At 37.7% G+C, this 72089-nt stretch overlaps 1 protein-coding gene and 3 non-coding genes across 4 annotated transcripts; 2 read left to right on the top strand and 2 right to left on the bottom strand.

Moving 5' to 3' along the window:
* Positions 1-13668: 13668 nt before the first annotated feature.
* Positions 13669-13776, top strand: LOC141688152 (small nucleolar RNA R71). The gene has a single exon (XR_012561614.1). It is a non-coding gene; the product is annotated as a small nucleolar RNA R71 (small nucleolar RNA).
* A 4494-nt stretch (positions 13777-18270) lies between these two features.
* LOC141685060 (uncharacterized) lies at positions 18271-18915 on the top strand. Its single transcript, XM_074490184.1, has 2 exons — positions 18271-18410; positions 18552-18915. Exons 1-2 carry the CDS (start codon positions 18271-18273, stop codon positions 18913-18915), a joined length of 504 nt encoding a protein of 167 aa, XP_074346285.1.
* A 23225-nt stretch (positions 18916-42140) lies between these two features.
* Positions 42141-42247, bottom strand: LOC141688639 (small nucleolar RNA R71). Its single transcript, XR_012562072.1, has one exon. It is a non-coding gene; the product is annotated as a small nucleolar RNA R71 (small nucleolar RNA).
* A 4619-nt stretch (positions 42248-46866) lies between these two features.
* LOC141688102 (small nucleolar RNA R71) lies at positions 46867-46973 on the bottom strand. Its single transcript, XR_012561567.1, has one exon. It is a non-coding gene; the product is annotated as a small nucleolar RNA R71 (small nucleolar RNA).
* Between the last annotated feature and the right edge of the window lie 25116 nt (positions 46974-72089).

Genomic DNA, 72089 nt, shown 5'->3' with positions numbered 1-72089 from the left:
CTCCTATGGAAAAATGTTAATCCATCAGATCCTAAGAAAAGTCAACTGCTATCTGATTTCATGAATGTTGGATTGAAAGCCAGAGAAGCAAGAGACAGAGCTGGATTAGGTTTTAAAGAAGCCAAGATTAGAACAGGAGTTGAAGTAAGTATCAGAGATCCATTTTTATTAACTGACAGACCACTTGAGGAAGTTACACAGAAACACCTTGACAAGGTTATATTTGTTCAACTGGTACTGGATACTCATGATAAGAGTAATGTCAAGGAAAAGCTTATTCCGTTTCTTGAAGATGGAAGAACATACAGAATGTCAGAATCAGATGTGCTGAACAAATCTCTGAAAGAACTTCAATTCTTTCATTATCTTTTGGAGATAAAGTCTGAGATTACCAGAAGATGGTCAAATTTCATAATGAAGACCATAAGGGATAAAGCCAGAATCTCTGGATCAAGGGTTACAGAATTTGTTCCAGAGATAGTTGAAGATGCTGGAAGTGAAATTCCAATGAAGAAGAATTCTGCTAAACTTGAAGTTATTCTGAAAGAGAAATGGTTGTGCCATAATGAAGACTCATCTCATCCAAGAGTAATCGGATTTGGTGATGGATTAGAAAGAAACCACATCTCCGCACTTAGGACTACAATCTACCAGATTGGAAGTCAAGATGAAGAATTGAAGCAAGTCAAGGCTACATTTGCTCAAGTCCTGAGAAATACAGAAGAGAAGATGACATCAAACTTTGTCAAGAATCACTTTGGATTCAGAGTGACTCAGTAAAATTGGTAAAAGCTACAAGGACTGTAAGTTGTAGTTAGTTGTCTAAATAAACTCTCATTGCATTTGTACTTAAATGCTTTTGACATCATCAAATCTATTAACTTGTATATTTTTCATAATTTACAAGTTGGGGGAGATTGTTAGATATATTTGTAATGTTATGTCTAATCTGATTTGTTTAGTTTCTGAACTTAATATCAGGACTTACTGGAAATCAGAACTTACTGAAGTCAGAACTTATATCAGAACTTAAGGCCGTCAGGATTTATATTAGGACTTAAGTGCGGGTACTTCAGATAAGGAATGCAGCTGATTTACAGGAGAGGATCTGGACTAAAACAAAAGAAGATATGCATGAAGAGTTGGACAACTAGAAGACTTGTAGAAGATAATATCTGATTGATATATTTTAGGAGACAGAATTATATTCCATATCAATTAGAAGATATCTTATAACTATGTACTATATAAACACAGCTTAGGATTTACACTATAAGAGTTATCATTCACGAGAACATTATTCACTGTAACCTAGCAGCTCTTAGTGATATTGTTCATCACTAAGAGAGTAATTTAACCTACTTTGTAACAGAGCTTACTATATTGAATAAACTTGAATACTGTTACATACTTGTGTTTTAAATCGATTTGATTATATAAACACTATATTCAACCCCCTTCTATAGTGTTGTGTGACCTAACGATATAAAGGTGGAGGAAAGTATGAAGAAGACGGTAGTGAACAATGAGCCCGCTGATGGCAAGAAGCGAAAGACTGATCAAGAATACAATGCTAAGGACAAGTATCCTAAAGTTGATTAATTAAGACGTTGACTCAACACTTAAGAAGGGAGGTCATGGACAAAAATTTACTGAGTATTCTAGGCTGAATGCTTCTAGGAGCCAAATCTTGATGGAAAATGAGAGAGATAGGGATGTTAGCTGGCCTTAGCCCCCGAAGGGTGATCCTGCTAAGCTAGATAAGTGCAAATATTGTCTATTTTACAAGGATGCTGGTCATGACACCGATGAGTGCCGATAACTCAAGGATGAAATCGAATTCCTTATTCGGAACAGAAAGTTGAGTAAGTATACTATAGATGGAGAAAGAAACGATAATGAAAGAAGGAACTTTGATGATCTTAAGAGGGATCAAGATGATCAGGGGCGAAATCCTCAACCCCAAGGACCAGTGATAAACACAATCTTTGGAGGACCAACTATTGCTGGTTCATCTAAAAATTCAAGGAAAACTTATGCTAGAGAAGTCATGCATATAGTGGGGGAAGCTCTGAAAAGGGCTAGGACAGGAGTAGAAATGGTATTTGATGATTTTGACTTGGAAGGGATCAAATTTCCCCATGATGATCCCCAAGTCATAACACCCATAATAGAGAACGGCACGGTGAAGAGAGTCTACATAATGGAGACATTTACTCTATGATACCTTCATAAGAATGGGATAGTTTAATTCTCATTTAACCCCAATTGATATGCCGATATATGGTTTTGCTATAGTCGAATTCCCCATTGAAGGGATAATTAAGCTGCCTCTAATGATGGGTCAGGAGCCAAGACAGGCCACACAGATGTTGAACTTTGTGGTGGTGAAGGTTGGATCAACATATAATGCAATCATGGGGAGGACAAGTATACATGTGTTAGGACGAAAACACACGCTAATATTCACGCAAGTATACGCGATCACAAGTAATATAGAATTATTTCTAGTTCATTCCCACATAGACTGTTTTAGGTTAATTTCAATCAATTTACTTATGCAATAATGGTATGGTTATAATTCAATGCTAAGATGATCACAAATTGAGATTATTTATAACTAAGATTGTTAACTAACATGCAATTAAGTAAGAGAGTAAAATGGTTGATTTAATTATATAACACAAACATGAGATTCCAGTTTCATTACTACTTCATTTAATAGCCTCTTTGTTCTTAACCTTAGCATGCAATGGTGATGACACTAATCAAATAACACGAAACTGATAAACGCCAACTTTCATTGTATGAATACCCTACTACCAGATATCCACAAAAGAGATAGAAGCTGAATAGACACCAATTATATTGAGACCCTATATGTCTATAGAATTTGACAACATAACGGTTTAATGCACAAGTTATCTATCATGATTACATAGGGCAAGTAAGATGGTTAATATTACCTATGAATCATGCATATCAAATACATGAACCTATGCTAGCATGGCAAGTTCTAAACCTCTAAATTCACTTTCGCTTCATTAGAGATTAACACGCTATCTTATAAGTTCGCGACGCTCAAAACACGAAGAAGCACAACCAATACTAGGATATCATTCAATCACCACACACTAAGACATCGAAATAAATTAACTAAAGAAATACATAAGTAAATCCGCTAGAACCCCACGATAACGATTAGCCCATAATCGGACTCATCATCAACAGAGGTTCCGATAAAAGCATGGTATAATAAACGTAGTCTTTATACTGAATAAATAATAAAACCAGGTACGAAACAAGAGTACTATAGGTTCACAAGTAAGAAAACTAGCATCCAAAGTTACAACTTAAAACAAAGAATCACAAGAATAAAGTAGATCATCTTCTCCTTGGTTGAATTGTGCTCTATAGTCTTCTTACGCCTTCTCCTTAAGCTCTGGTACGTCTTCTTATCAAAAAGGATCATAAGTTATGATTATATAGCAGTCCATGCAGAGAAGAAGTCCAACTGATCAAAATTACAATAGAATCAGGATTCTATAATCCCGACCTAGCGTGGCCGCGTGCTTCACCAGCGCGGGCGCGCTGCAAATATGCATCCTGGCGCGGGCGCGCGCTACTACAGCGCGGGCGCGCTGACCTTTTGGAAAAAATACTGATTTTTATTTTCTTGCATGGATTGAGCTGGCGATCCACGAGCTTTTATTCCAGACACCATCCTAACACCAATTTAGCACAAAAACAATGCTAAACCTCCTAAATTCCTGATATAAGCCTGAAATGCAAAAACACTATAAAACACATCAAAAACACAAATAACTTGAGCACAATACATCAATTCAAGCCTTTATAGAGCATCCTAAGTGGACATAAATGCCACTTAACACACCCCCAAATTTGAACAGATGCTTGTCCTCAAGCATAAACAGACTCAAAGAAGAAGAAATAAAAATGCATGAATGCAAACTATATAAATGCAACGATCCCCATAGAATAACTTAACTAAACAACAAGCGACCTCTCAACAAATGCAGTTATTCGCACAAGTTCAATTAAACCTCACAAATCAATTCACAAACCAGAAGCGTATGTGTGTGCAATTGCTTAACAGGTATACTAACGCAACTAGATCAATAATCATGACTTACTACTCATCAAGGCAATCACAAGGTTATAAATAGAATAAAAAGCTAAACTCAAAATGACTTATAACACTTCAATTCTTATATTGGAGTTAATATATAGATTCATGCTTTTATTCACAACACATAAACAACACAAATATGCTTATTTGACCGTGCGATGAGTGAGGTCCATATAAGACTTATACAATAATACCCAGGTAGCGAGCGTTAGGTTAGTGGATCCCAGACTATAAAAGTCTTAGGTCACTAGGCATAAAATCCCCTAAGAACTTAATAACTCGAGTATTAAAAAGCCCACTCGTGATCAATTATGCATAACACATATTTTTTTTCATTTTTTTCATTTTTTTTTCTTTTTTTTCTATTTTTCACAAATTTATAAATGAGTGTGTTTCGCTCCATCTCGTTCAACCCTAGACTACTTATATAAAATATGAGCTGGCTACTGGCCATTTGACACCTACCCATAACAACTAGCAATGAAATCCAAATTTTTTACTCCAATTTTTAAATATACATGTTATTTTATCATTAAGAGAATATCTTATATTCTAAATATAAACATGTGATTAAACCTCGACAAACAAATAAACCATAATCATGATCTAGCATGCAAGCAACCTATAAGACTTAGTGAAATTTCAATTGCTTCTAGCATGCAAATCAACTTGATAACACTTAACATTCCTAACTACGACATCACTACACTTGCATCAATATCTTAAATCAATCAGAAAAATCAACTAAGGGATCATGTTATAATGTAAATGCATGAACTATATGCAACAACTATAACAAAAATAAAAAACTACTATGTGACGACTGAGAATTTTGCGACGTAATTAAGTCAATAAAGTATGTGTTATGTGATGTGATCATAATTATGTGACTAAGTGCTGATTAATTGTCTTTTCTGTATATTAGAATATAGGAGCGTAGATAAAAACGTTCCAATTTAAAGAGTCAGCTTAGGAGTTAAGCTGTGTCGTCGGGCCGTCAGGTAGAACGGAACCCGTCCTAATAAGGAGTTAAAGAATATAAAATGTGAATTATATGTGATTGAATGAAATGAATGTGTAAATAAAGTATTTCGTCCTAAGTGACGTGTCGATCGATAATGATAATGAGAAGCGTAATCGAAACGCTGAGCGTCGGGCCGTCAGGGGGAACGTGACCCGATACGCGTAGCAAAAGATAAAGATTAAAGAGGGATAGAATCTATGATCAGACCTGAGTCATTATGTGATCTTATATATGTGATTGCCTGTCTGTGTGCATGACTATGTGTTCTGTGACATTTTTATGAATTTAAAAGGAATTATGTGATTTAAATAAAGGTTTAATTAACCTTCGCGCATTTTTATAAAATCATCTGAGTAAGATAAAAGCATGGGATTTGTTTTGATATCTTCTTAGTAGTCCTAGAGACTTTTTAAAAATGATGAGTGGATTTATTTGGTGGTCTTTGCATTTTAAATTGATTTTATGTGGAAAAATGTTATTATTAAGGTGAGCTTGCGAAACTCATATAAAATCAACCGTTTGCTCAAAAATCTATTATGAGTAATGGTTAAAAAGCTAATTTCGAGATCTACGTGTTAAAATCGTCACTTGCAATTTCTGACTTTCCGAGAGAGATATATTTTATATCTAATTTTTGTTGCATTTGAGTAAAAAGAAAAGGGACATATAAGCATAAAAAGAATTAGTAAAGTACAAGTTTGCCCTTGTTTTGGTGGTATATAAATCCACTTCCTCCCCCCTTTTTCTTTTTCCTCCCCGTGCACCCACTCTCCCCTTCTCTTTTCTTTCTCATCCCTCTCTCTCGAACACTCTCACTCTCTCTCTCTGCTCCCTCCATCTCTCATCTCTCTCTCTTGCATACAACACTCAAACCTCACTCAAACTCAAAGATATTGCTTCCTTTAGTCTTTATTTTCGGTATACTTCTCCATTCCCATTTGCATGTAAGTGTTTGCATGTGTTTTGATGATTAATCACTATGGTGGTGTTCAAGGAAAATGATTTCTTGATACATAACTACAAGAGTGAATCCAAGAGATTTTTGGGGTCATAAACTCGAGAGGATACCCGTTATGAGCTCTCTCAAGTTCGACCACCACCGGCTATGATCCAAGGAGAGCCGGTGGAGTTTCTATGATATGATAATTTGTAACTAAAACTTTGCATGTTTGATTTTCGAAAAGATCAAAAGAGTTTTTGATTAATTCTTTTAAAACTTGAATATGTGATTAGAAAATGGATATGTCTTGATTGTTGATGATTTTCGACTCGAAAGAGTCTGAATGATTTCATATTCTTGGTAATGATAAAATGGATTTTAGAAAACCTATTTGTTTTTCTTTCAACTCAAGGTTTTCCAAATGAATTCCTGATGGATTGGATTGGGACATAAAAGGCTAGTGGGACTAGTCCAGTCATGGTAAGAGGCTAGCGGGGCTAGTCCAACTTAAGGCTGAAATTATGCCGATTGGTACCTTAAAGACCAGAATGGAGGTCGGTACAGGCTGATCACCCGTATATAATGAAATGGAAAGATAAAGTGATCCAATCAAGGGTTCTAAATGATTATTTAAAAGGGAACTGAAACTTTCTGTTCAGTAAATTGATTCTTGAAAATGAAAATGGTTTATATTGCTTTGAAAAGAGTTGATTATGTTAATGTGAAGCTTAAAGCTCGAGAACCCTGATTCTTGAATTTGTTGATCATATGATTGATTCCATATATTGAAATACTGTTGCTTTCCTCTTTTGAAAGATCTATTCTAATCCTTTAATGATTTGTGATGAATATCGGCTTTCATCCTGTATTGAGCCTTGTTCCTTGAAAGCCCCACATTATCCTTCAAAAACCTTTCTTTAACCCAAAAGCTAGAAGTCTGCCACCTAGATCAAATAAAGTAGAATGTCTTGAGTTTGGTAAAGCATATTGTGAATTGATATTACAGAACTGCTATATAGTTACTTGCTGAGTTTTATACTCATATGTTTTGTTTTAATCTAACCATGGCAGTTAAACAAGAAGATGGCCAGGCTTAGGCGCAGTGCTCGTAAGAGCGTACCTGGTGGTCCCTACCGTGTTGAGGGCTTCCGGTTTCCAGAGCAGGTAGTGGTATTTTTGAGTGAGCTCGCGCTTAGAAGGAAATGTTTAAAGATACAATGGGTTATCTGTCGGTTCCCAGCCGGAATCGATATTGTTTATTTAATAATATTTTGGGTTTGTAAGTTATATTTTATGATTGGTAGTTGTAATCTTATCTCATACTTTATCCTGTTGATCCTGTTAGTAGTTAATCGGGGTTTATGCTTATTTAATTAATAGATTAGAGGTGTGTGTGAGTCCTCATTTCCTAACCCCGAGATTGAGGGCGTCACATACTACATGGAAAATAATACAAATATATGAATTAAACTATCATGAATATGCAACTATATGCGACTCACACAAAACATATAATCCTTACCTACTACTCCCAAACTTAAATTATTCACTTTCCTCAGTGAAGGTAATAGTAAGGAATCAGGCATACCTACTCAGAATCAGGGTCATCACCCTCAACGGGTGGTGTGTCAGGAGTGTGTGGAGGTGGGTACACAGAGTCTTCACCGAATACTGGCTACTAGATATCAACTCCCGTGGCTCTGAATGCAGTCCCCAACGCCTGGGTGAGATCATGTGCAAACCTGCTATGAATGTTATGCATCGCATCAATCCTCCTTGCTAAACGCCTATACTGCGTCGTACTCAAACCAGCATTGCCTTGTGCTTCCTCCTGCTGCTCATGCTGCTGCTGCGATCCCGAAGGACCGGCCTCCTCACCCAACTCAGCTCTCCAAGCTGCTCTACTCGCATGCATCGTGCCACCAACATATGCCTGAGGAGCTGGCCTTCCACCTGGCAGATGGTCATAAGAATATCCAAGCCCCTTAGGATCGAGCTTCCCACTATATCACTCCTGCATACTCAACTGTATCGAACTATCAATGGGAGCACTCGGGAGCTGCAGCTGCTCATGTGTGGGCTAAAGAATGCCAACCGCTACACACAACTTAGTCACAACGGACGCATAGGGTATTGAACCCGTAGTACTCCCTCGCAAGAACCTCAAAATCCCCTGATGAATCACCATCCCAAGATCCACATAGTCTCCCTGAAGAATCCCCCACAACAATCATGCAAGCCCCACAATAGCATCATGCACGTGAGAAGATGGCATGATGTTGGCACAAATAAAAGAATTCCATGCACGTGCAAACTTGTTCATGCACGATATAGAGAAAGTAGTATACTTGTCCGTGCCCTTCTTGAACTTCCAGTGAGTCTTAGGCACACACAGCATAGCAACGATCAAATCCAGATTAAAATCATACCCCGTCCACTCATTCCAGTTCTCCTGCTCTGGCTTCCTCTCGGGCTGCTCAATCACCCTACGAATCGCCTCAGCACTATACTCCACAGTCAACCCTCGCACCACAGTGAAACCGTTCTTCTCCTCCATTGTATTCGCGTAGAACTGCGAACCACACTCATGGGCACATCAACGGGTGTCTCGCAGAAAGTAACCCATCTCATCTCCAAAATAATCTCCAACAACTTACCATCCCTCCCCGATGGCAGAAAATCTCGCTCCTTGGCTATAGGCTTCGAAAGCAGCCTCGTATACTCCGCCTCAACCTTGGGAGTTGAAAACCTAGGCCTCACACCACCCACACTTGAAGAATCAGTGGTGTTACTGCTAACATGGGTTCGTTGTCTTTTGGGTGCCATTGAGATTGAATAAGAGAGAATAAGAGATGTGTGTATAAGAAAGAGTTGTGTTTTAGAATTTGAGAAGTGATGGAGAAGTTTGTGTCTAAGTGTGTGTATATATACGAATTTGGAGAGAATTAGTTATAGAAAAGAAGTGGGAATTGATTATGGGAATAATAGGAATAATGGGGTTATGGAAATTGATTTAGAGGGGGAAATATGAGAGGTGGAAGAGTAAAATTCGGGTTTGAATTGATTTTATGTTGCACCCCCTAATTTTTTCTTTATTTTTCTATCTTTTTTTCTACTACGGGGACTAAGCGCGGCCACCCCGCCTGGCTGCGCGGTCGCGCCGTGCTTCTGGAATTCCAGCGCGGCCGCCCCGCTTCCGAGCGCGGGCACACGCAGTTACTAACAAATCAGCGCGGCCGCCCCGCTTCTCAGCGTGGGCGCGCCGTGCTTCTGTAGTTGAACTTAAATTTCTTTGTTTTTCTGATTTTTTTTGTGTTTTTCTCTTTGTTTTCTTCTTCCTCTACCTAATAATGTATAACAAACTTGGGTTGCCTCCCAAGAAGTGCTTGGTTTACATCGTTAGCTTGACGTAGAAACTCAAGATCAAGTAGATAATAAAACGGCACTAACTACCTCACGGTTTACAGTATCCCCATAGTAATGCTTCAACCTTTGTCCATTCACCTTGAATGCTTGGCCTGGATCATTCTCAAAAATCTCCACCACTCCATGTGGAAATACAGTATTGACAACAAACGACCCTGACCACCTCGACTTCAAATTTCCAGGAAAATGAAGGAGACGAGAGTTGAATAACAGAACTTGTTGCCCCGACATAAATGATTTGAGCACTAGACCTATATTGTGCCTGCTCTTGACTTTCTCCTTATACATTTTGTTATTCTCATATGCTTGAAGTCGAAACTCGTCGAGGTCATTCAATTGAAGCATTCTCTTCTTACCAGATGCATCCATCCCTCTTAGACATATTACCCACAGGCTGGAATCGATCACATTTCAAAACAAATTGATGCACATCCTTAAACAATGTAGGCCATAAAAATCCCGCTTGAAGAATATGAGCTGCTATCTTTTCTCCACCATAGTGACCTCCATACGCAGTCGAATGGCAATCTCGCAAGATCCCCCCCCCCCCCGTTTCCCTGTACGGAATACATCTCCTGATGATTTGGTCAGCTCCTTGCCTAAACAAGAATGGTTCATCCCATATGTACTACTTCACTTCATGCAGAAACTTCTTCCTTTGAGCAGAAAATAAGTCTGGAGGCATAATATTACTCACAAGGTAGTTCACAATGTCTGTGAACCATGGTTCTTCCTCTTGCACCCCAAAAAACTGCTCATTGGGAAAAGACTCATTAATCAATGTCTTATCCTGTGAAGTAACACTTGAATCTTCCAAATGAGAGAGATGATCAGTGACTTGATTCTCAATACTCTTTATGTCCTTGATCTCTAACTCAAATTCCTGAAGTAAAAGAACCTATCGAATAAGTCTAGGCTTCGAGTCCTTCTTTGAGAGGAGATAGCGAATAGCAGCGTGATCAGTGAAAACTGTCACCTTCGTCCCAAGCAAACAAGATCGAAACTTCTCAAAACCATAGACAATGGCTAAGAGTTCTTTTTCAGTGGTAGTATAATTCAGTTGAGCACCATTGAGGGTCTTACTAGAATAGTAAACTACATGAAATATGTTGTTCTTTCTCTGCCCAAGAACTACTCCAACTGTATAGTCACTTGCATCGCACATCATCTCAAAAGGTTTATCCCAATTAGGTGCCGTTATGATCGGTGCCGTGATCAAACTCTTCTTTAAGATCTCAAAAGCAGCTAGGCACTCGTCATCGAACTTGAATGGAACATCTTTCTTCAGAAGACTGCACAAGGGTTTAGAGATATTTGAGAAGTCCTTGATGAAATGCCTATAGATTCCCGCATGACCAAGAAAGCTGCGAACTCCCTTAATAGAAATTGGTGGAGGAAGATTTTTGATAACCCCCACCTTGGCTTTGTCCACCTCAAGACCTTTACTACAGACTTTGTGCCCAAGAATAATGCCATGCCGCACCATAAAATGACATTTCTCCCAGTTGAGAACCAGATTGGTCTCAACACACCTTTTAAGAACGTCGCCAAGATTTTTCTAGCATTCGTCAAAAGATTCACCAAACATAGAGAAATCGTCCATGAACACCTCCACATTTTGACCAATCATGTTAGAGAAAATAGCCATCATGCATCTCTGAAATGTGGCAGGTGCACCATATAACCCAAAAGAAACTCTTCTGAAGGCAAAAATACCAAATGGACAAGTGAAGGTAGTCTTTTCCTGATCTTCCGGAGCAATGCAAATCTGATTATAACCCGAATAGCCATCCATAAGACAATAGTACTCATGCCTAGCAAACCTGTCTAGCATCTGATCAATAAAAGGAAGAGGGAAGTGATCTTTTCTCGTGGCTTTGTTCAGCTTTCTATAGTCCATACAAACTCTCCACCTCGTGACTGTTCGAGTAGGAATGAGCTCATTCTTCTCATTAGCAACAACGGTGATGCCTCCTTTCTTCGGCACACACTGAACTGGACTCACCCAAGAATTGTCAGAAATGGGATAAATGATCCCTACATCTAGCCATTTGAGAATTTCTTTCATCACAACTTCTTTCATGATCAGATTCTGCTTTCACTGTTGCTCAACAGTAGGCTTGCTACCTTCCTCTAGTAGAATTTTATGCATACAATAAGAAGGGTTGATTCCCTTGATATCTAATATAGTCCATCCAATTACCGACTTGAACTCTCTCAGAATTCTTAAGAGCTTTTCTTCATTACTATATGAAAGGTCACATGCAATAATAACAGGAAAAGTAGATGCGTCACCTAAAAAGCATACCTTAATTGTTCAGGAAATGGTTTAAGCTCAAGAGTAGGAGCTTCCTCAATAGATGGCTCTAGGAGCTTTGGGGATTTGTTCAACTCCTCCATTCCAAAAGATTCAAAAGGCAAATCCAACATTCGCTTCCAGGGAGAAGCATTCAGATATTGCAACTGCTCATCACCTTCGGCATCTTCACTATCTGAATTTCCCAACAAGGCCTTCTCTAAGGCATCACACCTTAACAATTGATCATGTTTTGAACTAACCATAGAATCGATCAACTCCACTTTTAAGCACTCCTCATTTTCAGTCGAGAATTTTATGGAATTAAAAACATTGAACATCACATCCTGATCCAATACTCGCATAGTAAGCTCACCCTTCTACACATCAATCAAGGTTCGGCCAGTAGCCAAGAATGGTCTTCCCAAGATTATGGGAATCTTCTTATCCTCCTCGAAATCAAGAATTACAAAATCAGCAGGAAAGATGAGTTTATCCACCTTGACTAATACATCCTCCAAAATGCTTCATGGATATGCAATAGAGCGATCAGCCAACTGCAAGGTCATATAAGTAGGCTTTGAATCAGGTAAGTCCAACTTCTTCAAGATTGTCAAGGGCTTCAGATTGATGCTAGCTCCCAAGTCCCATAAGCATTTGTCAAAAGACACTTTTCCGATGGTACAAGGAATAGTGAAGCTTCCAGGATCTTTAAACTTCAGAGGCAACTTCTGTTGCAGCACAACACTGCATTCCTCCGTGAGAGATACTGTCTCTAAGTCATCAAGATTCACTTTCCGAGAGAGAATACCTTTCTTAAACTTCGCATAACTAGGCATATGTTCAAGAGCTTCAGCGAAAGGTATATTGATATGAAGTTTTTGAACACCTCCAAAAACTTCTCAAATTGCTTATCTAGCTTTTTCTTCTATAGCTTCTTACGAAAAGGAGGTGGATGATAGATCTATTTCTCCCCTGTATTATCCTCAGGAGGAGTATGTTCAACAGTAGTCTTGCTTCCACTTCCACTTCCTTCTACACTTCTTCTTCAACCACAGCTTCTTCTTCCGAAACTTGAGCTTTTTCAGGATTTACAACCTTCCCAGACCTCAATGTGATTGCCTTGACTTGCTCTTTAGCTTCTCTCTTGCCTGGAACTTCTGTGTCACTAGGGAGTGTACCAGGTTGACGATTGAGCAAGGTATTAACAATATGCCCAATTTGATTCTCCAAGGTCTTGATAGAAACGGCTTGGATCTTGCACATGAGCCTCAACTCCTCCAATTCAGATTTTTCATTAGATTGTTGCAGTTGTAATTGTTGCCTTGGTGCATATTGCGGCCGTTAAAAACCAGGTGGGTTGTATTGCTTTGCTGTATATGGCTGATAAGGCTATTGCACCGCATTCTGAGTATTGCTCCAGCTAAAGTTAGGATGATTGCGGTTATTGGGATGATAGGTGGATGGTACTGGTTGTTACGACCTCTGAAAGTTGCTCATGAACTGAGCGGATTCACTAGAAATAGCACACTAATCAGTCTCATGCGCACCAACACAAAGTTCACAGAAACTAGTGATCTGATTAACTCCATAATTAGCCAAAGAGTCCACCTTCATCATCAAAGCCTAAAGCTGAGCAGCTATAGTAGTAGCTGTATCAACTTCTAAAATTCCTGCTATCTTGCCTTGAGGTAGTCTCTGATTTAGGTTCTGGTATTTAGTGGCAGCCATCAGCTCAATCAATTCATAAGTTTCATCATAGATTTTAGCCCACAAGGCTTCTCCTGATGTTGCATCCATTGTAAAAGCAGTTAATGATCATCCAGTCAGGCATCCCATGATGAGGGCACTTTCTAAGCATCTCCTTGTAACGATCCCAAGCCTCACATAAAGATTCTCCAGATTGCTGAGCAAATTGAGTAAGTGCATTTTCTGATCGTAGAAGTCTTCGCCATGGGAAAGAATTTAGTTAGGAACTTTTGAGAAAGATCCTCTAATTTGGTGATAGACCCTGGTGGTAGAGAATATAACCAACACTTAGCTTTATCCCGCAGAGAGAATGGGAAAAGCCTCAACTTAATAGCATCTTCAGAAACTCCATTGAACTTGAAAGTGTCGCAGATCTCGATGAAATCTCTGATGTGCATGTTGGGGTCTCCTGTCAGAGAACCCCCAAACTGAACTGAGTTATGTATCATCTGAATCGTGCTAGACTTGATCTCAAAATTGTTCTACAAGATGGCTGGACTGATAATGCTAGACTGAATATCATTAATCTTCGGTTGAGAGTAATCCATCAAAGCCTTTGTATTCGCTTCTGGTTCTCCCATTACACTAAGAGCTTCTTCTTCAACATTCTCTTCGACAAGAACTTCTTCAGCTACTACAACTTCTTCCTCAGCTTGATCCAGTGTTCTCTTACGAGACCGAGAACGCATATTCATACACGCATGCTAGGGTACCTGAAACACGCCAAGGAAATAAGTGAGTAATAATGTCTGAGTCACTGAACTTTAATGACCACTGATGACAAACACATAAACTAAAAATTAACACCGAGTCCCCGGCAGCGGCGCCAAAAACCTCTTAGGACGAAAACATGCGCTAATATTCACGCAAGTATACACGATCGCAAGTAATATATAATTATTTCTAGTTCATTCCCACAGAGACCGGTTTAGGTTAATTTCAATCAATGTACTTATGCAACAATGGTATGGTTATTATTCAATGCTAAGATGATCACAAATTGAGATTATTAACTAACATTCAATTAAGTAAGAGAGTAAAAAGGTTGATTTAATTATATAACATAAACATGGGATTCTAGTTTCATTACTACTTCATTCAATAGCCTCTTTGTTATTAACCTTAGCATGCAATGGTGATAACACTAATCAGATAACACGAAACTGATAAACGCCAACTTTCATTGTACGAATACCCTACTACCAGACATCCACAAAAGAGATAGAAGCTGAATAGACACCAATTATATTTAGAACCTATATGTCTATAGAATTTGATAAGATAATGGTTTAATGCACAAGTTATCTATCGTGATTACATAGGGAAAGTAGGATAGTTAAAATTACCTACGAACCATGCATATCAAATATATGAACCTATGCTAGCATGGCAAGTTCTAAACCTCTAAATTCACTTTCGCTTCATTAGAGATTAATACGCTATCTTATAAGTTCGCGACGCTCATAAGACGAATAAGTACAACCAAAACTAGGCTATCATACAATCACCACACACTAAGGCATCAAAACAAATTAAGTAAAGAAATCCATAAGTAAATCCGCTAGAACTTCACGATAACGATTACCCCATAATCAGACTCATCATCAACGTGGGTTCCAATGAAAGCATGGTCTAATAAACGTAGTCTTTATACTGAATAAATAATAAAACCAAGTACGAAATAAGAGTATAGGTTCACAAGTAAGAAAACTAGCATCCAAAGTTACAACTTAAAACAAATAATCACAAGAATAAACTACATCCTCTTCGCCTTGGTTGAATTCTTCTATACGGTCTTCTTACGCCTTCTTCTTAAGCTCTGGTACATCTTGTTATCAAAAACAATCATAAGTTATGTTTATATAGCAGCCCATGCAGAGTAGAAGTCTAGCTTATCAAAATTAGAAAAGAATCAGGATTCTGTGATCCCGACCTGGCGCGGCCGCACGCTTCACTAGCGCAGGCACGCTGCAAATATGCATCCTGGCGCGGCCGTGCGCTATTACAGCGTGGGCGCACTGACCTTCTGGAAAAAATACTAATTTTTATTTTCTTTCATGGTCTGAGCTGGCAATCCACGAGCTTTTATTCCAGACACCATCCTAACACCAATTTAGCACCAAAATAATGCTAAACCTCCTAAATTTCTGATATAAGCCTGAAATGCAAAAATAGTACAAAACACATCAAAAACACAAATAACTTGAGTACAATACGTCAATTCAAGCCTTTATAGAGCATTCTAAATGGACATAAATCCCACTTAACAACATGCCTTCAAGGAAGTCCTCTCATCCTGCCATTTGGTGATTAAGTTTCCAACCAGACACGGAGTCGGGGGGTAGGTCTTGCCAATTAAAGATCTGGATATCTATGAGAATGAAGAGAAGCGAGGAAAATCTGTCGAAGATCTGATCCCGATCCCTTTGGCTTCCGAGGATCCTGAAAAAATAACTTTCGTTGGAGCATCTTTGGAGGAGCCCCTTAGAGGAAAGTTAATAAGGTTCTTGCAAGAGAATAATGATGTGTTTGCATGGTCGGCAGCAGATGTGCCCGGTATAGACCCAGAGTTGATCACCTTTAAGTTGAACATGGATCCGAATCGAAAGACAGTAAAGCAAAAGAAAATTAGTTTTTCCCCTGAAATGCAGGACGCTATCAAGCAAGAAGTTGAGAAGCTTTTAGAGGCTATTTTCATTGAAGAGATATAATTCCTGGAATGGTTGGCGAATCCTGTAATGGTAAAGAAGACTAATAGAAAGTGGAGAATGTTTGTTGATTTTACCAATCTTAATGATGCATGTCTGAAGGATTGTTTCCCCTCCTGAGAATAGACACCCTAATATATACTACTGTGGGGCACGAGGTGCTAAGTTTCGTGGACGGATTTAGCGGATACAATCAGATCAAGATGCATAAAGATGACATTCTCAAGGTATCATTTATCACTAACTTTGGTGTTTTTTATTACCTCATTATGGCATTTGATCTCAAGAATGCAGGAGCTACATACCAAAAGGTTGGTGAGCAAGATTTTTAAGGACCTTATTAGGAAACCCATGGAGGTTTATGTGGACGATATGATAGTCAAAAGCCTCGAGAAGGCACTTAAGGGAAACTTTTCAGGTCTTAAGATACCATAAAATGATGTTGAATCCTGCCAAGTGTGCTTTCGGAGTAGTTGAGGAAAATTCCTAAGATTGATGGTTTCTAAGAGAGGAATTGAGGTCAATCCAGATAAGATAAGGGCCATCATGGACATGGAGTCTCCACGTTCCGTAAAAGATGTTCAAAATCTTACCAGAAGGGTTGCAGCTTTGGGACGTTTCATCTCTAAGTCCGGGGATCAGTGCTTGCCATTTTTCAAAGCACTGAAGAAAGTGAAAGACTTGTATGGACCTATGAAATCCAGACGACATTTAAAGAGTTAAAGAAATACATGGTTCAAGCCCCTCTATTGGCTAAGTCAGTTTTGGGTGAGACCATGTACTTATATTTGGCTATTTCTGAAAATGCCCTGAGCACCATATTGTGAAGGAGGAACTTAATGTTCAGAAACCCATATATTATGTCAGTAAAATTCTGTATGGGGCTGAGTTGAAATATTCTACTATAGAAAAGTTTGCTTTAGCCTTAGTGATGGCCTGAAGGAAGTTGCGTCCGTACTTCCAAGCTCATAAAACTGAGGTGCTAACAAATCAGCCTTTGAGAAACATCATTCACAGTCCTAAATCCAGTGGAAGGCTGATTATATGGGCCATAGAGCTGGGGGAATTTGACATTAAGTATAAGCCACGAACGGAGATCAAAGCCCATGCTTTGGATGACTTCATGGTTGAGTGTACTATCCCCAACCAAGAAGTTGGGGGGCAGGAAGATACTATACCTCAAGGCATGGGGAAAAAAGGAGAATGAAAGAGAACAGGTCAAGGACAAAGAATTATGGATACTTTATTTGGATGGAGCATCAAAAATAAATTCAAGTGAAGCAGGGCTAGTTTTACAAAGCCCCAATGGCTTCCTAATTAAATACGCTATGAAGTTAGATTTTCCTACCACAAATAATGAGGTTGAGTATGAAGCTCTGATCGCTGGACTAGGCCTAGCTGGGATATTAAGGGTCAAGAACTTGAAGGTATGTGGGGATTCAAAACTTGTAGTGTCCCAGTTTAAGGGGAATTCGGAGCAAGGGACAAGACCATGGTAAACTATGTACGCCTAGTAAGAGTTGTGATTACTTAATTTGACGAGTGTCACGTTGAGTATATTCCAAGGGAAGAAAATGCTAAGGCAAATGCGTTATCCAAATTTTCCTCTTTTGAGATTGAGAATAGTTCTGGAAGCGTATACTTCCATGGTCTGAAGAAAAGGATCACTAATATTAAGCTAGTTACCCCAATAGGACTTGGAGAATCATGGATAGATCCTATTAAGGCTCATCTATAAACTGGATGGCTTCCTATTGATGTAGTGGAGGCAATAAGACTGTCTATACAAGCCCTAATATATTCTTTAATTGATGGGATTCTTTATAAGAGGTCTTTTGTAATTCCTTATCAAAGGTGCCTCAGGCCAGATGAGGCCCGACTTGCCCTGAAAGAAGTACATAAAGGTATATGTGGCCAACACTTGGGGGCAGGACCTTAGCCCACAAAATCACTCGTTTAAGCTTCTACTGGCTAGAAATGACGGCTGATGACAAAGAATACGTGGAGAGATGTGATCGTTGTCGGAAGCATGCCCCTGTAGTAAGACATCCACCCAAAATGCTTACTTCCATAAACTCCCCAATCCCATTTTCTATATGGGGAATGGATATTCTTGGGTCTTTCCCGATGGCTACTAATTAAAAGAAGTGTTTAATTGTAGCAATTGATAACTTTACTAAGTGGATCGAAGTCAAGCCCTTGGCCAAGATTACAACTGAACAAATTTCTCAATTTCTGTGGGAAAGTATCATGTGCAGAAATGGGATTCCCGGAATCTTGGTAACCAATAATGGAACACAGTTCAATAATGAGGAATTCAGAAAGTATTGTGAAGAGAATGAGATTGGGCTGCGATTCACTTCCGTTGCTCACCCTCAAGCCAACGGGCAAGCAGAGGTTGCGAATCGAATTATTTTAGATGGATTAAAGAAGAGGATTGAAAAGTCTAGGAATAACTGGGTAGATGAGATATTTCCAATACTTTTGGCTTACAGGACCACTTATAGAGTCACGACAGGAGCAACACCATTTATGTTAGCATACGGGGCAGAAGCAGTCGTTCCAGTAGAGATATCACATTCTTCCCCGAGAATTCAAGCATACAATGTTGAAGAAAATTAGGAAGGCCAAAGATTAGTCCTGGATTTAATAGATGAAGTGTGGGATGAAGCACATGCAAAGATTGTAGAATATCAAAAGAAAGCTTTTATTTATTACAACCTGGGGGTGAAAGAAAGATTCTTCAAGCAAGGAAATTTGGTCTTAAGGAAGGTGAAAGCCTCTGGAGTAGGGCAGAAAGGAAAACTCGCCCCAAATTGGGAAGGGCCGTACAAGGTTAAGAGCGTTCAACGAAGAGGATCCTACAAGTTGGAAATTATGGATGAGGATGAAGTACCAAGGACTTGGCATGCTCAAAACCTGAAGATTTATTATATATAGCTCCTTAGAAAAGAAGATTTTACATATTGGCAGAAAGGTTCAAAAGCACCATGAAGCTTTGCTTGTTTAGGATTTATATTCCAGTTTGTAATTATCATGATTGGACCCATTTTATGTAAGGTTTTGAAAGACCAAATTATCATTCTTTGAGTTTGTTTACTAGGATTTGAAAAACCAAGTCATACACTTGAGCTAAAGTAATGCTTTTTTGCAAACTTAGATGCTATGTATAAAAAATAATAAAAACAAGGAAATGACTATGAAAACTTGTGAGGTAGGCAGAAAAAGACAATAATATTAATAAACCCTGAAAGGTGATAAGTTTAAAGTAGGATAAGAAAAAAAATTACAAGTCATGATAGACTAATTAAAGCTATATTCGCCCCTAGTTGATTCATCCTTGTCGTTCTCCTATCCATTACGCCCTTTCCCCTAGGCGTTAGCTGAAGTTTCTACATTTTTGGCTGGAGAGGATAGAGGGGAGGCAATGCTAGGATCAAGAATGCAATCTTCCTGAATGGGAGAATCAAAAAGAGCGTCTAAGCTGTCTTCGGTTTCTGGTTTCTCAGGACTAATAAAATCCTTGGCCTCTATCACGCTGGGATGCTTTTCAATCACCGCCTTCAATGTAGCATCCCATCCGTATGTGAACTAAATAGGATAGAGACCCTCATCATATATCTCCATTAAGTCTTTGAACTTCTGGGAGTCCATGTAGTCATCAATGAGGGCCTCATTATCACTTTAAAGCTTTACCATCTCAGCATGGGCTTTGGATAGCTCTTCGTCCTTATTCTTCAATTTCTTCTCAAGGATCCCATTCCTTTCCTTCCACTTATTCATTTCCTTCTCAAAGTCATCTGAGTTACCCTTCCAGGACTTGTCCTGGTGAAGTGCTACCTAGAAATAGGCATTACTCTACCCAAGAAGGAGGAAAGTTCGATGAGAGACTGCAATAGAAAAGGAGAAATAAAGGACAAGGATAGTAGATAAATTACCGAGGCTTGGGCTTGAGAACCCAGATGCTCAATAGTCTCAATATCACTCCCCGTAACAATGTTAGTGTAGTCTTGGGAGTGATAGAATGGTAGGACCAATCTTTTGCATGTTTGGTGAACCCAACCACTGTGTCGCCTCTCCTAAAGCCCCAGTTGGACCTATAAGCATGCCCCTTGATTGGGGGATCTACATCATCTCCCAAATAAACCTCAGGAACATGTGGCTTCAGGAAAGTGGGAGCATCAAGTTTCCCCCATGGGTTTTTATGGAGTTTGGCCCTTTTTTGACGGCCTGATTCGCCATCCTTGGGCCGGTTAATGTTATTGATAGCTTCGCAGGCTGAAACATAAACATTGAAGCCCGTAAATGATTGAATTATATTAAAGTAAGACAAAAAAAAATACATGTAAAGTTACCCTTGTCAGTGGCCTGAGAAAGGCCAACTCTCTTCAATGAGAATTCTTCTAAGAGAGTCCAAGTATCTGTTTGGCCGTTATCCACGGTAAGGGCTTGATAAGTTACCTCCTCCTAATCAGTTAGCCTAATACTGGCTGGACTACCATCAACTACCTTACAAAAGGGCCTATGGAATAAGGTAGCCCAATCGCCTCCAATTCATGTTAGTCTAACAAATTTATCTCTCCATTTTGGGTTATTTTGAACAATGGAATTACCATAAAAAATATGAGGACCTGGGCCTTTGGCGAATTAAAACCCAGCCCATTTGGGTTAGAGGGCTGTTGTAAAATTGGAATATTTTTCTAAAAAGGGGAACAAAGCGGGGAAATTATTTCTAAGGCACAAAACCATAAAACATATAATATTCCTTCATGCATTTGGAGGGAGTCGACAGGGGTTTATTTAAACATCTGCAAGTAGGCAGGGAATCAATTAATAAAATGGGAAACTAAAGTCGGCTAGTAAGGCTCCTCGATAAATAAATATTGTACCCCTTTCTCATTGACAAGTCGGTCACCTAGGGTGGCAGGAGTGATCCTAAGGTAAGGGGAAGTTTATATAAAGTATTATAACTCTCTATTCTATCGTCTAATTCATGATTGGTGTTACCGTAATTATAAGAATCTAATTCAGAAAGGGAAGGATATTCATCCCCCCTAATATTAATAATGTCAATGAGAGATGTATATGAAGAACGAATTTTGATTGGATACCTCATTTGGAAGTATTCGTCTTGGCCATCCTACCAAGGTCACGATCCGCCATTAAAATGCTTGGGAAGGAGGCTTGGATTTGCATAAAAAGATGAAAATGGTTGAACAACTCGTAAAATGATGATGGAGAGAATTCCGGAAATTTCCTTTCTAGAGGGAGGAATGAAAGGATTTTTTTAATAGAGAGTGAAGTGAGGAACTCCACTCCACTCTACTCTTATATAGAAACAAGTGGGAAAATTAATAGACAGAAAGAGTTAATGAAAGCCCACTAAGACAAGGCCCAAATAGAAAAGCCCATGAAATAGACAGGTTTAGAATAATCTAGAAGGTTCAAGGGAAATTGAAAAGACCATTAGTCGATCAGAGTCCTGGTTGATATAGGTTGAAATCCTGGTCAATTTTTTGCTCGACACGAGTGATGGAAAAGACCAAAATTTAATTAGAGTCATGGTCGATGTAGGTTAAAATCCTGGTCGATTTTTTGCTCGATAAGAGTGATCAAAAAGACCAAAAGTCGATTAGAGTCCTGGTCGGTGTAGGTTGAAATCCTGGTCAATTTTTTGCTCGACAAGAGTGATCAAAAAGACCAAAAGTCGATTAGAGTACTGGTCGATGTAGATTGAAATCTTGGTCGATTTTTCGTTCGACAAGAGTGATCAAAAATACCAAAAGTAGATTAGAATCCTGGTCCATTTAGGTTGAAATCCTGGTCGATTTTTCGCTCGACAAGAGTGATAAAAAAGACCAAAAGTCGATTAGAGTCCTGGTCGAAGTAGGTTGAAATCCTTGTCGATTTTTCACTTGACAAGAGTGATCAAAAAGACCAAAAGTCGATTAGAGTCCTGGTCAATGTAGGTTGAAATCCTGTTCTATCTGTCACTCGACCAGAGTGACCAAAGAAGCAATAAGTTGACCAGAATGCTAGTCGATTTTGAGTAGAATCCTGGTCGATCTATCACTCGACCAGAATGACCAAAGAAGCAATAAGTCGACTAGAATCCTGGTCAATTTCGAGCAGAATCATGATCGAGTAATAATGCTTCCTGGTCGAAGTTAGCACCAAAATAAGGAAAAATCCTGGAAAATAAGGAAAAATCCTGAAAAATAAGGAAAAATCCTGAAAAGAAGAGAAAAATACCAGGAAAAGTTTCTAAAAATAGGAACAAGGTGTGAAAATAAATATGAAAAATATGAAAATTCAAGGAAAAACCCTGAAGCCTCGAATAAAGCAAAGCATTGTGAATGTGTAGGTCGTTCCACACTTTGAGTTAAAAACAATACCCTGCATGGGAATAAAAACTTAACTTTCATGAAATCCTGGACGATTTCTCAGAAGTTGGGGGGCAAATGATAGGGAATAAAATAAACCATGGTTGCGTAATTAATATCGCATTAATTATGCCCAGTTTGGGCTACAAGTAAAGCCCATTTAGAAGGGCCCAAAAGCGCATAATATTAATTATTTTCATAATTAATAAATATGGGAAAAATTAGTTGATAGCGTGAGTCCAAATAAGGACATAATTCCTTGGAGATTGACCCACAAGAAATCTCATGGTACAAGGAATCAGTTTCCTGCATTCTAGGACTCCAAAGTCCATTCTAAATCGCAGACTTGTCCACCAAGTCTCCTAACCCTAGTCTACTTCAAGGCATCCCATGCATATATAAGGGGCCACACCCCACAAATCAGAACTGTATTTTTTGACTTGATCCTTAGCACGCAGCAATGTACGTAGGCATCTTGTGAAGGTAGATTGAGTCGCGAAACATGAGAGCAGTCAAATAGAGACTTGAGGATCACGAACCCTAGCAATAAATACACCCTAATTTTTTTATCCATAACAATCACTGGTAAACTTTTTCCCATAGGGGAGTAAAATTTTAGATAATAACTGAAAGACAACAATTTACAGTACCTATATGTTCTCGGTATTATAAGATCATCTCCAACTGAACTCTAAATATTCACTTTTATACTATTTTGGTGTAAAACTTATCTCCAACCCAACTCTAAAAATTACACCATTTTGGTGTGACACCAAAAGTTACACCAAAATTTGGTATCACACTAAATGTTCAGAGTTTTTGTATATTCCCATGTTGCCCTTCTATTCCTTTAATAAAACAAATTTATTTCATTTGTAACCCACTACTTTATTACTTTTAATTTTGCTTTTGTACATTAATAAAAAAATAATTTATATAGTACATGAATAATGTAAAATTTAGTGTTGATGAGTTGGAGTTGAATTTTAAAATAGTGTAGTTTTTACACTATTTTGATATAATTATTACACCATTTTGATATAAATATTACACTAAAATAGTGTAAAGCATCGGAGATGCTCTGAGCCAAAAACTTCAAAAGTTTCCTTGTATAGTTACTAACGACTTTCTCACAGAGGAGTGCATTATGTACCTACACAGCAAGACAAGTCTGCAGGTTCTTTTACATGTATAAACCAGTTGAAGATGAATACTATTTTTGTCCAACGGGATTCTTTACATAATATTGTTTTATACTTGACACGTATTTTAAAACTATTAAAAAATATAGTTTTATAATTTTTTTAGAATTTTATTTTTCTGTATAAAAATTTAATTATTATATTTTAATTTCAATATAAAAAATATTTAAAATTATTCAGGAAACCATGTTTTATGGGAGCCTTAAAATGCGTGTCAATCCTCAGTCCCCCAAAGTAAACAACCCAATGGGACAGAGGGAGTACACTGTTTCAGAATCATATCAAAAGGAAGTTATAGGCTTGTAGTATTAAGCAAGCTAGAATTATTCACTTTCTCGCCCATCTCAGCACTCAGCAACAAATCATCTTAAGTTCAAAAATTTAACAAAAAGTAATGGTTAAACCAATAGAATCAAAGTCATTAAGAAAATCATATCTTATATATTGAAGATAACCCAAATTAATTAATAGATATATTGCTTGACAATTCACAAACCTAAAATTTAGGTACTATATATGAGATTCTGAGTTATTAATACTGGCCACAATACATTTGGTATCTCTGAGAACTCATTCCCGCTCCTCTTTAGTAGAGTAATATGATTACTGCCTAATTCATAGTTTATCAACTCTTCTAGTTCCCAGAAACTCAGTGGAAGAAACAGTTCCATTAGTCACTGTATAAAGTGGTGGATTAAATATTCACATAGTAAAATAGTAGAAAAATGTTAACTGACTGGTCAACAACAGTGAAATTGTAATTGTTGCCTTGCCAAATTTTATTTCTACTATATTTGCAATTCCAAATAATCTCTAATCTCTGATATCCGATGAAAATTAGTACCTCACATGTTTGAGGTTATACATTTTGTCACCGAATGTCTAGTTCCATAAATGTAAGGACTTGTATAAATGGAATAGAGATAAAAGTAAGTTATCCCAGGACATTGTACCATAATAAAACAAGATAAAAACATTTATACATAAAATTAAATCCACTAAAGATAAAAAAACCCCATTAATATATTTAAGATATAATATATACTCTCTTGGTTTCAAATTATATGTCCACTTATAAAAGTATCACATATATTAAGAAATGTGAAAGTTAATAGGAAAAAGTTGTATTAAATATTTTAAATGAATATAATATGTGGTGTATGGTTAATCATGGAAATATAAATTTGAGATTTGTGGATACAGTTGATTTTGAAATCATAAACTTATATTGAAAGTTGAAGTGAACAATTAATTTGAAACAAATTTGTTTCTCCAAAATGGACATGTAATTTAAAAAGGAGGGAGTACCTCTTTAGCATTTATTCCTAGAGAGTAATGAGTGGTGATGGTGGTATGACCCTGTTATGAAATTGATGAAATTTTCTTATATGTGTTGTTAGCCGTATAGTTACAACATTTCTTGCAAACAAAAAATATATGTAAATAGGACTCGTTCCTGAAATATGTACATGTATCTCTACAAGATGACTTGTAAGGAACTTATAAGCTTTAGATGGGGTTGTATTTAGTTGAAAGGTAGTCACGGCATTGTAAAAGTGTGTGCCATGAATGTTAACAGTATCATCTCTACTTCTCATAACCCTGATATTGTCATCAATCGACAATGTAACCCATTTTTTTGTCATCAGGAGTTATATTCACAATGTCTAGAAAAACCATCTTCATCTTCACAGTCAAAGTCAGCAATAGATTCTGAGCTGCAGATCCCAATCAAAAGTACTAAGATTTTGAGCAGGTGCTATAGAACAGCGCGACAAAGAAGAAAGCATCCAGGGTTCTGTCTATCTGAATATATACATCATGCTACAATTTATAATTACATGCGTAGAAAAGTTTGTCATTTGTTTGTACAAATCTATATCTATATATTTCAAACCAGTGTTATGATAAAATGGACACAATTTAATATTTCAAAATAACATTGATGTGAACTACAAACTTTATGAATCACAATTCTAAATCATCTCTATAATTTAGTTGAAGATAAACATTTGCTGAAAACTTACCTGAAACAAAATATAGGGAAACAGTTCTAAACTCAACTCTAATGAGCTTAGGATGGGAAAATTGCAAAAGTTTTAGTTCTGACAATGTTAAAAGTGTCCTGGTATATCAGAGAAGTCTGACAAGAAGAAGTCAGATTCATATAAAGAATGAAGCAATGGAGTACAAATTATATTTAGCAAGAAACCTAGGGCCCAGTCACTTAGAATTTTAAAAACGTGCAATGCTACTTATAAAATAAGTATGTGCGATACAATTTGCTTATAGAGAAACATAATGCCGCTTCATAGTAGAAATGTGAAGACATTCCATAAGACTAAGCCAGTGGAACAGATTAACCTCCTCCATTTTATATTTCTAATTTGATTAGCTTAGAAGGAATCACCAAACACAGTTATATTGCTCATTTTCAGAAGTAACTATAGCTTCTATGCAATGTGTGTGTGAGAGTTTGTAAACATATATATATATATATATATATGTCCATAAGAAACAAATTAAGAACTTCAGTAAATATTACAAGCCTTGTATAGGAATCATCAGAAATCTTGTGATCAAGGTGTAACATCACATGTACTTACCATTCACATTTATCTTATTGCCGGTGAAACTACTTTGACTTCGCTTAAACCACCATACCAACGTGCTCAGCCAACGGTTTGCAGACATTACCCTTTTTGAGTTTATCAGAGTAGAATTATCATCTTGCAGATTGATTGCAGGCGATTGTACATTTTCAACCTAAAAACCATGACAAGTCAACATTGGGGCCAATATGTTGGGAATTTGCAACAATGAAGATGAAATTTATTTGGAACGGTAAACAAGTAGAATTGCATGGTCTTATGGATCCCACTCAAAAGTCAGAACCATTGTTGAGTGGCATTTATGACACTTTATAATGCTCTATTAAGCTTTGAATTGATGCATTTGTACTCAAGTTAGTGTTTTAACGTGTTTTCTAGTGTTTTTGCATTTCAGGGATTATCTAGGTAATCGGGTGAATTAGCATTATTTTGATGCTAATTTGGTATTAAGGTGGTGTTGGAATAAAATCTCGTGGAAAGCCAGCTCGAAGCAGCAAAGAAAAGAAGAAATCAGAATTTTTTCCAAAAGTATGGCGCGGCTGCGCCGAGTTGGTATCACGGAATCCTGATTCTATTCTAATTACAATTGAAGGACTTCTATCATGCATGGGATGCTATATATATTCAAATAAAGGACTTTTTCAAGAAGAGAGATGTACCAGAGCACAAGGAGAGCCATAAGAAGACCGACTTAGCACGATTTAACGAAGACGAAGAAGATCTTATTTTTATTTCTGAATCTTTGTTCTAAGTTGTAACTTGGATGCTAGTTTTCTTATTTGTGAACCTTACTCTTGTTTCGTACTTGATTTTGTTATTTATTCAGTATAAAGACTACGTTTATTATACCATATTTTCATCGGAACCCACGTTGATGATGAGTCCGATTATGGGCTAATTGTTATCGTGGGGTTCTAGCGGATTTACTTATGGATTTTTTTAGTTAAATTGTTTTGATTCCTTAGTGTATGGTGATTGTGTGATAACCTAGTATTGGTTGTACTTATTCGTCTTATAAGAGTCACGAACTTGTAAGATAGCATGTTAATCTTTAATGAAGGGACAGTGAATTTAAGGATTTAGAACTTGTCATGATAGCATAGGTTCATGTGTTATTGTTATGCATGATTCGTAGGTAATTTTAACCATCTTACTTGTCCTGTGTAATCATGATAGATAATGTGTGCTTTAAACCTTTATGTTGTCAAATTTTATAAACATATAGGGTCTCAATATAATTGGTGTCTATTCAGCTTCTATCCCTTTTATGGATGTCTGGTAGTATGTTATTCGTGCAACGAAAGTTGGCGTTTAGCAGTTTCGCGTTATCTGATTAGTGTCATCACCATTGCATGCTAAGGTTAAGAACAATAAAGCTATTGAATGAAGTATTTAATGAAGTTGGAATCCCATGTTTGTCTCATATAATATACAACTCTCTTTACTCTCTTAGTTATAATTGTTAGTTTAAATTCATAGTTATAATCAAACCCAATTTGTTATTATCTTAGCATTTGATAATAACCATATCATCGATGCATAATTGCATAAATTACATAGTTTACCAAATCCAGTCTCTGTGGGAACGAACTAGAAACAATTCTATATTACTTGCGAATGCCTATACTTGCGTGAATTATTAGCGTGTGTTTAGCTCTAACAAGTTTTTGGCGCCGCTGCCGGGGACTGTAGTGTTAATTTTTAGTTTATGTGTTTGTCATCAGTGGTCGTTAAAGTTCATTGACTTGGACATTGTTACTAATTTGTTTTCTTGTCTTATTTCAGGTACTCTAGCGAGCGTGTATGCATACACGTTCGCGGTCTCGTAAGAGAATCTGGATAAAGCCGAGGAAGAAGTTGTAGTGAATCTGTGGCGCCCCAAAACCCGGGGTCAGGAGTCTCGGAAGCCACGCTATCTAAACTTACACAACTCACACTACGATATGTAAATACTCACGCTTTACGACCCTACACATAACACACACACACTATAGGTTATTGTCTTGGAAACGAACCATCATTACTAGAGAAATTTTATTACAACCCAAATATAATTAGTCTTACCGGGGGTGACCTTTAAGTAAGGTTAATCCGCCGGCCGAATATACGTTTCTTATTTCTTATCTTACATAAACCATACTTATAAATAAGCCGAACTATAAACAACTGAAAACTAATCCAGCTTATTCTGACTACCTGAGGTACTGCACCAAAGAATCTACGGAACAGCTGGCCATTTCCTACCCGTTTCCCGGCTGTGGTTCTCATGGCATGCATTTTGATTCACTATTGTGTTGTATCAATTTAAGAAAACAAGTGTGAGCTAAGATGCTCAGCATAATAATGTACAGTATGAAAATGACTGTATAATAACATCATATATTATATATATATTTTATTTAAAAGTAGATTATTTGGTGTCCCACACCTTCTTATGAAAACAATTCTTTTAAGGGGGTTTTATAACCTGCGAATACCTTAATAGTAATCCCATCACCTAGGCTTGGGTTACGGTATTGCATATCAATTCCAATTGGAAGAGTTTGGACATCTCACAGGAGCCACCGCATACGATGATCAGTCGTCCTACGGAAGTAACCTTCTTTACTAGTAAAAGGACGAATACCGTCATCTCTCGGGTATCACCCTGGCTGCATTCGGGCTACGTGTCCCATTTTCGGGTATGCACATACTTCACAAGTTCCTGAGTACACAAAGTACCTTCGCCTGCGGTACCTTTGGTAGCCCATCCAGCAGACGTAGTACCAGAGTCTACCCCTCAATTGTCCTTCAACGGAATTCTATCAAACTCGGGAACTTGAACCACATCGAAGTTCCCCAAGCATTTTGCTTGTTGATAGAGATAGTTTATCTTTTTAAATATAAGTGTACATATATGTATATACGTACTTCCGAGAATTTCGGAGGAAGTACTAGGGATGTGAGTTGACCGTTGTCAACAGATAATTAATAAGGGGAAAAGTTTCTTCTTGAAACTATATTTAATATAACAATAAGTCGGAATAATATTCACCGACGATCTGAAATTATTCTAATAATACTTCTAAATCAGAAGGTATATCAGGATCTATGATCTTTCAACCAATAACAATCCTTAATAAATAATCATTACTTAAATAGTAGTCTATAAATAATTAAATGATAATTGATATTAATCATACCTCGAATGAGTTATTCTCTAAAAGATTTATTTAAATAGTATTCCTCAACTAGTTTGTGTTTACATAATTAATAATCTATCATGATTAATCGGGTTTGAAATAAATAAACGTTGAAGTATACTACTCCTATAATAAAGGAATACATATATAATATTTAATATCCGAATCAATAAAATATAGTTGAGGGAATATGCTCGTAGGGAAATCGTTTTAAAAGTTCGAGGTGTTTTAATATTTCGTATGTGGACGATGAATCCCTTTAAAATGTACTATTATGGACTTATATCCGCCCTATAATATCTCCGGAATGATTCCCGGATTTTATCTTAAATCCCGACCGACCCTCGGTCTTATATAATACATTACGCTTAAAGCGAAATAACATTTCACGATATATACTTAGCGTACAACATCGCTATATTATGCGAAGATTCAAAAACTACGTATCATGGCAAACATGGTATTTAAGTGATGATAGTAAAAAAATCCTTTCACAACACAACAGTAAAAATGGAGTTGGGTTTGTAAACTTATCTGGGTATCTCGAGGTGGAGGATGCTCTAGGTTCCGCTCGGAAATCTATAACCATAAACAGATTTCATTTCGTTAGGTTCCGTCCTAACTTATGGTAACTCGCACTCATGTGCTACTCATTATACACCCTCTCAATTCATACTACCCTTAACATTTCTTTTAAGTCATAAACACTTTATGGTCACTTCATTTTCCTAAGTATCTTAGTTCATTCTCAATATCGACGTCGGCTCCGCTTAAGGATTCTTACGGTTTCTACACGCGCGGTCTCGACTCCGACATTTTTATAAAATTGAGAAATCATTATTTTCACTTGAAATTTTTATGACAGTTAGGAAACTCCATATGTTACTCTCTGTAAAAATTTCATGATTTATTGATACTTTTAAATCTATCCTTTATATTTTCAAAGTTCGTGATTCGTAGCAGTTTTTGTCGCGTAAAACACTTTTACTAAAACGATCATAACTTTTGATCCGTAAATCGGAATTAAGCGATTCAAGCGCCTAAAAGATCCTTATAACATTGTCTATCTTAAACAAAGGTTATTTCTCAATAATCTATAGTTTACAACTTCGAGACTTTCTGCAGAAACTTAAAGTTACGGTTTGTTGGTTTTAACGAAGTTACGTTTACGATCGGGGTTTCGTTTACGCCTCAACTATCAACACAACCACCAACAATCATCATATCATTATCAACACACAAACTCCTCTCAAGAACATCATGTTATTGAGGCAACAACAACCAACCTTAAATCTACTTAACTTAATCATCAAGATTTCATCAACAACACTTAGTAAGCTAGGTTTACTAACACCCACTAAATGGATCTTAAACATGAACCTTAAATAAAGTTAGGCCAAAGATTTTTACCTTTATTGAAAGCTTGAGATGTGTTCTTGAGGATTGTGGAGGCTTGGAAGTGCTTGGTATGATTTTTGGAACCTAAAACCACCATTAAAATCAAGAAACCAAAGAGAGGTTACTATTCACACTATTCACTAGTGAGTTTCTTGAATTTATTCCACCCATCAAACCTTGATAAAAAGAGATGAAAGATTTTTATTAACTTAGTTTAGTTTCTAGGAGGCTTTGGAAATAATTGTGGGATTTTACAAGAACTAGAGCTTGGAGTTTTGAATTGCAATTTCCCTATTTTCTTCAAAATAGCCGAATGGGAGCAAATGGGGGTGGGGGGTATTTATAGCACTTGGTTGTTTCTCTTGGATGATTTCTAGGTTGCGTCTTGGAAGGTGACTTGATATCTTTGCAAGCTGATCTTTATTCTTCCTAGGATAGCTTTAGGTTTATTCTTTGTCTCCAAATCCATGGACATATCTTTGTAGCTTGCTAGCTTACAAGCTAAACTACAAGGTTAGCTCCTTAGCACACTATTTGCTAGCTAGCTTGGTCATCCTTGGGTTAGCTCACTATTTGATGAAGTAACCATGGTTACTTCCTTACCATGGTTTAGTTAGTGCGTTACGTTTAATTAATCGTTTACGCATTCGCTCGGTTACTTAAACGTTCTCCGCAATACTTATTCGTAAATGGTTTGCAATGTAATTCTTTTCGTATTTATTCCTTATATTTTTATTTATCCTAATTGAATATAAATCCGTAGTATTTTAATCTGGTAATTATATTGTGATTCCCGTAGTCCTTGATAAGTCATAATTACGGTCGTTTTTCAAAGTTCGTTTTCTTCGAAAACTAATAGCGTTTACATACACTCATTTGGTACGTATAGTTGTAATATCGATTCCGAAACTCGTTTTCTTATGCACTATATAGTGTGGGCTCAAAAGTTTTTCCCGTCTGTCAGGGTTACTATTTATTAAACATTTTACAGGGTCTCAAAAATTCGAGTTATTACAGTCTTCCCCTCTAACAAGGATTCCGTCCCGAAATCAACTAGAAAATAAGTGGGGATATCTATTCCTCATGCTGTCTTCAAGTTCCCAAGTTGATTCCTCAACATTTTGATTTCTCCACAAGATCCTAACTTACTTCACTGTTTTGTTCCTCAACACTTGTTCTTTCTGGTCCATTATCCTTATTGGCTGCTCGATGTAGGTCAGGTCTGGTTGTAAATCTACCTGCTCGTACTCTATTACATGTCGGGCATCGGCATGGTACTTTCTCAACATGGATACGTGAAACACGTTGTGTACTTGTTGCAAATTAGGAGGCAAGGCGAGCTCATAAGCTAGAGGTCCTATCCTCCTCAAAATTTCAAAGGGTCCTATGAATCTGGGACTCAGCTTCCCTTTCTTTCCAAATCTCATCACTCCCTTCCACGGAGATACCTTCAATAATACAGAATCTCCTACTTCATATTCCCTATCCTTCCTGGTCTGATCGGCGTACTTCTTTTTTCTGTCCTGGGCTACTACCAGTCTCTTCCTGTTGAGTTTTACCATTTCTCTGGTCTGCTGGACTAACTCTGGTCCTAATAGCTTGTGTTCTCCAACTTCATCTCAATACAGGGGAGAGCGACATCTTCTCCCGTAAAGAGCTTCATACAGGGGCATTCATATGCTAGCGTGATAGCTATTGTTGTAAGAAAATTCTATCAGGGGTAAGTGATCATCCCAATTTCCTTTGAAGTCGATGGCACATACTCGCAGCATATCTTCTAGGGTCTGTATAGTCCTTTCGCTTTGTCCATCAGTCTGGGGGTGGTAAGCGGTACTCATGTTTAGTCTGGTGCCTACACATTCCTGGAAGCTTCTCCAAAATTGGGAATTAAACCTCGGGTCTCTATCTGACACTATGGCTACAGGAATGCCGTGTCTTATTACAATTTCCTTCAAGTAAATATCTACCAACTTGTCTACAGTGTACCTTTCATTGATTGGTAGGAAGTGTGCAGACTTGGTCAGTCTATCAATGATAACCCATATAGCATCGTGATTAGTCTTTGTCCTAGGTAAGCCTGTCACAAAATCCATGGTTATGTGTTCCTATTTCCATTCCGGAATTTCTAGGGGTCGTAAAAGTCCACTAGGTCGCTGGTGTTCCGCCTTCACTCTTTGGCATGTCAAGCACTTGCTAACCCACTCCGCTACTTCTCTCTTCATGTTAGGCCATCAATAATATTCCTTAAGGTCACGGTACATTTTCGTACTTCCTGGGTGGATTGAATATCTAGAGTTGTGCCCTTCATGCAACAGCTCGTCCTTTAATTCTTGAACATTCGGAATCCAAATCTGGGACGCATACCTCATGATCCCTTCCTCATCCTTCTCGCATCTCACTTCTTCACTGGCCAATGTCCCTTTTTTCCTGACATACTCGTATCTTTGCAGTCAGTTCTGGTACTAGCTTAATCTCAAATAATCCTTCCGTTCCCTTACCGGTCATTCTTACGTCAATTTCCATCTTCTCAAATTCCTTAACTAATTCCTTCGATGTCATTATCATCTTGAGTCTTTCCTTCCTACTAAGGGCGTCAGCCACCACACTTGGCTTTACCCGGGTGATACAAAATTTCACAGTCGTAGTCTTTTATCAACTCTAACCATCTCCTCTGTCTCATGTTCAGTTCCTTCTGAGTAAAAATATATTTGAGGCTTTTATGGTCAGTGTAGATCTCACATTTCTCACCGTATAGGTAGTGTCTCCAAATTTTTAGGGCAAATACTATGGCTGCTAATTCTAGGTCACGCGTAGGGTATCGGCTCTCATATTCCTTCAATTGTCGAGAGGCATACGCTATAACCTTGCCGTGCTGCATTAGTACACATCTTAATCCTTTAAGTGATGCGTCGCTGTATATCACAAACTCTCCCTTTCCATCGGGAAGAGCGAGCACTGGTGCTGACACCAGCCTCTTTTTCAGTTCTTGAAAACTCTCCTCACACTTTTCCGTCCATACGAACTTTTCTGCCTTCCGGATAAGTCTACTCAGTGGACCGGCTATCTTAGCGAAGTCTTGCACGAATTTTCGGTAATATCCTGCTAAACCCACGAAACTCCTAACCTTTGTTGGGGTTGCTGGTCTTTCCCAATTAGATACCGCCTCTATCTTGGCAGGGTCAACTAAAACTCCTTTGCTACTCACCACATGTCCTAAAAACTGAACTTCTCTCAACCAAAATTCGCACTTCGAAAATTTGGCATACAATTTCTCATTCCTCAAGATTTCTAAGACTATCCTCAAATGTTCTGCATGTTCTTGCTCTGTCTTTGAGTAGATCAGAATATCATCTATAAAAACTATCACACATATGTCCAGGTACTTTTTGAACACTCTGTTCATCAAATCCATAAAGGCTGCGGGTGTATTGGTTAATCCAAACGACATGACTAAGAACTCATAGTGTCCATACCTAGTGCAAAAAGCAGTCTTTGGTATATCTTCCGGTTTGATTTTCAACTGGTGGTATCCTGTCCTTAAATCTATTTTGGAAAAATGTACAGCTCCTTTGAGTTGGTCGAATAGGTCGTCAATTCTGGGAAGAGGGTACCTATTCTTTATAGTCAGCTTATTCAGCTCTCGATAGTCTATACATAATCTCATGCTGCCATCCTTTTTCTTTATGAATAGTATTGGTGCTCCCCATGGTGACACACTGGGCCTTATCATTCCGTTATCTAATAATTCTTGCAGTTGAGAAGCTAGTTCTTTCATCTCAACTGGGGCTAACCTATATGGGGCCTTGGATACTGGTGTCGTCCCTGGTGCTAACTCTATAGCGAACTCTATTTCTCTATCAGGTGGTAATCCTGGTAAGTTTTCTGGAAATACATCCTCGAATTTGTTTACTATGGGTATGTTCTGTATATTGGGGACCTCCTTCTGGGTATCTATTACATAAGCCAAATAGGCCTCGTTACATTTCCTTAACAATCTTTTTGCTTGAAGCATGGTCAAAAATTTCTGGTTCTTTCGTGACCTTTAAACACTACTTCTTTATCATTCTGCACTCTTATCTTAACTTTCTTCTGTTCACAATCTATTTGCGCTCCGTTACTGGATAACCAATCCATTCCAAAGATCACATCAAATTCTCCTAACGCGAATGGTATTAAGTCAACCTCGAAGATCTTCTCTTCTAATTTCAGCTTGCACTTAGGGTATATTTGATTTACAGGGATTATTTCCTTGTTTGCTATTTCCACTCGTAATACCTCACGTAAGGGTATGGCATTAAGTTTTAACTTGCTAGCAAAATCTTGAGATATAAAAGACTTGGTTGCTCTAGAATCAAATAGGACATCTGCATGTTCGGAATTTAACAAATGGGTACCTGCTATCACGTCAGTGTTTCTGACAGCATCCTGAACAGTCATGTTGAAGGTCCTAGCGACTGGAGGTCGGTTGGATGCAGCTCTACTCATTCCTGAGGCCGGGGGCTTCAACGTTGGGCAATCCATCTTCATGTGTCCTACCTTCCCACATTGGAAACACGTTAATTTGGGCCGGGTGCAACTGTTGGCAAGGTGCCCGATTTGGTCACACAGGTAACATCTCAGAGGGGCTTTTGTCTGTTTACACACTCCAAGGTGCCTCTTCTTACAGGTTTGACATTCTGGTATTGGGGCACGTGGTTGGCTATGAAATGTTGCCCTAGATTGTCCGCCGCCCTGGCCAACGCTCTCACTTGGGGCCTTTCTGAATTCGGGGCCTCTTGCAGGTTGGGACACCGCTCCCCTGACGAAACTACTTGGAAGGCTCCTATTTCCGGTTCCTATTCCTTGGCTTCCTATCTTCCTCTTCCTATTCTTCTTTTCTTTCACAGTCTGCTCACTACCAGCTTCAACAATCGAGGCTTTCTGTACTAAGGTGGCATAGTCTGTCAGTTCTAACACTGCTACTCGGTTATGTATCCATTGTTTCAGACCAAGCTGGAACCTTCGCACTTTCTTTTCTTCGGTATTCACAAAACTCAGGCATAAATCTAGACAACTCAGTAAATTTGGCCTCATATTCTGCCACGGTCATCTTATCCTGTTTCAACTGCAGAAACCTAATCTCCATCTGGGTTTCCATAAACCTAGGGAAGTACTTGTCTAAGAACAGTCGGGTAAATCTATCCCATGGGATCACAGCATCAGTTTCTAGGTTTCGTTTGAACTCCCACCAATAGTTAGTTTCTCCTTTCAACATGTAAGAAGCGAAAATGGTCTTATGTCGTTCCTCAACTCCTAGTATCTCGAAGGACTTTTCTATCTCTTTGAGCCAGGCCCGTACTTCAACGGGGTCAACAGATCCTAGAAACTCTGGGGGTTTGAGGGATTTGAAGGCTCTAAAGGCAGTAGCTGCAATCTGTTGGGCAGCATGGGGCTGTGGTGGAATGGGCTGTTGGTTCAGATTTGCTCTCAGCAGTTCCATAAATTCATTTATGGGGTTCCCTCCCTGTTAGGTATCCTCAGCCTCTTCTTCTACATATTCTTCCTCATCATATTCATTATAGTCTATGTCTTCTTCACTTTCCTCATTTACTACTAGGTCACCTCATTTTTGGTTAACAGACTCTGCGGGCTGTGCCCTGGTTCCTCTTCTACGGGGTGGCATTATTCTGATAAGGAAAATTGGTCACATGATTATAACGGTTAGGTTATTTTATTCATATATAAGCATGTCGTTCATAACTTAACAGGTTTTATAAAGTGCATTAATATAGACATCAATTCTTTAATAACTGCTTAGATATATATTCATAACATCTCCCAATTATATCTTGGGGATGAAACAACTAGCCGAGTTCATACATGCCTGATTACAATCTATCACTGCTAGTTCTAAATACTGAAATGAAAATACATAAGCCGTGTACCCTGAAAGGCTAGGAACGCTATCTACTACTAGCAATCCTATCAAAATTGGTGACAAGTCACTCAGCCTTCTTCAAGGTCTACATCTAGTCACTAATCTCTCAGTCACTATCACTGTGAGTGAGGTTACGCACCCTCCTCATCGCTCCTGCAATCATCATCTCTGCATCGACTACCGGGATGTATCCTCCCACTGATGTCATCCTCATCTGAACCCTGGTACGGAGCTCGATCCCATCGATTTCTCTACGGGCTATGGCTGGGAAAGCAGCTCTGAAATCTCCGGGATATCCTAGTCAGGTGGCTCTCTCAGCTGTCAGTGCCTGGCGTAACTCAGCAATGCGGGCAGACGCCGCTGTGATCTCAGCGTTAAGCTGACTCACTACCCAGTCGTGTACGGCTACATGCATGGTCGCCGGTGGTGGTAGAGGTGAATCTGGGTCGCTAGAGGATATGTCATGGACCTCATGGAACTGTGAGCGTATCGCCTCCTCATCATCGTCATCAGTATAGGACATAGGGCTCTGGATCCCCGGGGGTGGTGTAGGAGAGCGAATAGCCTGGTGTGGGTACATCTCTACATCTCTCCATACTACGCCATTAGCTACGGGGACAGGAAGCTCAGTCTCCTCCTCTAGGACATCCTCAGTAGGGTCATCGTCTGAATCATCAATGGGTGGGCTCTCTGGCTCGGGAATAGGGTTATGCTCAAGAATCATGACATCATCAACAGGGTCAACCTCCCTCCTAGGCTCCACTGGTACCTGACACAATAGGCAAGGTGTTACTAACTTAGAGTTGGAATTCCCTTGAGGGTAAAACAGTCAAGACTACCCGTGTAGCCCGACGACGAACTCGACTTGAGCTCTAATTAATTGTTTTATTATTCTTAGGTCTACATATTTTATATCCTATCATTTCCAAGATTTGATAACCTAAGGCTCTGATACCATTTCTGTGGCGCCCCAAAACCCGGGGTTAGGAGTCTCGGAAGCCAGGCTATCTAAACTTACACAACTCACACTACGATATGTAAATACTCACGCTTCACGACCCCACACTTAACACACACACACACTACAGGTTATTGTCTTGGAAACGAACCATCATTACTAGAGAAATTTTATTACAACCCAAATATAATTAGTCTTACCGGGGCTGACCTTTAAGTAAGGTTAATCCGCCGGCCGAATATACGTTTCTTATTTCTTATCTTACATAAACCATACTTATAAATAAGCCGAACTATAAACAACTGAAAACTAATCCTGCTTATTCCGACTACCTGAGGTACTGCACCAAACAATCTACGGAACAACAGGCCATTTCCTACCTGTTTCCTGGCTGTGGTTCTCATGGCAGGCATCTTGATTCACTGTTGTGTTGTGTCAATTTAAGAAAATAAGTGTGAGCTAAGATGCTCAGCATAATAATGTACAATATGAAAATGACTGTATAATAACAACATATATTATATATATGTTTTATTTAAAAGTAGATTTCTTGGTGTCCCACACCTTCTTATGAAAACAATTCTTTTAAGGGGGGTTTATAACCTGCGAATACCATAATAGTAATCCCAGCATCTTGGCTTGGGTTATGGTATTGCATATCAATTCCAATTGGAAGAGTTTGGACGTCTCACAGGAGCCACCGCATACGATGATCAGTCGTCCTACGAAAGTAACCTTTTTTACTAGTAAAAGGACGAATACCGTCATCTCTCGGGTATCACCCTGGCCGCATTCGGGCTACGTGTCCCATTTTCGGGTATGCACATACTTCACAAGTTCTTGAGTACACAAAGTACCTTCGCCTGCGGTACCTTTGGTAGCCCATCCAGCACACGTAGTACCAGAGTCTACCCCTCCATTGTCCTTCAACAGAATTCTATCAATTTCAGGAACTTGAACCACATCGAAGTTCCCCAAGCGTTTTGCTTGTTGATAGAGATAGTTTATCTTTTAAAATATAAGTGTACATAAATGTATATACGTACTTCCGAGAATTTCGGAGGAAGTACTAGGGATGTGAGTTGACCGTTGTCAACAAATATTAATAAGGGGAAAAGTTTCTTCTTGAAACTATATTTAATATAACAATAAGTCGGAATAAAATTCCCCGACGATCTGAAATTATTCGAATAATACTTCTAAATCAGAAGGTATATCAGGATCTATGATCTTTCAACCAATAACAATCCTTAATAAATAATCATTACTTAAATAGTAGTCTATAAATAATTAAATGATAATTGATATTAATCATACCTCGAATGAGTTATTCTCTAAAAGATTTATTTAAATAGTATTCCTCAACTAGTTTGTGTTTACATAATTAATAATCTATCATGATTAATCGGGTTTAAAATAAATAAACGTTGAAATATACTACTCCTATAATAAAGGAATACATATATAATATTTAATATCCGAATCAATAAAATATAGTTGAGGGAATATGCTCGTTGGGAAATTATTTTAAAAGTTCGAGGTGTTTTAATGTTTCGTAAGTGGACGATGAGTCCCTTTAAAATGTACTATTATTGACATATATCCGCCCTATAATATCTCCGGAATGATTCCTGGGTTTTATCTTAAATCCCGACCGACCCTCGGTCTTATATAAGACATTACGCTTAAAGCGAAATAACATTTCACGATATATACTTAGCGTACAACATCGCTATATTATGCGAAGATTCAAAAACTACGTATCATGGCAAACATGGTATTTAAGCGATGATAGTAAAACAATCCTTTCACAACACAACAGTAAAAATGGAGTTGGGTTTGTAAACTTGCCTGGGTATCTCGAGGTGGAGGATGCACTAGGTTCCGCTCGGAAATCTATAACCATAAACATATTTCATTTCGTTAGGTTCCGTCCTAACTTATGGTAAATCGCACTCATGTGCTACTCATTATACACCCTCTCAATTTATACTACCCTTAACATTTCTTTTAAGTCATAAACACTTTATGGTAACTTCATTTTGCTAAGTATCTTAGTTCATTCTCAATATCGACGTCGGCTCCGCTTAAGGATTCTTACGATTTCTACTCGCGCGGTCTCGGCTCCGACATTTTTATAAAATTGAGAAATCATTATTTTCACTTGAAATTTTTATGACAGTTAGTAAACTCCATATGTTACTCTCTGTAAAAATTTCATGATTTATGAATACTTTAAGTCTATCATTTATATTTTCAAAATTCGTGATTCGTAGCAGTTTTTGTCGCGTAAAACACTTTTACTAAAACGATCATAACTTTTGATCCGTAAATCGGAATTAAGCGATTTAAGCGCCTAAACGATCCTTATAACATTTTCTATCTTAAACAAAGGTTATTTCGCAAGAATCTACAATTTACAACTTCGAGAGTTTCTGCGGAAACTTAAAGTTACGGTTTGTTGGTTTTAACGAAGTTACGTTTACGATCGGGGTTTCGTTTACGCCTTAACTATCAACACAACCACCAACAATCATCATATCATCATCAACACACAAACTCCTCTCAAGAACATCATGTTATTGAGGCAACAACAACCAACCTTAAATCTACTTAACTTAATCATCAAGATTTCATCAACAACACTTAGTAAGCTAGGTTTACTAACACCCACTAAATGGATCTTAAACATGAACCTTAAATAAAGTTAGGCCAAAGGATTTTACCTTTCTTGAAATCTTGAGATGTTTTCTTGAGGATGGTGGAGGCTTGGAAGTGCTTGGTATGATTTTTGGAACCTAAAACCACCATTAAAATCAAGAAACCAGAGAGAGGTTACTATTCACACTATTCACTAGTGAGTTTCTTGAATTTATTCCACCCATCAAACCTTGATAAAAAGAGATGAAAGATTTTTCTTACCTTAGTTTAGTTGCTAGGAGGCTTGGGAAATAATTGTGGGATTTTACAAGAACTAGAGCTTGGAGTTTTGAATTGCAATTTCCCTATTTTCTTCAAAATAGTCGAATGGGAGCAAATGGGGGTGGGGGGTATTTATAGCACTTAGTTGCTTCTCTTGGACGATTTCTAGGTTGCTTCTTGGAAGGTGACTTGATATCCTTGCAAGTTAATCTTTATTTTTCCTAGGATAGCTTTAGGTTTATTCCTTGTCTCCAAATCCATGGACATATCTTTGTAGCTTGCTAGCTTACAAGCTAAACTACAAGGTTAGCTCCTTAGCACACTATTTGCTAGCTAGCTTGGTCATCCTAGGGTTAGCTCACTATTTGATGAAGTAACCATGGTTACTTCCTTACCATGGTTTAGTTAGTGCGTTATGTTTAATTAATCGTTTACACGTTCGCTCAGTTACTTAAACGTTCTCCGCAATACGTATTCGTAAATTGTTCGCAATGTAATTCTTTTCGTATTTATTCCTTATATTTTTATTTATCTTAATTGAATATAAATCCATAGGATTTTAATCTCGTAATTATATTGTGATTCCCGTAGTCCTTGATAAGTCGTAATTACGGTCGTTTTTCAAAGTTCGTTTTCTTCGAAAACTAATAGTGTTTACATACACTCATTTGGTACATATAGTTGTAATATCGATTCCGAAACTCATTTTCTTATGCACTATATAGTGTGGGCTCAAAAGTTTTTCCCGTCTGTCAGGGTTACTATTCATTAAACGTTTTACAGGGTCTCAAAAATTCGAGTTATTACAGGTTCAAAGGGAAGTTTTTGAAGAAGAAGAGAAGCTAGAAAAATAAGTGAAAGTCGAGGAACCAATTTTAGTAGTGATGGGAGATCAAGCAGAAAATCCTAAGGCCTTGATGGACTACTCTTGACCTAAGATCAATGACATTTAGTCGAGTATCATCAGACCAGCCATATCGGTTAACAATTTTGAGATCAAGTCAAGCACGATTCAGATGATACAGAATCAGTTCAGTTTGGGGGTTCTCCTACAGAAGACCCCAACATGCACATCAGGGATTTCATCGAGATCTGCGATACTTTCAAGTTCAATGGTGTTACTAAAGATGCTATCAAGCTGCGACTCTTCCCATTCTCTCTAAGGGACAAAGTAAAGTGCTGATTATATTCTCTACCACCAGGGTCTATCACCATTTAGGAAGATCTGGCTCAAAAGTTTCTCACTAAATCCTTTCATATGGAGAAGACTGCTGCAATCAGGAATGTTCTTATTCAGTTTGCTCAGCAAACTGGAGAATTTATGTGTGAGGCTTAGGATCGATATAAGGAGATGTTAAGGAAGTGCCCACACCACGACATGCCTGATTAGATGATTATAAACTCTTTCTACAATTGATTGGGTGCTACTTCTAGACTCATGCTCGATGCAGTATCAGGAGGAGCCTTGTGGGCTAAGAGCTACGATGAAGCCTATGAATTGATTGAACTGATTGCTGCTAATGAATACCAGAATCCTTCCCAGAGACTGACTCAGGGAAAGGTAGCAGGAATTCTGGAGTTGGATGTAGCAATTGTTATAACTGCCTAACTTAAGGCTTTAAAGATGAAGGTGGACACTTTGGCTAATTATGGAGTTAATCAGATCACTAGTGTTTGTGAGCTTTGTGCGGGGGCACATGAAACTGAGCAGTGTGCTATTTCTAGTGAATCAGCTCAATTTGTGAGCAACTTTCAGAGATCACAACAACAAGCTCCAGCCACTTATCATCCGAATAACCGCAATCATCCTAACTTCAGCTGGAGCAACAATCAGAATGCGGAACAACAATCTTATCAGCCATATACAACAAGGCAATATAACCCTTCTGGTTTTCAGCAATTGCAATATGCCCCGAAGCAACAACTTCAAGTTCAGCAGTTACCTCAAGCTAATGAAAAATCTGAATTGGAGGAGTTGAGACTAATGTGCAAGAGCCAAGCTGTCTCTATCAAGACCTTGGAGAATCAGATTGGGAAAATTGCTAATGCGAGACTAAATCATCAACCTGGTATGCTTCCAAGTGATACTGAAGTGCCAGGCAAAAAAGAAGCTCAGGAGCATGTTAAAGCAATCACGTTGAGGTCTGATAAGGTTGTGAATCCTGAAGAAGCTAAGACTCCAGATTCTGAAGTGGAAGATAATGAAGAAGAAGTGCAGAAGGAAGCTGAAGTGGAACCAAGGAAGACTACTATTGAGCACACTCCTCCTGAGGGTAATACAGGGGAGAAACAGATCTATCCTCCACCTCCTTTTCCTAAGAGGTTGCAGAAGAAGAAACTGGATAAGCAGTTTGCGAAGTTTCTGGAGGTGTTCAAGAAACTTCACATCAACATACCTTTCGCTGAAGCTCTTGAGCAAATGCCTAGTTATGTGAAGTTCATGAAATGTATTCTCTCTAGGAAGGTGAAGCTTGATGACTTAGAGACTATTGCTCTCACAGAGGAATGCAGTGCTGTGTTGCAACATAAATTGCCTCTGAAGCTTAAAGATCCTGGAAGCTTCACTATTCCTTGCACCATTGGAAAGGTGTCATTTGATAAGTGTCTATGTGGCTTGGGAGCTAGCATCAATCTGATGCCACTGTCAATCTTCAAAAAGTTGGACTTGCCTGATCCAAAGCCTACATACATGACTTTGCAGTTAGCCGATCGTTCTTTTACATATCCGCGAGGTATTGTGGAGGATGTCTTGGTCAAGGTGGATAAACTCATTTTCCCTGTTGATTTTGTAATTCTTGATTTCGAGGAGGATAAGAAAATTCCCATAATTTTGGGAAGACCTTTCTTGGCTACTGGCCGAACCTTGATAGATGTGCAGAATGGTGAGCTTACCATGCGAGTGACGGATCCAGGATGTGACTTTTAATGTATTCAATGCCATCAAATTCCCTACAAAAAATGAGGAGTGTTTTAAGGTGGAAATGGTCGATATTATCGTAAATTCTGAACTCGATCGATTGCTAAGGTCTGATGCCTTGGAGAAAGCCTTATTGGGAAATTATGATAGTAAAGATGACGACGGTGATGAGCACTTGCAATATTTGAATGCTTCTCCCTGGAAGTGAAAGATGGATATGCCTTTTGAATTTCTTGGATTGGAGGAGTTGAAAAGTTCTACAAAATGCCTCAAGCCATCTATTGAGGAAGCTCCTACTCTTAAGTTTAAACCTTTACCTAAACATTTGAGGTATGCATTTTTAGGTGATGCATCTACTTTGCCTGTTATTATTGCATCTGACCTTTCAGGTAGCGATGAGGAGAAGCTTTTGAGAATTCTTAGAGAGTTCAAATCGGCAATTGGTTGGACTATAGCAGATATCAAGGGAATCAGCCCTTCTTATTATATGCACAAAATTCTACTAGAGGAAGGAAGCAAGCCTATTGTTGAGCAATAAAGAAGGCTAAATCTGATCATGAAAGAGGTTGTGAAGAAGAAAATCCTCAAGTGGCTAGATGCAGTGATCATCTATCCTATTTCTGACAGTTCATGGGTGAGCCCAGTTCAGTGTGTGCCAAAGAAAGGCGGTATCACTGTGGTAGCAAATGAGAAAAATGAGCTTATTCCTACACGAACAGTCACGGGGTGGAGAGTTTGCATGGATTATAGGAAGCTAAACAAGGCTACAAGGAAGGATCACTCCCTTCTTCCTTTTATTGATCAGATGCTTGATAGATTGGCTGGGCATGATTACTATTGTCTTCTGGATGGCTATTCAGGATATAATCAGATTTGTATCGCTCCGGAAGATCAAGAGAAGACTACATTCACATGTCCTTTTGACACTTTTGCATTCCAAAGAGTTTCTTTTGGGCTATATGGAGCGCCAGCCACTTTTCAGAGATGTATGATGGCTATCTTCTGATAAGTGGCATTTTATACCACTTAGAGCATCCCATAACGGCTTATATTGGTGTCTTGGACTTAAGTATTTTGTGTATTTGAAGTGTTTTCTAGTATTTTTGCATTTCAGGGTATAATTTGCTTAGATAGGTGGTTTTCATCAAATAAAGCTTAAGGAAGTGCTTGGAATCAGTCTAGGGGTGATGAGCGAAGAAATCAGCAAAAACAAAAGCTAAATAAGGAATTTTCCAGAAAGGTTGCAGGCGACCGCGCGCTGGGAGCAGGCGACCGCGTGCTAGCAGGCGGCCGCGTGGAAGATGCAGGTGACCTCTTGTGGGCACATTTTTAGAATCTGGATTTTATTAATTCGAGTACGATTGGGCTTCTGTTGGCACTGGTTCTCTTGGGCTATTATATAAACCTTATGGGAAGACGTTTTCTTTATCAAGAAATCAAGAGCAAGGGCAAGAAGATTGAGAAGACTGTTTTAGTACGTAACAACAAAGAAGTTGAAGCATACATTTATCTTGTGATTCTTTTAATTCGTTGTAACTGTGGTTGCTAGTTTTCTTTATGCTTTGAACCTTAATACTCTTGTGACGTACTTCATTATTTATTAAGTATTTTTATTAGCCGTATATTGTTGTGTTATTATCATGCTTTCGTATGAACCCATGGTGACGATGAGTTCTATTATGGGCTAATCGTGATCATGGGATTCTAGCGGATTTACTATGGATTTCTTTAGTTAATTGTTTAATACCTTGGTATGTGGTGATTGTATGATATCTAGTATAGGTTGTACTTATTCGTCTTATATGCATCGTGAAGATGTAAGATAGCCTGTTAATCTCTTGTGAAGCGACAGTGAATCTTGAGATTTAGAACTTGCCATGCTAGCATAGGTTCATGTATTGTATGCATGATTAGTGGGTAACTCTAAATGTTTTATTTGCCCTGTGTAATCATCATGAATAAATTGCACTTAAATCGTTATGTTGTCAAATTCTGTAGACATATAGGGTCTCAACATAATTGATGCCTATTCAACTTCTATCTTAATTGTGGATGCTTGGTAAAATGGTATTCGTACAACGAAAGTTGGCGTTTATCAGTTTCGTGTTGTTCGATTAATATCATCACCATTACATGCTAAGGTTAATAACAATAACTATTGAATAAAGTACTAATAAAGTTAGGATCTCATGTGTGTTTAATATTGTTAATTCAAGTGTTTAATTCTCGTAGTTAATATTAGTTAACCAATCTTAATTATTATTGTCTTGGCATTGAAGAATAATCATACATCGGTGAGTAAGTGTTAATTAAATATAATTAATCAGAGTCTCTGTGGTAACAAACTAGAAATCATTCTATATTACTTGCGAACGCGTATACTTGCGTGATTTATTTAGCACATGCTTTGTGCCTAACAAGTTTTTGGCGCCGCAGTCGGGGACTCGGTGTTAATTTCTTTAGTTTATGTACTTGCCATTAGTGGTCATTAGGATTCATTGATTAAGACTTGTTATTTACTGCTTTCAGTTTTGTTTTAGGTACTTTAGCGAGCGTTTATGCAAACACGTTCTCGCACTCGCAAGAGAAATCTGTATAAAGCTGAGGAAACAGATAAAGCTCTTGACTCTCCGGAGAAGATAGTTTTTGAAGATTCGGATAAAGAGAGTAAAAGAAAGAACCCGAAATAATGGGTGATCGTCTAGCTCAAGCTGATCCAGCTCTTATCGACTTTTCTCGGCCTAAAATTGATGACATTCAGTCAAACATCATTCATCCGGCTATTGAGGCCAATAATTTTGAAATCAAGCCGGGCACTATTTAGATGGTGCAGAATTCTGTTTCTTTCGGAGGGGCTGGGACTAAAGATCCCAACATGCATATCAGGAATTTTGTCGAGATCCGTAGTACTTTCAAATATGATGGTGTCACTGATGACGCTATCAAGCTGGAGGCTTTTCCATTCTCTTTGAGGGATAAAGCTAAGGACTGGTTACATTCTTTACCAGATGAGTCCATCACTATTTGGGAAGATCTTGTGCAAAAGTTTCTGGTGAAGTTCTATCCAATGGCCAAAACTGTAGCTATGAGGAGTGCTCTTACTCAGTTTGCGCAACAACCAGGAGAATCTATGTGCGAAGCTTGGGAGCAATACAAGGAGATGTTGAGAAAGTGTCCACATCATGGTATGCCTGACTGGATGGTGATCACTAATTTCTACAATGGTTTGGGGGTCCAATCTCGACCCATGCTCAATGCAGCTTCTGGAGGCGCCTTGTGGGCCAAAAGCTATACTGAGGCCTATAATCTCATTGAAACTATGGCTGCAAATGAATATCAAAACCCAACTCAAAGGATGATGCCTGGGAAAGTAGCAGATATTCTGGAAGTTGATGTAGCTATAGCTATTGCAGCGCAGCTGCAGGCGCTATCTATGAAGGTCGATTCTTTAACCAACTATGGCGTAAATCAAATAGCTAGTATCTGTGAGCTTTGTGCAGGCTCTCATACTACGGATCAGTGTTCGCTTGTTAATGAATCTGTTCAACATGTGAACAATTTTCATAGACCGCAACAGCCTGTGCCCGCTACTTATCATCTTAATAACAGAAATCATCCCAATTTCAGCTGGAGAAATAATTAGAATGTTGTTCAGCAACCATATCAGCAAGCTGCAAATAAACAGTTTAATACACCTAGATTCCAGCAACCTCGGCAAATTGCTCAAAGGCGAATATATTCTCAACAAGGAGGTGCTGCTCCACATTCTAGTGCTGATTTTGAGGAGTTAAAGTTGTTGTACAAAAGTCAGGTTATTTCTATCAAGACCTTGGAAAATCAAATTAGACAAATAGCCAATACCTTGCTCAATCATCAAACTGGCATACTTCCCAGTGATACAGAACTGCCAGGCAGGAAGGAAGCTAAAGAGCAAGTCAAAGTTGTCACCTTAAGGTCTGGAAAAGTTGTTGATGCTGAAAAAGCAAAAGATGTAGAAGTTGAAGTTGTCAATGAAGAAGGAATGTAAAAGGAGAAAGAAGGGGAACCAAGGAAGACTAGTGTTGAACACACTCTGCCTGAGGGTAATACAGGGGAGAAACAGCTCTATCCTCCACCACCTTTTCCTAAGCGATTGCAAAAACAAAAGCTTGACAAGCAATTTGGTAAGTTTCTGGAGGTGTTCAAGAAACTTCACATTAACATACCTTTCGCGGAGGCTCTTGAACAAATGCCTAGCTATGCAAAATTCATGAAAGGTATTCTTTCGAGGAAGGTGAAACTGGATGATCTTGATACCATTGCTCTGACGGAAGTGTGCAGTGCCGTTTCGCAACAAAAGTTACCTCCAAAGCTTAAGGATCCAGGTAGCTTCACCATTCCTTGCACCATTTGCAAGTTGTCATTTGACAAGTGCCTTTGCGATTTGGGAGCAAGCATCAATCTAATGTCGTTGTCTATCTTCAAAAAGCTGAATTTGCCTGATCCGAAGCCCACCTACATATCTCTACAATTGGCTGATCGTTCGATTACATACCCACAAGGCATTTTGGAGGACGTGCTAGTAAAGGTAGACAAGCTCATCTTTCCTGCAGATTTTGTCATTCTAGATTTCGAGGAAGTTAAGAAGATTCCCATAATCTTGGGAAGAACTTTCTTGGCCACAGGTCGTACCTTGATAGATGTGTAAAAAGGTGAACTCACTATGAGGGTGCAAGATCAAGATGTGACATTCAATGTATTCAATGCGATGAAATTCCCTAAGGAAGATGATGAGTGCTTCAAGGTGGATTTGGTCGATTCTGCAGTTGTTTCAGAACTTGATCATGTGCTAAGATCTGACGCCTTAGAAAAGCCTTATTGGGGGAATTTGACAGTGAAGATGATGAAGGCAATGAGAAGTTACAATATTTGAATGCTTCTCCTTGGAAACGGAAGTTAGACATGTCATTTGAATCTCTTGGTAATATTGATCTCAAGAATGCTGAGGGAAAGCTCAAACTATCCATTGAGGAAACACCTACTTTGGAGCTTAAACCATTGCATGAACACTTGAGGTATGCTTTTTTAGGTGAAGCATCTACTTTGCATGTTATTATTGCATCTGACCTTTCAGGTAGTGATGAGGACAAGCTCTTGAGGATTCTGAGAGAATTCAAATCGGCTATCGGGTGGACTATAGCAGATATAAAAGGGATCAGTCCTTCGTACTACATGCATAAAATTCTGCTAAAGAAGGTAGCAAGCCCACTATTGAGCAACAACGAAGGTTTAATCCTATAATGAAGGAAGTGGTGAAGAAAGAAATTCTAAAATGGCTGGATGCAGGAATCATATATCCTATTTCCGACAGTTCTTGGGTGAGCCTCGTGCAATGTGTACCTAAGAAAGGAGGTATTACTGTGGTAGCAAATGAGAAGAACAAGCTCATCCCTACTCGGACAGTCACAGGATGGAGGGTATTCATGGACTACATGAAGTTGAATAAAGCTACGAGGAAGGATCACTTCCCTCTTCCATTCATTGATCAGATGCTTGATAGGTTGGCTGGTCATGAGTATTATTATCTTCTGGATGGCTATTCCGGCTACAATTAGATTTGCATTGCACTAGAAGATCAAGAGAAGACTACTTTCACTTGTCCATTTGGCACATTTGCTTTTTATAGAGTTTCTTTTGGCTTATGTGGTGCACCTGCCACTTTTCAGAGATGCATGATGGCCATATTCTCTGATATGATTGGAAATAATGTCGAAGTGTTCATGGACGACTTCTCCGTGTTTGGTAATTTGTATGATGAATGCTTGAATAATCTCCGTTTGGTGCTTAAAAGGAGTATTGAGACCAATTTGGTGCTCAATTGGGAAAAATGTCACTTCATGGTGCAACAAGGCATCATTCTTGGGCATAAGGTCTCTAGTAAAGGTATTGAGGTGGATAAAGCCAAGGTGGGCGTCATTGAAAATCTTCCGCCACCTATTTATGTGAAAGGATTCCGTAGCTTTCTCGATCATGCGGGTTTTTATCGGCGTTTCATCAAGGACTTCTCTAAGATATCTAAGCCGTTGTGCAACTTGCTCAAGAAAGATGTGCCTTTCAAATTTGATGATGAATGCTTGGCAGCATTCGAGACTCTCAAGAAGAGTTTAATCACCGCACCAGGTATTACGGCACCTGATTAGAGAGAACCTTTTGAGATGATGTGTGATGGAAGTGATTATTATGACGCCCTCAATCTCGGGGTTAGGAAATGAGGACCCGCACACCTTTAATCTAATAATTAAATAAGCATAAACCCCGATTAACTACTAACAGAATCAAACAGAATAAAGTATGAAATAAGATTACAACTGCCAATCATAAAATATAACTTACAACCCCAAAATAATATTAAATAAACATAATCTATTCCGGCTTGGAACTAATAGATAACCCATTGTATCTTTACAATTTTCCTTCTAAGTGCTTGCTCACTCAGAAATACCACTACCTGCTCTGGCAACCGGAAGCCCTCAACATGATAGGGACCACCAGGTACGCTCTTACAAGCAGTGCGCCTAAGCCTGGCCATCCACTTGCTTAACTGCCATGGTTAGATTAAAACAAAACATATGAGTATAAAACTCAGCAAGTAACTATAAAGCAGTTCTACGATATAAAATCCATAATATACTTTACCAATCTCAGGGCATTCTACTTTATTTGCTCTAGGTGGCAGATTTCCATCTTTTGGGTTAAGGAAGGGTTATGAAGGAAAAATGTGAGGCTTTCAAGGAACAAGGCTCAAAGCAGGGTGAAAGCCGACATTCATCATAAATCATTAAAGGATCAGAACAGATCTTTCAGAAAAAGGAAAGCAACAATATTTCATTATATGGAATCAATTATATGATCAACAGATTAAAATCAGGGTTCTCGAGCTGTAAGCTTCACATTATCACAATCAACTCTTCTCAAAGCAATATAAACCATTTTCATTTTCAAGAATCAATTACTGAACAGGATGTTTCAGTTCCATTTTAAATAATCAATATAGAACCCTTGATTGGATCACTTTATCTTTCATTTCATTATAATATGGGTGATCATCCCGTACCGACCTCCATTCGGTCTTTAAGGTACCAATCGGCATAATTTCAGCCTTAAGTTGGACTAGCCCCGCTAGCCTCTTACCATGATTGGACTAGTCCCACTAGCCTCTTACGTCCCAATCCAATCCATCAGGAATTCGTTTGGAAAACCTTGAGTTGGAAAAAGTAGATTTTTCTAAATTCATTTTATCATAACCAAGGATATGAAATCATTCGGACTCTTTCAAGTCGAAACTCATTCTTAAGTCAAATTTCAAGAAATCAAAGTTAAGGAAGTGATTCAAAGACAAGCAAGGAACAACTCCAAGGATTCTGAATCAGGGATAACAAGGTACTTAAATTAGAAGGATCAATATCTATTTCAAGGATCAATGGGGTGATCAAGAAATAGGTATCATTACAAAGGGTTCGTAAAGGTAATTATAGGGTTTATAACAGTTCATGGCTTAACAAATATCTTGAACAGAAAAGGCAGGTTACCAAAAGGGTCGAATTAGTAAGCTTATCATTAACAGTTTAACAAGATCAAAGACAGGGTATCTCAAGTCATTAATAGGGTTCATTAATTAAACAGTTCTATGCTCTACATGGTATGAACAATAACCTCTCTATAACCATTTTCACAAGTAATGAGAGTTACTTTCCTGAATTTGCTTTCCTGAAGGTTGAACTACTGCCACCTAGTATACCCTTTCATTTCCTAGCCTGAATGCCCTCACGCTCCGAATCTACAATAAAAACCAAACTCTTAATCAGTTTCTCAACTCTCGTTCCCGGAACGATCACTCAATACGATAGCTCGATTGTACTCTTGACTCAATATTCGAGTATAGCTTATACAAATAAGCACATAGCACATCACACATCATATACTTTATTCTTAACCTTTGCACCTTTATATATACTCGACAATCGACTTAAATCATACTGGTATAGCTCTTATGAGTACATGATTTATTCACGACTAAATCTTTTGTGCCCATAACTGTCACTTAGAGTTCTTTGCTAATAAACCACTTTATTTCCTTTTCTTTTATTCTTTTATTCGAACCACAACAACCACAAATTAGTCACCTATCTCCTAGAATTTCACATGCAATTACTTAGCAAGGTATTGGAACCAATTCATTCGCTTTTCAACTTTTATTCCATTCGTCTATACACATAAAACACAACCACGTATACTCAAATTCAATCTCATATAATCAAACACAATAAACCTCTTTGGTAAGCATATTACAAGGGTCTTTTCGCAATTACGCTGCATTCTTTTAATCCAAAAACCGAATCAAAATGCAACACCCACTTTAATAATCAAATTCAAACATAACATATTCCAATCAAAGTCATGCAACCAAGTTCTTATTAGTAACTAAGATAATTAGCATATATTCTCACAAAAATCCACCTAATTATCTTTTAACCATATGACCCATTCGGGTTTTTCAATAAATCACACATGCAAGGATCAATTTTGACATGCAAAGTTTTATATCACATTTCCAACTTATTTTAAACCTTAACTTAGTCATTCAAGTCATTTTCATCAAAATTTTTGAAGCACAAAACCAAACATCACCTAATGACTCAAACCTTATTCAAATTATTCAATCAACATGCATGCATTCACTTAATCATCAAATCAATCTCTTCTAAACCCATTTTTCATTCGGCTAAATCATGTTTTACAATCTCAAGGATCAAACAATGACATGCATTACTTGTTCTTCTTTAAAACTAACATGCAATCATATTGTACACTAATTAAGCTTAGTTTACACTAAGATCAAGCCATCAAATTTAATTCACCTTTTTATTAGTACAATGCCGAACTAAAAACCCACATGCAACCTTCAAATTTGATTTCCTAAGTATCAAACAATCAAAACAATCCATTTTCAATCACATACTCAAATTTCAAAGGAAATACCAAAACCCCTTTTTGAACTTTCAAGAACCAAAACATGCAAGGCTCAAAATCACATTAACACATCATTAAAATTCCACCGGCTCTCCTTGGATCATGGCCGGTGGTGGTCGAACTTAAGAGTGCCCGTAACGGGTCTCCTCTTGATTTTTAAACCACAAAATCTTCTTGAATCTACTCTTATGATCTTGTATCAAGAAATTGATTTCCTTGAACACAACCATAGAGATGATTACCAAAAACACTTACACAAAAAGTTACATGCAAATGGAATTTGAGAAGTATACCGAAAATAGAGGCTATAGATGGTAATATCTTTGTATTTGAGTGAATATTGGGTGTTGCATGCAAGAGAGAGAGAAGAGAGATGGAGAGAGCCGAGAGAGAGAGTGAGAGTGTTCGAGAGAGATAGAGGAAAAGAAAGTGAGGGAGAGGGGAAAGAGTGATCACGAGAAAATAAAGGAAGAAAGGGGGAAGAGAATTTATATTGTATTAGGGCCAAGGGCATTTTAGTAATCTACTAAATCCCTTTTTGAGTTTGATTATAACCTTTCTTTTTACTCAAATAAAATAAAAATCAAATATAAAATATATCTCTCCAGGAAAGTCGAAAATTATTTCAAATGACAAATTTAATACGCAGATCTCGAAATTAGCTTTCCAACCATTACTCATAATAAAATTTTGAACGAACGGTTGATTTTATATGATTTTCGCAAGTTCGTGCTAGTAATAGCATTTTATCACATAAAAATCAATTTAAAATGCAACGACCAACAAATAAATCTGTCCCTTATTTTTAAGAAGTCTCTAGGACTATTATGACAATACAGAAAAAATCCCATGCTTTTATCTTACTCAAATAATTTTTTAAAAATGCGCGAAGGTTAAATAAACCTTTATTTAAATCAAATAATTCCCTTAAATTCATAAAAATGTCACAGATCACGTAGTCATGAACACATACAAGCAATCACACATATACGAACATATAACAACTCATGTCTGATCAGAAAATTTGTCCTTCTTTAATCTTTATCCTTTTCTACGCGTACCGGGTCACGTTCAACCTGACGGCCCGACGCTCAGCGTTTCGATTGCGCTTCTTATTAACGATCAACACGTCACTAGGACGCAATACTTTACTTAAACATTTCATTTCATATAATAACACATAGTTCACATTTTATATACTTTAAAATCCCTACGAGGACGGGTTCCGTTCTACCTGACGGCCTGACAACACAGCTTAACTCCTAAGCTGACTTTTTAAATTGGAACGCTTTTAGTTACACTCCTAGATTCTAATATACAGTAAAGACAATAATCAACACTTAATCACACAATTATAATCACATCACATAAAGCATATTTTATTGACTTAATTACGTCGAAAAATTCTCAGTCGTCACAATCTACCCTCCTTAAAAGGATTCTATCCCCAGAATCTAGTCTAAGCAAATAGATGGGGATACTTTTCTTTCATTTCGCTTTCTAATTCCCAAGTCGATTCTTCAACTAGTGGATTTCTCCACAATACTCTAACTAGAGGTACAACTTTATTTCTAAGTGTCCTTTCCTTTCGGTCCAAAATTCGAACTGGTTGTTCCACATAAGACAAATCTGGTTGGATTTCCTCTGGTTCCAATTCGATCACATGGCTCACATCAGCATTATACTTCTTCATAAATGATACATGAAATACATTGTGCAGATGTTGCATTTGCGGAGGTAGCGCCAATTCATATGCCACCTTCCCAACTCATCGCAGTACTTCAAATGGTCCAATATACCTAGGACTCAACTTCCCCTTCTTTCCGAATCAGGTTAAACCCTTCCAAGGGGATATCTTTAAAAAGAATTTGTCTCCAGATTCAAATTGCACACCTTTTCGTTCTTGATTTGAGTACTTTGCTTGTCGATCTTGAGCTTCAATTAATCTCTTTCGAATTATTTCTACCTTTTCCTTCATTTGTTGAACTAGCTCTGGGCCAATTAATTTGCGCTCACCAACTTCGTCCCAATATGTAGGGGACCTACACTTTCTTCTATACAACGCTTCATAAGGCGGCATGCCAATACTCGCGTTATAACTGTTGTTTTAGGAAAACTCAATTAACGGCAAATGATCGTCCCAATTTCCTTTGAAATCTATTACGCAGGTTCGCAACATATCTTCAATTGTATGAATTGTCCTTTCACTTTGTCCGTCCGTCTGCGGATGATATGCTGTACTCATTTTCAGCTTAGTTCCCAAATGATCATGGAATTGTTTCCAAAACCTCGAGTTAAACCTTGGATCTCTATTAGACACGATATATACAGGGACTCCGTGACACATCACAATCTCATCCAAATACAATTTGACCAACTTTTCCAACGAAAATCTTTCATTTATTGGCAAGAAATGTGCTGACTTCGTCAATCGATCGATTACCACCCAAATTGCATCATGATTAGATTTGGTTTTAGGTAATCCTACCACGAAATCCATCGCTATATGTTCCCATTTCCACTCTGGTATATCCAAGGGCTGAAGCAATCCGCTTGGCCTCTGATGTTCCGCTTTGACTCTTTGACACGTATAACACTTACTTATCCATTCCGCAATTTCCTTTTCCATGTTTGGCCACCAATAACTCTCTTTTAAGTCCTGGTACATTTTCATACTTCCAGGGTGAATTGAAAATCTTGAGTTATGCGCTTCTTGCAAAATCTCATGCTTAAGCTCCACAACATTAGGTATCCAAATACGTGAGTTAACATGGTATATTCCTTTTCCATCCTTTTGAGCTTTAATTTCTTCTCCTGTCAACTTATCATTTTCGCGATTCATCACTTGCTCTTGACAACATCGAATCTTTTCCAAAATTTTGGGTTGAAATAACATTGCATATTTAGCTTCACCTCCCAATTCTGGAGTCTGCACTTCTATTTCCATCTTTTCAAAATCCTTGATCAATTCTTCCGATGACGTTAACATATTCAATCTTTCCTTGCGACTTAAAGCGTCTGCTACCACATTTGCCTTTCCAGGATGATAGTTTATCACACAATCATAATCTTTGATCAATTATAACCACCTTCTTTGTCTCATATTCAATTCTTTTTGAGTGAAGATATACTTTAAACTCTTATGATCTGTATAAATCTCGCATTTTTCCCCGTATAAATAATGCCTCCAAATCTTAAGGGCAAACACAATTGCTGCCAATTCCAAATCATGCGTTGGATACTTTTGCTCGTGCGGCTTGAGTTTCCTTGACGCATATGCTATTACCTTCCCGTGTTGCATTAACACACATCCAAGTCCTTTATATGAAGCATCACTGAATATCACAAATTCTCCTTTTTCATTTGGTAACACAAACACTGGGGCGGTTACCAATCTCTTCTTTAACTCTTGAAAACTTTCCTCGTACTTTTCCGTCCATACAAACTTCTCGTTCTTTCTTGTCAAATTCGTTAATGGGACAACAATCTTAGAGAAATCTTGCACAAACCTCCTGTAATATCCGGCTAATCCCAGAAAACTTCTGACTTCCGTAGGAGTCTTGGGTCTTTCCTAATTCATTACAGCTTCTATCCTGGATGGGTCCACTTTGATTCCTTCTTTATTAACTACATGACCAAGAAATTGCACTTCCTTTAGCCAAAATTCACACTTCGATAACTTAGCGTACAGCTTCTCTTTCCTCAGGGTTTCCAAAGAAATCCTCAAATATTCCTTATGATCTTCTTCCGTCTTGGAGTGAATCAGTATATCGTCAATAAATACAATAATGAACTTATCCAAATATTGCTTGAACACTCTGTTCATAAGATACATAAATGCGGCTGGCGCATTCGTCAAACCAAATGCCATTACCAGAAACTCATAGTGCCCATATCTCGTTCGAAATGCTGTCTTGGGTATATCTTCTGCTTTAATCTTTAATTGATGATACCCAGATCTTAAATCAATCTTGGAGAAACACAAAGCTCCTTTTAACTGATCAAACAAGTCATCGATCCGCGGTAGAGGGTACTTATTCTTAATCGTCAATTTATTCAATTCGCGATAATCAATGCACAACCTCATACTTTCATCCTTCTTCTTTACAAACAACACCGGTGCACCCCACGGGGATACACTCGGCCGAATTACTCCTTTATCCAATAATTCTTGCAACTGAGCGGCCAATTCCTTCATCTCAACTAGCGACATACGATAGGGAGCTTTCGATATTGGTTCCATTCCATGAGCCAAATCAATTGTAAACTCGATCTCTCTATCTGGAGGTAGTCCAGGCAATTCATCAGGAAACACATCCGCAAAATCTCTTACTATTGGAATATCCTCGATCCTTACGGATTCTTTCTCCACATCCATAACATGAGCCAAATAAACTTCGCATCCTTGACGTATTAATCTCCTCGTCTCGATAGTCGTTAGGAATTTCTTCTCTTGCCTCTTTCCTTTGAATATCACTTTCTTACCATCCTTGGTCCTTAACTTCACCTTCTTACATTTACATTCTATTTGCGTCTCATGGTTTGACAACCAATCCATTCCTAGCATAACCTGAAATTCTCCTAACTTAAAGGGAATTAAGTTAGCAAAAAAGTGCCGACCTTCTATAGTCACATCACAATCAGGACAAACTTTGCTAACAATAACTTTCTCTTGATTTGCTACCTCTTTAATCAAATTAGGTTCCAAAGTGTACGCAACACAATTTAACTTATCAAGAATACTTTCAGAGATAAAAGATCTAGTTGCCCCATAATCCATCAATACTTTTACTTCTACTGAGTTAATAACAAGCATACCTGCTACCACGTCCACATCTTGCACCGCATCTTTCATTATCATATTAAAGGTTCTAGCTTTGGGTTGAGCTGATGGTGCTGGGAGAGACGGCGGTCCAGCAATCCTAAGAACATTAGCCTTTTGAATAGGCTCCTTGCAATTCCTGGCCAGATGGCCCACCTTTCCACACTTGAAACAAGCCAAGTCAGGCTTCTTTTCTCCGTTTGGACATTCTGAAGAATAATGTCCCTTCTGGTTGTACTTGAAACATGTTACGTCCAACTTATTACACCTTCCCGGGTGTCTCTTTCCATAATTCTTACATTCTTGAATCTGAGGTCTGTTATCCTTCCCCGGTTGTCCTATTTTCTGGAAACGGTTCTTCTGAGCTCCATTACCGGGTTTAAACTTCTCAAACTTTTGGTTTTCACCTCCACCATTCCTTCCAAACTTTCTTCTAAACTTCGAGCTTCCTTGCTCTTGCTCTGAGCTTTCAAATTTCCATTTTCTTCCTTCATTTTCTCTCCTCGCAGCTTCACCCTCACCTTCCACTATCATTGCCTTCTGTACCAAGGCAGCATAATTCTTGATTTCCAACAACGCTACTTGACTCCTAATCCATGGCTTAAGTCCCTGTTGGAACCTCTTAGCCTTCTTTGCCTCCGTATTCACATACTCAGGTACGAATCTAGACAGCTCCGAAAATTTTACTTCATACTCTGCTACCGACATATCCTCTTTCCTAAGGTCCAGAAATTTCATCTCCAACTGATCTTGCATATAGCTTGGCAAATACTTCTCCAGAAACATCTCAGTGAACTTTTCCCATGTAAAGTCCTTACCTTCCAATAATGCCTTCGAAGATTCCCACCAAAAACTTGCTTCATCTTTAAGGTAATAACTTGCATACTGAGCTTTCTTGTCTTCCTTAACTTCTGCTAACTCAAAAGCTTTTTCCATTTCTCTTAACCATGACTGCGCTTTAATCGGGTCTGGCAAACCTAAGAATTCTGGGGGATGAACAGATTGAAAGTGTTTGAAGTTTCCAACTTTAGGGGCTACAGGTTGTTGCAAAAGCTGAGCAAGTCTGCTCATCATGGTGGTTTCTGGGTTTACTTCTGGGTCTTGGGTTGGTATTTCTTCCTCTTGGTGATCTGGTGAGTTGGCCATTTCTTACAAACCTGATTGAGCAATTATTTAGCAATACGATAGCATGGCATATATAACAACATTTTATTATGAAATCTCTTTGCGGGTTTTAGGCTTCACCCAATTTGGCACATGCAATCCTATTACTACATAATTCTCATATCGGTGTTGTTTTATTCATGGCACAGAATAGGGTATTATGAATTTTAAACATGGTTGTACGGAAACATGATATTTAGAACAGTTTATGAGATATTTAGAGTGCACAATGGAAAATAAGATAATGGATTTATTTAAATAAAGGGTACATAAATAAAAGTCTGGCTATCACAAGTTCTGAAATAAGGTACAATAATATAGCAGGGTTAAACAGAGGAAAAACTGGAAAATATCCCTCTATCTACCCCTAACTTCTACCAACTACCACTACCATATAGTTCTGAAATATAACATAACAAATGAAAAAGGGATGCCGGCATCTGACCAAGTATCCCAAAGCCTACTGGCGCTGAAAAATAACAACTACGGGCTCAACCAACAGTCCTGTCTAATCATCCAGAATCTCTCTCAACACAACTAACATCCAGTAAATGATCTTATGCAGCCTTCGGGCCTCAGCATCAGCATCACTAGTGGATGGTCCCTCATCCAATCTCCTCCGGGCAACCTGCTCCACCATCTTAACCTGAACTCGCCACTCATCATCCATAACTGAAGCGCTCTGCCTAGACTCTCGGGCTAGCCTATCCACCAAAGCTCCCAACTCAGGAATGCGGGAGTAAACAAAGTCTCGATCCTGGGCTAACTTGCCACCAACACTGACAGGTACAGTCTTAGGCATCTCAGACTCTGGCTCAGGGGCAGGGGTCTCTAAATCTGGCCTCAAGGGTGAAATCTGCATAGGGATCTCAGTACTCTCAGAAGGGTCCTCATCTGGGTCTGAACTAACATACACAGGCTCCTCTGGAGAGGGTGGAATAGGGTCTACTGGGGTACCAGTCAAACTAATCTCTGAATCTGAGTCACTACCACTACTGGGATCTTGAGAGAAAACACAAAACAACAACCAAGAAACAACATTAGGGTTAAATAATGCTTCCAGCTACCTCACACCAAAACTCTAGTTTTCACTTTCACTAGCACGCACTTTCCTTAGACTATACCTAATAGTCTAACTCAGCTCTATAAGAGTCGAACTCTCTCGCGATATAAATATACCCAAAATACCCCATTTTAATCCTAACTTGTCTTAGGGACTAGACCCTATAGCTCTGATATCAACTTGTGATGCCCTCAATCTCGGGGTTAGGAAATGAGGACCCACACACCTTTAATCTAATAATTAAATAAGCATAAACCCCAATCAACTACTAACAGGATCAAACAGGATAAAGTATGAGACAAGATTATAACTACCCATCATAAAGTATAACTTACAACCCCAAAATAATATTAAATAAACATAATCGATTCCGGCTTGGAACCGACAGATAACCTATTGTATCTTTATAATTTTCCTTCTAAGCGCTTGCTCACTCAGAAATACCACTACCTGCTCTGGCAACCGGAAACCCTCAACACGATAGGGACCACCAGGTACACTCTTACGAGCAGTGCGCCTAAGCTTGACCATCCTCTTGCTTAACTGCCATGGTTAGATTAAAATAAAACATATGAGTATAAAACTCAGCAAGTAACTATAAAGCAGTTCTACGAAATAAAATCCATAATATACTTTACCAATCTCAGGGCATTCTACTTTATTTGCTCTAGGTGGCACATTTCCATCTTTTGGATTAAGGAAGGGTTATGAAGGAAAAATGTGAGGCTTTCAAGGAACAAGGCTCAAAGCAAGGTGAAAGCCGACATTCATCACAAATCATTAAAGGATCAGAACAAATCTTCCAGAAAAAGGAAAGCAACAATATTTTACTATATGGAATCAATTATATGATCAACAGATTAAAATCAGGGTTCTCAAGCATTAAGCTTCACATTATCACAATCAACTATTTTCAAAGCAATATAAACCATTTTCATTTTCAAGAATCAATTACTGAATAGGATGTTTCAGTTCCATTTTAAATAATCAATATAGAACCCTTGATTGGATCACTTTATCTTTCATTTCATTATAATACGGGTGATCAGCCCATACCGACCTCCATTCGGTCTTTAAGGTACCAATCGGCATAATTTCAGCCTTAAGTTGGACTAGCCCCGCTAGCCTCTTACCATGATTGGACTAGTCCCACTAGCCTCTTACGTCCCAATCCAATCCATCAGGAATTCGTTTGGAAAACCTTGAGTTGGAAAAAGTAGATTTTTCTAAATTCATTTTATCATAACCAAGGATATGAAATCATTCAGACTCTTTCAAGTCGAAACTCATTCTTAAGTCAAATTTCAAGAAATCAAAGTTAAGGAAGTGATTCAAAGACAAGCAAGGAACAACTCCAAGGATTCTGAATCAGGGATAACAAGGTACTTAAATTAGAAGGATCAATATCTATTTCAAGGATCAATGGGGTGATCAAGAAATAGGTATCATTACAAAGGGTTCGTAAAGGTAATTATAGGGTTTATAACAGTTCATGGCTTAACAAATATCTTGAACAGAAAAGGCAGGTTACCAAAAGGGTCGAATGAGTAAGCTTATCATTAACATTTTAACAAGATCAAAGACAGGGTATCTCAAGTCATTAACAGGGGTTCATTAATTAAACAGTTCCATACTTTACATGGTATGAACAATAACCTCTTTATAACCATTTTCACAAGTAATGAGAGTTCGCTTTCCTGAAGGTTGGACTACTGCCACCTAGTATACCCTTTCATTTCCTAGCCTGAATGCCCTCACGCTCCGAATCTACAATAAAAACCAAAATCTTAATCAGTTTCTCAACTCTCGTTCCCGGAACGATCACTCAATACGATAGCTCGATTGTACTCTTGACTCAATATTCGAGTATAGCTTATACACATAAGCACATAGCACATCACACATCATATACTTTATTCTTAAACTTTGTACCTTTATAAATACTCGACAATCGACTTAAATTATACTGGTATAGCTCTTACGTGTACATGATTTATTCACGACTAAATCTTTTGCGACCATAACTATCACTTAGAGTTCTTTGATAATAAACCACTTTATTTCGTTTTCTTTTATTCTTTAATTCGAACCACAACAACCACAAATAAGTCACCTATCTACTAGAATTTTACATGCAATTACTTAGCAAGGTATTGGAACCAATTCATTCGCTTTTCTACTTTTATTCCATTCGGCTATACACATAAAACACAACCACGTATACTCAAATTCAATCCATATAATCAAACACAATAAACCTCTTTGGTAAGCATATTATAATGTTATTTTCGCAATTACGCTGCATTCTTTTAATCCAAAAACCGAATCAAAATTCAACACCCACTTTAATTATCAAATTCGAACATAGCATAATCCAATCAAAGTAATGCAACCAAGTTCTTATTAGTAACTAAGATAATTAGCATATATTCTCACAACAATCCACCTAATTATCTTTTAACCATGTGACCCATTCGGGTTTTTCAATAAATAACACATGCAAGGATCAATTTTGACATGCAAAGTTTTATATCACATTTCCAACTTGTTTTAAACCTTAACTTAGTCATTCAAGTCATTTTCATCAAAATTTTTGAAGCACAAAACCAAACATCACCTAATTACTCAAACCTTATTCAAATTATTCAATCAACATGCATGCATTCACTTAATCATCAAATCAATCTCTTCTAAACCTTTTTTCATTCGGCTAAATTATGTTTTACAATCTCAAGGATCAAACAATGACATGCATTACTTGTTCTTCTTTAAAACTAACATGCAATCATATTCTACACTAATTAAGCTTAGTTTACACTAAGATCAAGCCATCAAATCTAATTCCCCTTTTTATTAGTACAATGCCGAACTAAAAACCCACATGCAACCTTCAAATTTGATTTCCTAAGCATAAAACAATTAAAACAATCCATTTTCAATCACATAATCAAATTTCAAAGGAAATACCAAAAACCCTTTTTGAACTTTCAAGAACCAAAACATGCAAGTCTCAAAATCACATTAACACATCATTAAAATTCCACCGGCTCTCCTTGGATCATGGCCGGTGGTGGTCGAACTTAAGAGTGCCCGTAACGGGTCTCCTCTTGAGTTTTAAACCACAAAACCTTCTTGAATCTACTCTTATGATCTTGTATCAAGAAATTGATTTCCTTGAACACAACCATAGAGATGATTACCAAAAACACTTACATGCAAATGGAATTTGAGAAGTATACCGAAAATAGAGGCTATAGATGGTAATATCTTTGTGTTTGAGTGAATATTGGGTGTTGCATGCAAGAGAGAGAAGAGAGATGGAGAGAGCCGAGAGAGAGAGAGAGAGTGAGAGTGTTCGAGAGAGATAGAGGAAAAGAAAGTGAGGGAGAGGGGAAAGAGTGATCACGGGAATAGAAAGGAAGAAAGGGGGCAAGAGAATTTATATTGTATTAGGGCCAAGGGCATTTTAGTAATCTACTAAATCCCTTTTTGAGTTTGGTTAACCTTTCTTTTTACTCAAATAAAATAAAAATCAAATATAAAATATATCTCTCTCAGAAAGTCAAAAATTATTGCAAATGACAATTTTAATACGTATATCTCGAAATTAGCTTTCCAACCATTACTCATAATAAACTTTTGAGCGAACGGTTGATTTTATATGATTTTCGCAAGTTCGTGCTAGTAATAGCATTTTATCACATAAAAATCAATTTAAAATGCAAAGACCAACAAATAAATCCGTCCCTTATTTATAAAAAGTCTTTAGGACTATTATGACAATAACAGAACAAATCCCATGCTTTTATCTTACTCAGATAATTTTATAAAAATGCGCGAAGGTTAAATAAACCTTTATTTAAATCAAATAATTCCCTTAAATATATAAAAATGTCACAGATCACGTAGTCATGCACACAGACAAGCAATCACACACATACGAACATATAACAATTCATGTCTGATCAGAAAATTTGTCCTTCTTTAATCTTTATCCTTTTCTACGCGTACCAAGTCACGTTCAGCCTGACGGCCCGACGCTCAGCATTTCGATTACGCTTCTTATTAACGATCAAAACGTCACTAGGGCGCAATACTTTACTTAAACATTTTATTTCACATAATAACATATAGTTCACATTTCATATACTTTAAAATCGCTATTAGGACGGGTTTCGTTTTACCTGACGGCCCGATAACACAGCTTAACTTCTAAGCTGACTCTTTAAATTGTAACGCTTTTACTTACGCTCCTAGATTCTAATATACAGTAAAGATAATTAATCAACACTTAATCACACAATTATAATCACATCACATAAAGCATACTTTATTGACTTAATTACGTCAAAAAATTCTCAGTCGTCACAATTATGCAGTGGGAGCAGTTCTTGGGCAGCGAAAGACTAATATCTTTCATGTGGTCTACTATGCTAGTAAGACACTAAATGGAGCCCAACTGAACTACTCTACTACTGAGAAGGAGCTCTTGGCTATAGTTTTTGGTTTCAAAAAATTTCGATCTTATCTACTTGGGACAACGGTGACAGTGTTCACTGATCACGCTGTCATCCGCTATCTGGTCTCAAGGAAGGATTCGAAGCCTAGACTTATTTGTTGGGTTCTCTTACTACAAGAATTTGAGTTAGAGATCAAGGATCGAAAAGGTACTGAAAATCAAGTGGTTGACCATCTCTCTAGATTGGAGAATCCCAATTCCACTTCACATGGTAAGACATTGATCAACGAATCTTTTCCGGATGAGCAGTTGTTCGCAATTCAAGAAGAAGAGCCATGGTTCGAAGATATTGTGAACTATCTTGTTAGTAATATAATGCCTCCTAATATGAATGTGGCTCAAAAGAAGAAGTTTTTGCATGAGGTGAAGTGGTATATGTGGGATGAACCATATTTGTTCAGACAAGGAGCTGAATTGATCATCAGGAGATATATCCCATTCTGTGAGACGGAAGGGATATTACGAGACTGTCATTCCACAGTTTATGGTGGACATTATGGTGGTGAAAAGACAGCAGCTTGTATTCTTGAAACAGGTTTTTTTCTGGCCTATGTTGTTTAAGGATGCACATCAGTTCATTTTTAGGTGTGATCGTTGCCAAAGAGTTGGGAATATTTCCAGAAAGGATGAGATGCCTTTAAAATTCTGCATGCATAAAGGATGAGATGCTATCAGGAATATTTCCAGAAAGGATGAGATGCTATCGGGTGGACTATAGCAGATATAAAAGGGATCAACCCTTCGTACTGCGTGCATAAAATTCTGCTAGAGGAAGGTAGCAAGCCGACTGTTGAGAAACAGTGAAGGCTTAATCCTATAATGAAGCAAGTGGTGAAGAAAGAAATTCAAAAATGGCTGGATATAGGAATCATATATCCTATTTCCGACAGTTCTTGGGTGAGCCCCATGCAATGTGTACCTAAGAAAGGAGGTATTACTGTGGTAGCAAATGAGAAGAATGAGCTCATCCCTACTCGGACAGTCACAGGATGGAGGGTATGCATGGACTACAGGAAGTTGAATAAAGCCACGAGGAAGGATCACTTCCCTCTTCTATTTATTGATCAGATGCTTGACAGGTTGGCTTGTCATGAGTATTATTTTCTTCTAGATGGCTATTCCGGCTACAATCAGATTTGCATTGCACCAGAAGATCAAGATAAGACTACTTTCACTTGTCCATTTGGCACATTTGCTTTTTGTAGAGTTTTTTTTGGCTTATGTGGTGCACCTGCCACTTTTCAGAGATACATGATGGCCATATTCTCTGATATGATTGGAAATAATATCAAAGTGTTCATGGATGACTTCTTCGTCTTTGGACATTTGTATGATGAATGCTTGAATAATCTCCGTTCGGTTCTCAAAAGGTGTGTTGAGACCAATATGGTGTTCAATTGGGAAAAATGTCACTTCATGGCGCAACAAGACATCATTCTTGGGCATAAGGTCTCTAGTAAAGGTCTTGAGGTGGATAAAGCCAAGGTGGGCGTCATTGTAAATCTTCCGCCACCTATTTCTGTGAAAGGATTCTGTAGCTTTCTCAGTCATGCGGGATTTTATCGACATTTCATCAACGACTTCTCTAAGATTTCTAAGCTGTTGTGCAATTTGCTCGAGAAAGATGTGCCTTTCAAATTTGATGATGAATGCTTGGCAACATTCGAGACTCTCAGGAAGAGTTTAATCACCGCACCAGTTATTACGACACCTAATTGGAGAGAACCTTTTGAGATGATGTGTGATGCAAGTGATTATGCAGTGGGAGCAGTTCTTGGGCAGCAAAAGACTAATATCCTTCATGTGGTCTACTATGCTAGTAAGAAACTAAATGGAGCCCAACTGAACTACACTACTACTGAGAAATAGCTCTTGGCTATCGTTTTTGGTTTCGAAAAAATTCGATCTTATCTACTTGGGACAAAGGTGACAGTTTTCACTGATCACACTGCCATCCGCTATCTGGTCTCAAAGAAGGATTCGAAGCCTAGACTTATTCGATAGGTTCTCTTACTACAGGAATTCGAGTTAGAGATCAAGGATAAAAAGGTACTGAATATCAATTGGCTGACCATCTCTCTAGATTGGAGAATCCCAATTCCACTTCACATGATAAGATATTGATCAACGAATCTTTTCCGGATGAGCAGTCGTTCGCAATTCAAGAGGAAGAGCCATGGTTTGCAGACATTTTGAACTATCTTGTTAGCAATATAATGCCTCATAATATAAATGCGGCTCAAAAAAAGAAGTTTCTGCATGAGGTGAAGTGGTATATGTGGGATGAACCATATTTATTTAGACAAGGAGTAGACCAGATCATCTGGAGATGTATCCCATTCTGTGAGACGAAGGGGATATTATGAGACTGTCATTCCACAATTTATGGTGGACATTATTGTGGTGAAAAGACAGCAACTCGTATTCTTTAAGCAGGTTTTTTTTGGCCTACATTATTTAAGGATGCACATCAGTTCGTTTTAAGGTGTGATCGTTGCCAAAGACTTGGGAATCTTTCCAGAAAGGATGAGATGCCTTTAAATATGCTACTTGAAGTTGAGGTCTTCGATGTTTGGGAAATCGATTTCATGGGACCATTTATCTCATCCTGCAATAATTAGTACATCTTGCTAGCAGTCGATTATATCTCGAAATGGGTAGAAGTCAAAGCTCTATCGAATAATGATGCAAAGGTAGTGTTGAGTTTTCTTCATAAGCAGATTTTCACAAGGTTTGGAATGCCACGAGTTATCATAAGTGACGAAGGGTCGCATTTCTGCAATCGTAAGTTCACCTCTATGATGCAACGCTACAATGTGAATCATCGTATTGCTACTGCCTATCATCCACAAACTAATGGTCAAGCTGAAGTGTCTAATAGAGAGATCAAGCGCATTCTAGAGAAAGTCATTTGTCCATCAAGGAAAGATTGGACTTTGAAGCTCGATGAAGCTGTTTGGGCTTATAGAACAGCATACAAGACTCCACTTGGGATGTCCCCGTTTCAACTTGTCTATGGTAAGGGATGTCATTTACCTCCGGAGCTTGAACATAAGGCTTATTGGGCATTGAAGAAGTTAAACCTTGATCTAGATGCAGCTGGGAAGAAGCGAATGCTTCAGTTAAATGAACTTGATGAATTTCGACTTCAAGTCACCGATCATCTCTCGCGTTTAGAGGATCCAATTGCTACTTCAATAGATAAGTCTTTGATTAATGAGTCTTTTCCCGATGAGCAGTTATTTGGAGTGCAAGCAGAAGAATCGTGGTTCACCGATATTGTGAACTACCTTGTAAGTAACGCTTTGCCTCTAGAGTTGACTCCCGCTCAAAGGAAGAAGTTTCTACACGAGGTGAAGTGGTATATGTGTGATGAGCCGTTTCTTTTTCACCAAGGAGCTGACCAAATCATCAGGAGATGTATTCCTTACAGTGAAACGGGGGGATCTTGCGAGATTGCCACTCAACAGCTTATGGAGGACATTATGGTGGAGAAAAGACAGCATCTCGTATTCCTCAAGCAGGTTTTTTTGGCCAACTTTGTTTAAAGATGCTCATCAGTTCGTTTTGAAATGTGATCGATGTCAACGAGTGGGGAATATGTCTAAGAGGGATGAGATGCCTCTTAATGTGCTTCTCGAGGTCGAAGTCTTCGATGTTTGGGGAATTGACTTCATGGGGCCATTTATCTCATCTTGTAATAATCAGTATATCTTGTTGGCAGTTGATTACGTGTCGAAATGGGCTGATGTTAGGGCATTGCCAACGAACGATGCAAAGGTAGTGCTTAATTTTCTTCACAAAAAGATATTCACAAGATTTGGAACTCCAAGAGTTATAATCAGTGATGATGGGTCACATTTCTGTAACCGCAAGTTCACTGCTATGATGCAAAGGTATAATGTGAATCATCGCATTGCTACGGTGTAACGCCCTCCAGACCCGGGGTATAAGTCTGGGGGTTACTAACTAATCACCAAACCTATACAATCTGATTAACAAATAACAAAGAAATGTATCTAAACCCCTTTAACATTATCCAGGATCTTTTTAGGTTGAATTATGAAAATAAGAACCACTAACTACTTTATTACAAACCAAATTCAAAATCTTACAAACTCTCTTTATTACAAACAATTGTCTAACCAGTTTTAAACAAATTTCATCTTTTATTCAAACACACACACTAACTATCTACACTCCACCTGTTTGGGCAACTCAAAGCTTTCTTCCTGGATTGGGATCAACACCTTGGGTATGAGAGAATCCCGAGGCTTGACCCGCTTCTTTACCACTCGAGTCCTGATGGGTTTCATATTCCTTCTTAACTGAAAACAATAAGGTGAATAACAACAAAAAGGGGTGAGCCAAAAATTGCTCAACAAGTCCGCAAAGTATAAATAGTGTTAAAGCAGCTTAAATGAATCGATAATCTGGGTATATCTACAAAGATATAACCCCACGAGAATAGAAATAAGGCCACTGCTGGCGAGTACAAACGAACTAAACTGGACACAAGTTCGTATCTATATCATGCTGATCAGCCAGGATACAATGCAGATCTATATCTCCCTATATAGATCCATTCAGGTACCCAAGCTCTATGGCCCATCTCAAGGATCCGGTCATGTCCCGGTCCTTAGGATTAAGTAAAACTTAATCCCCAAAATATCATTATCCAGTCCATAATTTAGCAACCGGAACAATCAGTATGCTCTGATATATTCTAATCACCACAATATACCAATGTATATGAGTAATAATTTGAAATATGAATAAGGAATTCAAATAAAATGAGACATCAAGAATCGAAATGAATATGAACAAAATAATAACAAGTGTGTATTAGTGTTCATGAACAAGAATCAAAAGAGTGCAAGCGTGATAAGAATCTGAAGAAATATCACTATTCTGAAATTAGAATAGGGGAAAAACTTGCCTTATGCGCGACTCACTTCAATTATATCACCTTCGTCTATCACCGACTTAACCTGCCTTACTGGCTTAGCTTCTGTTAGATAAATAGACTGGTTTAGTCATTTCGTACTTTAATTGCGTCTTGAACCGACTTCACATCGTTCCTATTGTCTACCCATGCGCTTATGACTGACTCGTATATTATATATTAACAAGTAAGACTCGATTAACCACATAATACACATAAGCACATAAGCACAGAATCATTTTTATAGTTAAAATAATTTTTAAAATCAAAATCGACTCGATGAACGCTCAACTGATCATTATCTGACTCGTTTCCTATTTTTCAGAATTTTTCGGACTTGTATCGGCACGCAATTCGACTGATAATCAAACAAATAACAAAGTAAACTAATTTCTCGAAGAAATTAGGCTTTAATATTATTTTTAATGAAAAGAATTTATTTTTCTGAGTCAAAGGGCTTTCGTTTCGCTCGAATCGGACTAACAGTCTAATTAATATCAATTAAACATGAATAAATCAATTTATTATTCAATATAAATAATTATTACTAATTATTTTAACCCTAAAATAATTTTTAAATAATTATTTAAGAAAAACCAGAAATAAAAATGATTTTTCTATAATTTTTGGAATTAAAATGAATTTATTATGAGTTATTGAAAATTATTTGATTAATTATCAAAATAATTAATCATTTTTAAATAATTAATAAATAATAAATAATTGATAAAATAATTAAATCTAATTTTTAGAAACTATTTCAGAATTATTTATAATATAAATCAATTAATTAAATAATTAAATATTCAATTTATAAAATAAATAAAACTGATTTTATAATTAAAATAAAATAAAAATAAAAATAATTTGCAGAAACATTTGTCAGAAACAAAATCCTGACAAAAACAGATCAAACCCAGGTATTTTACACGGGACAAACGGGTCAATTCCGGGTCATGAAGAACATAACCGGAATTTTCCCAGAAACCGGCCACCGGAGTAGATTCTGGTGGGCCAATTTCAGGCCAAAACAACACCATTTGGTATGTTTTTCACTGGGTTAAATTCCACACAACTGCGGCAACCTATTCCCGGCCAAAATGAACCAAAAACATCTCAGAATCTTCATCTCCAATTAAAACCGACTTCAACTCCGGCCAGATATCGAAATCACAAAATCGTACATGAAACTTAATATCTAATGTGCAAATTAAAGCTAAGAACACATACAATCAAAGCCCTAACATCTTAATAACCAAATATTCACAGAAATTACAGAGTTGTGATTTGAAAATCGAACATAAACCCTAATAATCGAACTTTGCTATCCAGGTATCGTTTGTTCAATTAAGCACCATGAATCGATTGCAAATAACATTAGGAAGCTATATCAATCATCAAAACATCATAATAACCCTATAATCAAAAAGTCCTAATTCGAATATAAACCCTAGAAATCGAAAATCAAAAACTACGAATTAAAACATGAAATTAATGCTAAAAATAGAAAGAACAGATGAAAACCTTCAATTTCGCTACTCGAATCACTTGATTTGGTGTTGTAATCTGCTCGAAATCACCGATTGATTCTTCGACCCGACTTGGTTCTTCCCGATCCGGTTTTAGAGAATTTTGTGAATTTTGTGAATTTTAATTACTTAATTAATAAAAATTAAATAAAAATTAGGCTATTTATAGTAGTAAATTTAATACTCCTAGTTAAAATTAAGGCCCTAATTCTACATCTTTTAAAATTAATAAGCCCCTAATTTTATAATTTTTGAGTATTAAAATTTAATTTATAAATATTTTATATATACAATATATATGCCAAAATTTCCCAAAAATTGTGAATAATGCAAAAATACAAAGAAATGGTATAAATGAAAGTCCTATAATTTTATAAAAATAAAAATGTGATTTTTGTGGGGATTTTAACACACAATGGGGCCCGGAAAAGTAATTTTTCGCGAAACGAGAAAATTTGTAAAATACCTAGATGTTTAAAATAATGCGATGGTAAAAGCCGTTTAATGAAAAATAAGACACATTATTTTATTTGAAATATCAGCTATAAAATCATGATTCGGGTCGTAAAACTTTTGAAATGACAGCTATAAATGCAAAAATAAGGTATCCGAAAAATAGCTTAAAAATACCTGGACGACACAAAATGCACGAAACACATAGCAATTATGGTGTGACAGTTAATTACACATAAATGACATATTAACACACATAATTTATTATAAACATGATATAATACAGACGTAAATTTCCCAGACGTTACATCCTTCCCCCCCTTAACAGGATTCTGTCCTCAGAATCTCACTAGTAAAACAAATGAGGATATTTCTCTAACATTTCACTCTCAAGTTCCCAAGTTGATTCTTCAACCATAGGGTTTCTCCACAATATTCGCACTAAAGACACAGACTTATTTCTCAACACTTTCTCTCGATGACCTAAAATTCTTATCTGCCGTTCTATAAAAGACAAATTAGGTTGGATGTCTACCGGTTCATACTCTATTACATGCCTATAATCAGGATTATATTGCTTAACCATCGACACGTGAAACACATTGTGAATATGTTGCATATGAGGCGGTAAAGCTAATTCATACATAACTTTTCCTACTTTCTTCAAAATTTCAAATGGTCTGACGTATCGTGGCTTCAATTTACCCTTGTTGCCAAATCTGGTCAATCCTTTCCATGGCAATATCTTGAGTAGCACATGCTCTCCTTCTTGGTAGTCCATATCCTTCCTGGCTTGATCTG

The sequence above is a fragment of the Apium graveolens genome, chromosome 9, assembly GCF_009905375.1.
Source record: "Apium graveolens cultivar Ventura chromosome 9, ASM990537v1, whole genome shotgun sequence".
In the NCBI taxonomy this organism is placed as follows: Eukaryota; Viridiplantae; Streptophyta; class Magnoliopsida; order Apiales; family Apiaceae; genus Apium; species Apium graveolens.
Note: the sequence above shows the minus strand (reverse complement) of the source record. Positions and strands in the feature narration are given on the sequence as shown.

Excerpts from the sequence above, each read along its gene's own strand:
- LOC141685060 (XM_074490184.1), top strand. The coding sequence starts at position 18,271 with ATGACGGCTGATGACAAAGAATACGTGGAGAGATGTGATCGTTGTCGG. Across the intron at positions 18,411-18,551 it reads TGGGGAATGGATATTCTTGG|AAATGGGATTCCCGGAATCT; the intron begins GTCTTTCCCGAT and ends TATCATGTGCAG.